This window comes from Marmota monax, unplaced genomic scaffold (assembly GCF_021218885.2).
Source record: "Marmota monax isolate L192 unplaced genomic scaffold, Marmota_monax_Labrador192_F-V1.1 WCK01_AAM20220418_F8-fsc00012, whole genome shotgun sequence".
NCBI classification, from domain to species: Eukaryota; Metazoa; Chordata; class Mammalia; order Rodentia; family Sciuridae; genus Marmota; species Marmota monax.
The window spans coordinates 28,534,492-28,606,580 of NW_026695227.1; the positions used below are offsets into that span (position 1 = coordinate 28,534,492).

Consider the following 72,089-nt stretch of genomic DNA (forward strand, 5'->3'; position numbering starts at 1 on the left):
GTCTCATTGGGATGAATGGGGGTTCTTTCTGCCTAAAAACTGAAAGCTAAATTAGAATGGCTGTCAGCAATTGAGGTAGGGGTGCTCTCTTTCTTTCTGGTAATAAATGAAAGGATGATTTTTACTCTGTCATTTGAAAAACAGGTGACATACAGGAAGTTAATGTCTTGAATAAATAATATGTGACACCTTGGGAGTGTTAACTACCCAATTAGGGAGTAAACTTTTGCCAATACAGGAAAGTAGAGTAACTACATTTTGGGTACTCCAAAATTCTAAGAGTCAAGTGAGAGTATGTAATAGTGATTCTATATATGTAAAGAAATGGACAGAATACACACAGAAAAATTCTGAACTGTCCATCTCTCACTTCCTAGGAATGGAATTCCTCAATATATTTTTGCTTTAATACCTAATAGAAAAGACTCTCAAGAAAATTAGTTGAAGCATTTTAAGAAATCTAGGGTGTCAGTATGTTAATATTTCCTAAAATAGCTCTGTGGAGCACTTATTATAGGTGATGCACCTCAAAAGTAGAAATAGATTCACAAGCGCCTCAGTATCAAATTAAAGGCTCTGAGAACTTGCACAATAAAGAAACCAGCTGGCTTGGGCTAACCAACACTTTCCAAATCTATTAGCTACAGAACAATTTCATATTTTTAAACACCTACACCACCCATTGAATGAGTGTTTTACTGAACACACTACTGTGAATTATTTAAAACACAACTGGTGATTTTTACTACTTTAAATTAAAGTGCCTTTCTTAATGATGATTTCTTGCCTGGCCATCTTAGAACCTGTACGCGTGACAACAGGGACCCATCTGTCTACACTGCTGAATATTTTTGTGTTCCAACAGCATTTTCTTTCCAAAGTGTTCTATAGCTGTGGAATCTCTGATAATGACTCCAGGGATAGCGAGGCCCCCTGCACCCCCTCAGTTATGCTAGGCAGTGGGATGTTGGTCACTAGAACAGATGATATGTTTCCTGCTAAGGCAGAGCTGATGCATTCATGAGGGAAATGGACCATCCAATGACTAAACCAGCACTGAGAACACTTTTCATTGTGAATCTATGAATCGGTCAGTGAAGTCCATATCAATGTCATGTGTGTCTTGTGTGATGCAAGTTGTACCTGGCATGCTTGCCCCCACACCCATACATGCAGAGGCAGGTTCCAGGCAGTGAACAACCAGCTTGAGAGGTGATTTATAGCATTTGCAGATTTCCATGATGCAAATACTCCCACCACGTTGGATTTCAGGCTACCAAGGTGATGCCAAGCAGCTTCCCGGAAATTCAACCATCTGCTCTTGTGAGCTGCTGCCAGCGGCTCAAGCACACTGTGGGCTCTAGGCCTTCAGGGCTAGTTCAGCCAGCATTCTTCTCAACACAGAATTTTGGAAATCATAAGCTAAAAAGTTTTTTTTTTTAATTTTCAGATAGACAAATTTCTAAGATCTTTTTTTCCCCTGCTTCTTTCCTTTCTTCACCAAGCCAGGACACTATAAAGCAAATGACAATCTATAATCACCAACCATCATTTCATAAAGGATATTACATCATTCCCATGTTTTTTGGTATTCAAATATCAGAAAAAAGAAATTGAATGAATTTAGATTTGTGAAAATTGTATTGTCTATTTTTTCTGACTTTATTATGAACTAGGGGAAATTTGGTGTGTCCATCAGGATGTTTTTTGACCTCAAGTGACAAAAATACCTGGCAGTGGCTTGGATGACTTGGGATCATTTTCCCACATTCCAGAGTCCTCGAGGTTAGTGGCTGCTGGCAGTAGTTCACCTGCAATGATGCTCGGACTCCTGCCTTTCCCCAGCTTTCCTTTCCACCGTCTTTTTTTTTTTAAATAAGTAACTCCAAGTCAACTTTTTTTTTTTAAAGAAAGAGAGAGAGAGAATTTTTTAATATATTTTTTAAAATTTTCGGCAGACACAACATCTTTATTTGTACGTGGTGCTACCCCTTGAGCCACATCCCCAGCCCCTCCTTTCCACCATTTTTACCTTGTAGACCTTCTTCCTCACACTGGAAGCCTCAGAGTCACAAGATAGCTTTCGCGCTTCCAGAGAGATGAAAGGAAAGGGACAAAAGGCCTTGGGATGGATTGAATTGTGTCTCCCCCACCCAAAATATGTCAAGGTACTAACTCTGGGTATCTGCAAATGTGGCCTTATCTGGAAGCAGGGTCTATGCAGATGTCATTAGTGAAGATGAGGGTGTAGTTCGTTAGGGTAGGCCCCAATCCAATAACTACCGTTCTTCTGAGTAGACAAGAGACAGGCACAAAGAGGAGAATGCTATGGGAAGGCACAGACACAACAGAGGGAGGACAGCCACGTGAAGACAGAGGCTGGAGTGATGAAGCTTCAGGCCAAGGAATGCCAGGGACTCCTGGTTTGGAGAAGGGAAGAAGTCTTTTTTTCTCTCCCAAAATTGGTTCTGCAGTGGAGCCCTGCAGGTGAGACAGCTTACATGAGGAAAAGGAACACTTACCTGCAGGAGTGTTTGGTGATAAGTAACTCATAGAGGTCTTTAGAACTTGAACTTATTTAGCACTTAGCAAAGAATAATTTTGTAGAGAAGTGACAAGACAAAGGAAAATGACTTTGAGTACTAGGGTCAGCAAATTGTGGGACAGTAAATGTATGGGGAAAACTAATTAATAGGATTTGTTTGAAGAGGTCCTACTAGATGCCATCTTGTGTCCAGTGATAAGGTTGTGGCCTTATTACCTTATCACTGTTCCTGGTACAGAAGCAGAGGTGAAACCTTAGCAAGGGGGTTCATGTTCTGTTTTCAGGTAGGTAGTGGGACTAAGAACTCATCCTGCATCTGCTTTTTCTCATTTGCCTTAAGCTCAGAATAATTTATATGCGAGAGTGGCATATTTTAGAGTGGTCTACTCCAAATCCCTTCATTGGCAGCTGTAATGAAGTAGGAAGAGGCGAAGAAGGATGATCTCTCTACAAATTTCAGAGGGAGCACAACCCTAAAAACACATTAATTTAGAATTCAGGCTTTCAGACCTGTGGTACAATAAATTTCTCTTGTTGAAAGCCACCCAGTTTGTGGAACAGGTTGAGCGTCTCTAATCTGAAAACCCCAAATCCAAAATGCTCCAAATTCTCAAACTTTTTGACCACTGGCATGATGTCACTAGTGGAAAATTCCACATCTGACTTCACTTGATGGGTGGCCATCAAAATGCAGGCACATTGGGGCTGGGGTTATGGCTCAGTGGTAGAATGCTTGCTTAGCATGTGTGAGGCACTGGGTTCAATTCTCAGTACCGCATATAAATAAAATAAATAAAGGGCCATTGACAACTAAAAAAATATTTTTAAAAATGCAGGCACATTAAAATATTGCATAAAATTATCTTCAGGTTATTGTGTATAAGGGGTATATAAAACAGAAATGAACTGGACAAAGTGGTACATGCCCATAATTCCAGCTACTCAGAGAATTTCAAGTTCAAGGCCAGCCTGGACAATTTAGAAAGACCCTGTTTCAAAATTTAAAAAAGGCTGAGGATACAGCTCAGTGGTAGAATGCTTGCCTAGCATATATGAGGCCCTAGGTTCAACACCATGCACTACCAAAACAAACAAACAAAAAAAAGTGTATTTCTCAAATAAAATGAACAGGGCTGGAGAGGTGCACGAGCTCACTACTACTACTACCGAGTACAAGGCCTTTAGTTCAATCCCCAGTACCACAAAATCATCATCATTGTCATGGTTGTCATCATCGTTGTCGTCATCATCATCATCATCATCATCATCTTGTCTTCACTTAGAACATCTCCAACTGACGACATTTTTTTTTAATATTCCATTGGCAAGAACTGGGCAGACCCCCAAACAGAACAATCAATGCCAAAATAGAAGAAGATTCCCATGAGTTATTAGACCTATCCCCTAGGCCTGGGGTAGGGTACCATCCTTGCCATCAAGAATCTGTCCCACCACCTGAGCCTCTAGGGAGGCAGCTGGAAGTGACAGTCACATTGGAAGCTGGACTTCTGTGCTGCTGTGTGGGCCACATTTAGAAATGCTGTCTAACAGTGTTTGAGATTCATCTCAGAAGACATCTTTACATTCTCCAGAAGCACTCAGGAGTTTAGGTAAAGGATCCAAGTAGAGAGATCCCAGGTAAGAAGTTAGACGTGCTAAGGGAATCTGAGGTAGTACTCATGGGGAGATACCATGGACTCACCTAAAACCAAGAGACAGATATTAATTTGAGTGAAAATGAACTGAAGTCAGGAGTTGGAAATTTCAGAAAGGAGAAAAGGCAGGAGAAGTAACCTGGTGCTGATGAAAACCCCCCATTCCAGGGGGAAAGTGCTGGGGGTGATATTGGCCAAGTTATTGTTATAGTGCAAGTATGCACAACTACAATGCAACAATTAAAAAATGTGGGGAAAAAAGAAAGAAAATCCCCCATTTCTGCTCCAAGGGAGTTATCCACCCAGTTTTTAAAAAGAGAATGTGTGAGAGAAGAGGGCAAACAGGGATGCTGTTTTAATGGTAAGCAGCAATGGGTGTAGTAGGACATGTTTTTAATCTTCAATCTTCAACTATTTAAATAGTTAAACCCAACATCGGTGCTTTTAAATGTATATTATCCCAGCTAAGATAAGAGATAAGCACACTAACAAATCCAGCTCTCAGGAGCACTTTAAGTGGGAAGAACATTCCATATCCAATTCTGGAATCCATCAATCTCTCTTCCCTCCCTCCGTCCCTCCCTCCCTCCCTTCCTCCCTTCCTCCTTTCCTCCTTTCCCTCCTTCCTTCCTTCCAAGTGCTGGGAATTGAATCAGCACTTCATGTACTGTGCACACTAGGCAAGCACTGTACCATGGATAAACCCCCATCCCTAGTTCTGGAATTCTTAAATGTTAAATTGTCTTCATAAAAGGAATATCTAAGAACTACAGCCTTGTCATATGGAGGCCAAGCCTTATGCTCTGCCCAATAGCAGTGTGACTTTATGGGTTACAGGATTGTCATGTTCCCACTGGAATCTTCCTCCTACATGCCAGCCAAACCCAGCTGTTACACCTGAGCCTGTTTTTTTTCCCACCTGCTCTAATAGAATTTTAATAGGCCAACTGGTCTACCTGTATCTTTTGACTGCCTCAAGGCTGGTTTATTTCCAGTTTATTCTTCCAGAAAGCACCTCTTCTTCCTTGGTGTACTCTCTATTCCCCAAACATATGTATATGTAGGATACCATAACATTTTATGTCATTTCTTAAATTATATATTATTAGCTTTCCATTGCTATGACAAAATACCTGAGATAATCAATTTATGAAAATGAAAGGTCTATTTTGGCTCATTGTTTTAGAGATTTCAGTCCATGGTCACTTGGTTCTGTGGCAGCACAGTATATCATAGTGGGAGCACATTATAGAGGAAGTCTATCCACCTTATGGTTTTCTATAAGCAAAGAGAGAAAGGGACCAAATGTCCCAATATCCCCTTCAAGTGCATGCCCTTGATGACCTAATTTTTATTAGGTCTTGCCTCTTAAAGATTCTACAACCTCCCAATAGGGCTAAACGGTTGGCAGCCAACTCTAACACATGGGCCTTTGAAGGACACTTATCTAAACCATAGCACAGGCCTATCTCCTCCTGGTAAGGACTCTAGGGACAGTTACCATGCCCTAGGTATTTTTGTGTGACTAGCATCTAACACAATCAGGGTCTATTAAACATTGAGTCAGTAAAGAAATTATTAAAGGCTAATCTGAATGGGAAAATAACATGTCATAAATTTCCTAGCTGGAATTCATAGGAATCCATAATGTCCCACCCAAATGCTCTGTAGGGATAAGAATTCAGGAAGGGTGTTGGCCATAGGCCTTCCTGGTCTGTGGAGAAACAGGGGGTACACTGGGAGCCATAAAGCAAATATCCCTGGAACTAATCCGTTATAATCTCTGTAAAATTTTATGCCTGGTATTGTTATTCTTCTTTATATTGTGCTAATGCTACTTTCCTAGGAAACTGAAAAGAATTTGAGCCATTTCCTATGTTGTTTCAGGATCAAATTGCTCCTCAGAGTTAAGGGCTTCTTTCTCTGGATGTGTTCCTGAACCTTCAGAGTTAGGAACAGCAGATGCAAACACTAAAGCAGCTCTCGTCCTCCAAAGGGAAATGTGAAACGTAAGCTGTAGCCGTCCAGCCTCACTGTGGTGCTGGAGGGGGCCGAGGAGGAAGGGAGCCTAGATGGAAGTGAAGAGGATGGTTGAAGCACACTCCTGTGACTGTTCTCCCTAAAAGCAAACCTGTTACTGATAACGTGGACTCTTTCCAGCCTTGGTTATCCAATTGTTGGACTCAGGTGCCAGACTCACTTCTTATTGCAATATGCCTCTATATTGTGTTTTGCCCTCATTTTATTTTGGCTGCAGATTAGGTCACTGTGAACTTTCCCTCAAGTTTACTCATAATACCAGAAATATGTGGGGGCCACCTCCTCTTATCTCAAGACCTACCATTCCTCGTGATTTGTCTCACTTTGTTGTTATTTTCCAGTTCTTCTACCTTATGTTTTTATGAGTTTTATTCTCTAACCCCCCACACATCCTCCCTCTCTCTCCCTCTCTTGCTCTTTCTCTTGCTCTCTCCCTCTCTCCCTGTCCCACTTCTTTGCTCTTCTTATTGGTTTCCTACCCAGGGTCTAGAAGTCACCCTGATAAGTGATCTAAGTAGAAGAGAAGCATTGGGTTTTCAGACCTTCAGAGACTGGGCTGCCACTACCCCATGGGGTGCCTTTGTGTGACCTGGAAAAAGACATCCCTTCCTCTGGGCAGGTGCATCCCCACAGTGTGCACAGCTCAGGGAGCAGAGGGCAGACTGATCAGCACTATTCTGATGTGCCATGAACGTGTCCCTACCAGAAGGGACAGCCCTTTTTAGAGAAAAACATATAATCTTGCTTAAATAAATCATCACAGCAACCATGATCCTCATGATGAAAGTATTCTTTAAAGTTCATTTTATAAATGAGTGGCCTTGGACACTTTGTATAATAGCTTTCTGCAGCCAGAAACATAGAGTCCAATATGCCATGGCCTTATTTGCAAAGCCATTTCCCTTTGTGGTGCTATATTTACCTTTATCTCCATTTCAGCAAACAATTAATGAATGTTGACTGGGAGCCAAATGCTTGAATCCCATGTTCGTTTCTCTCCAGCTGAGCATTTTAACTTCATCTAACCCTATTAAAAAAGGTGCATCCTTGAAACTTCCAGGCACAAACCCTCATGGATGTGCGGATGTGAAGGCAAGCCCTTGGCATAACTTTCTACAATCCCAGGCCTGAGATCTGCAAGAGCTGCCTCCAGCCCTGGCCAGCATTGCCCTTGCCCTTTGTCGCCCTCCTCCTCCTCGGGAACCCACACACCATGATGCACTGTGCTCAGAAGCCTACTCAGAGTGCACAAATTAGCTCAATATCATTTGAGGAAATCTATATATATATACATAAGCTCAATAAAGAAAAACAATGCTAAACTTTATTCACATGATATTTTGCAATTTAGAAAATATTTTCACATGCATCAGCTCATGTAATTCTGAGTTGGAATTAGCAACCAAAACGAAAAAAAAAAAGATGAATGTAAAAAAAAAAATGACTAGTAAAGTTCAATTATCTTTCAGGTTGTCTATTCTACCATCTTTTTTGTCCATGATGCTGATTGATTCATAAAAGGGAACGGGTGGAAGCCCATGTCAGTGTGGCTCCAGTTTCTGGGCCTCAGCCTCCAAAATGGGTACAGACCTCACCCCAGTTTCATCTCTTCTACCTACTTCCTCCCTGCTCTAGAGTCTACCTTTGGCCTCCAGACCTTTTCTCTGGTCCCCTCTGTGAGGCCTTCCTTCCAGTTCCCCACAGACTAAGTGTTTTCCTGTGGACTGGAGATCCAAGGCTCTCCAGGCCTGTACCAGTTTTCTAGAGAAACCCTCTTAGGATGCAGCCACCCAAATCCCAAGTCTGGGATACTGTAATTCATTCAAAGGGAATGTTCATCCTTCTCAAATAACAAGAGTACCGTCAACTGTTGCTTACTACTGTCTGTGGCAGGCACAGAGCTCTGAGCTGCCTGCAGACGGTCCCATTTCATGTTCACAACAAACACAGGCGGCTAGCGTGACCATGCCATGTACAGCTGCTGCTGAAGTTAAACAAGGTCCACCAAGCCCACCCTCACCAGCCCCAAAGCTCTGAGCAGGTTTTAAACTTATTTTGCTCTTTGGTTTTGTGCCAGCTACACAATTCCATAATTTAATTAAGCTCCTCAGAGACGCACTATTTTTACTTAAAATTTCTTGGTTTCTTTTTGGTGCTGTATTACCCTGCATTAGCATTCTGCAATCCTTCTACTGGATCTCAGATGATCTCTCCCAAATCCTCACCTTGACCTTCCCCAGGCAAACACAATATTCACAATCCAGCGTATTCTCTTTGCTCTTATCCTAGGTGAACTCAAGAAAGCCATGTTTTCATTATAGTCAGGAAGAAGAAACACTCACCACAGGCCTGCTTCTTTCTATACAGGACTTATAAAGATTCCCCATCTGGTCAAGAACTGAGGTTCGCATCCTGGGTTGCACATTAGAATGGGGGGGCATCCATAAAGCTGGAAACCTGGGCTTCCCACCCCCAAGGGTAGCAGAATCTCTGGGGAGATGGAACCTAAGCACAGGCGTTTGAATTTTTAAGATCTAGTGATGCTAATGAGAACCACTGCCTGCCTATCTCTTTGCCAGTCCACCTCCATTACCATTTTCTAGAGCAGTCTCAGGAATCACTTTCTCCAGAGTCTATACGGATCTCCTAGTGCAGACTTTACAAAAAAAAATTGCTTTCTCTTATTCTCATTTTCTCCTGTCCAAGAGAACACCAATTTAACTCATCACTTTGTGTGAATATATCCAGCCACCCATGTCACTGTGGAATATCTCTACATTGTTCTGAAATTATTGTTTTCTCATTCCATACAGATCTGTTTAACTGTGTCACAAATGGTGGCTATGCTGTGTAATCATTTTCATCACTTTCCAAACTGCCAGCAAACAGCTTCTAAACCATAAGACAATAATTAAATGTTGATTATAAGTAAAACTTGTTGGCACAACTACAGCCATCTTCCTTTCCCCCACCCCCATTTTATAACTACCGTTCTTCTTATTAAGAAATAATTGCCAGGGGCTGGAGATGTGGCTCAAGCGGTAGCGCGTTCGCCTGGCATGCGTGCGGCCCGGGTTCGATCCTCAGCACCACATACAAACAAAGATGTTGTGTCTGCCGAGAACTGAAAAATAAATGTTAAAAAATTCTCTCTCCCACCCAGGACATTCCTTTGTCTCGTGTACCCACAATGTTTATCCTACCTGCCCATTACTCACTTAGTAGTGATCTTAGTTATCAGATTGACTGTCATTGTGCTTCAGTAGCTATTATTTTACTAAATAATGGCCTCAAAGTGAAAGATTGGTGATAATGACAATTTTATTACAGTCTACTATTATAATTGCTCTATCTCATTATTAGTTCTTTTTGTTAATCTCTTTCAATATGCCTAATTTACAAATAAGCTTTATCATAGGTATGTATGTGTAGGAAAATATATAGGGTTCAGAGCTATGTGTACTTCCAGGCATCTGCTGTGGGTTCTAGAATGTATCTCTGTGAATAAAGAAGGACTATTATAAAAAAAAAAATGTAATTGGTAGTGAAAGGGTAAATTGTAAAACCATAATGTAAAATCTCACTTAATAGCTTCATTGTTTCTGAATAACAACAGGAAGAAAGTATTCTAATTGTATAAAAAGAAGTTCACTAGGTTGGTACAGAATTGAGGGCTGCACAAATGTTTGTGTGGCTTCCTTAAAGCAACTGTTTTGATACTGTTCTTGTGAATTAATTAGAATAAAGTGATTTTCTTAATTAAAAAAAATTCTCTCTCTCTCTCTCTCTCTCTCTCTCTCTCTCTCTCTCTCTCTCTCTCTCCTCTCTCAAAAAGAAATAATTGCCAGTTTCTGTTCTTGAGAAATGGAAACCTGTCCGCTTCTGCCCCTAAGAAATAGAAACTTGCTTTTCGTGAAATCAGGTAGCGTCTGCTGTGCCAACCACAAAGACTAACCCTACCTCAAACAGAGTCCCTTTCCCCTTAACCATGACCTTGCTTACAAAAGAAAACTCTAAGAAGGAAATTGCTGTTGTTCTGTGTGCGAGGCAGCCTGTCAGATTTCTGACAATAAACTTGCTTTGCTTGTCTTTGGTGTGTCCAAGTGGTCAGTCCTGTGACCAGTTTCCTTTCAGAACTTATTCTGTTTACTTTTATTTTCCTTTGATATGAAAGTCAATTAAATAGCCTCCAGAGAACTGAGTGCCTAGAGGTATGAAATAAGAGAAATATATATAGCCTAGGAAAAAATAATTGAGTTATTCAGTTAGCAAAAGTGAATTTATATATACAGACTGGCTATCTCCCTGGAAGTAAGTAACCCTTTTAGATATGAGCTCCTTCAAATGTTGAATGACTTTATTCAAAACTTTCTTTTGGAAAAACTCAATGGAGTACCCACTTTACACAAAAGGATTCCATTTCATCTTTAGTGGAAAAGTGGGGTTGGAGGAACATAAAGCTCTACTTCCATTTTGGAGCATAAAATTGGCAGCCTGAATCCTAGTTTAGGCTCTACTATTAGCTGCGACCTTGATATGTCCTTGAATCCAGCAGAACTGAATGACTCCCTGAGTTCTCCAAAGAGAACAATGGTAATAGAACAGCTAATGTGCACAGAGATCTGCTGTGTACCAGGCACAGTTCTGAACATTTTTCATGCATTATTTCACTTAACCCTCAATATCCCTCCTTGAGCTGGGTGCTATTATCCCCAGATGAGAAAACTGAGACCCAGAGAAATGAATGTGTCCAAGTTCACAAGTGAAAGTCATTTTGGAGAAACTGTATTTGTTTAAGCCTAGCTCCCATGGCCATTCCTCTTTCCCTCATCCACCAGAGTCCTTTCTGTGGCTCCACATTTGTAAGCAGAGTGCATTATTTTGGACTCCTCTAACACCTTATGCACGCTGATATTTTAGTGCTTCTTGCATTGTATTGTGTTAATTGTTTTTGCATATCTCTTCCAGCTAACAGAGAATACTTTGAATTCAGAGGCTGTGTTGCGTTTATTATTCTCAGCACTTCCTCCAGGACTCGGCAATTACTAGAGACTCAATATAAGCACCAAGGTATAAACTCTCAAGTTTGTGTCTCATTTAGTCTCCACAATAACTTTGAGAAGCAAAATTATCCTTTTTGGCAGATAATGACTCAGAGAGGTTAAGTAATTGACTCAGGTTCAAAGAGTGAACCAAATTTTGCATCCAGGCATCAGACAGTCCCCATTCCTGCCAGCACTGTCCACTCAGTTATCCAAACCAGCCCAGAAACCAGGGAACCACTATGTTTTCTTATTCATGATCTATTACCCCCACCTCCAAGTCACCCTCCTAATTTAGATTATTGCCTTCACCTATATGGATCACAAGAGCTAGGGAATTTGGATTTTTGGTTGACCCCTAAAACAAAAGGTTAAAAACTATGGGTGACTCTTAAGCACAAGCATTTCTTATGATCTTCCTTAGAGACAAAGACATACTTCCACCCTCTCAACCCAGAGTAGCTTAAATCATGGTCTTTTAAAAAGTTAGAATTATATCTTCACCCTGTGACATAAATTTCAGCATGAGGATCAGCACATTGCTCCAGTCCTATAAATTATATGAGGCAACCAGACAGTCTCCAAGGTTTCAGTTTCATTTGCTGTTCATATTTTCAGATTGCACCTCACCTGGTTTTGTTTATGCAGAGTATCTGCCATTCTCTCTTCAGTTCTGGCAGCTGTACTTTGTTTCCTGTGTTTTTGTTTTTAACCCATCACATTGCTCAGTCATCACCCGTGCTGGGGCTCTACCTTGTTCTGGCCCTCGATAAGGTGTATTCCTGGTTTTCTTCCTTACTATCTTGATTTTGAGTAAATGTCACATGTTGTTTTATGTGCTCTGCCTCCTGGAGGGAACTTGGTGTCGTGTTAAGACCTCCTTGCAGAACTGGCTACTTGTCCCTGGCTGCCAGGATTCTTCAGATCACTTCCCTCTGTCTCCTGGAACAGGTGCATCTGCCACAACCTACCTTGTCATGGGGCAGGGTGCGGGGTGGTGCCTCTTTACAGATATTAGAACTAGTTAAGAACTATTAATGTCCCTTGGATATCTACTTTATTGCAAACATAAGATAAATTTGTTCAGAGCAAATGACATCAATCATTTCTGGCAGGTGCTTAGACTCTCAACAATGAGGCTTCTCAGAATATTAAGATTTCCTGCCCCTCTGGGAGCCCTGGAATAAAGTACTCTCGTTAGTATTCCCAAATGACCTGTGAAGAAGAAAGTCTCACTGTAGGAGCTCCATGTGCTATTTAAAGAATAGACCTTATATCAGAGAGAAGCAGAGACAGAGGGCCTGGATTTTCACTGAGGATAAAAAAGGTGCCACCTGTCTAAGTCAGATAGTAAATGAAATTGTATGAAAAAGGCCATTGACCCCATGTCACTATTCCTCTTAAAGTTATTGTCTTCGTTTTGAATGTTGTGAATTATTTGTTAATATTCTATATTTAACTTGTTAAATGAAGAAATGTGTTCTTGTGGGGGTGGGAGTGTGTTTTAGTCTCTTATAGTTAGTCTTTAGAAAGAATTCTAAAAGCTAGAGCTATGTCTCAAGGGATGAGATGAGGATGAGGAGAGAGTGAGTATGTCCTCTCTGTATTATGTTTACAATTCTATTCCATCTACTGGCTGTTTAAGCTTATTTCTTTTCCCTTCACCATCCTCTTTCCTCTTCTGATTATCTTTCTAAATTCAGAGACAGAAACTACCCCCAAACACAACACGCTAGTAGGGCAGAGGATGGGTGGGTATTATGTTAAGGAGGATGTGGTCCCTGTAAGGGTCATGCTACAGTGAGCACCAGACACAAGATTACTCACCGAAGCCCCAGGGTAGTTTGAGATCAGATATGGAGGCAAGTCAGGAAGGTCTCAGAAAATCATGCCCGAGTCTAGCAGAGCTGTCTGTTCTTATTTTTTCCATTTTCCACTTTCTGACCTTTCATCCAGTTTTTTCTTTCTTTCTTTTTTTTTTTGGGGGGGGGGTATAGTTAAATATTCATTGTTTACTTCATTATACCCATAAAAGGCAGAAATCACAACAGAGTGTTATAGTACATTCTGATTAGACTTTTTGAACCCCTTGATTTTTTTTTTCTTAAAGTTAATACAGATTGAGCATCCCTAATCTGGAAATCCAAAATCCAAATTTAGTGCCAACTTGATGCCACAAGTGGGAAATTCCACATCATGAAACCTCGTTTCTTACACAAAACTGTTTAAGATATTATATAAAAATCATCTTTGGGCTATGTATGTAAGGTGCATATGAAACACATATGAATGTTATGTTTACATTTGGGTCTCTCATCCCCCAGATATCTCTTTCTCTCTCCCCCCTCCTCCCCCTCCCTCCCTGTGTCTCTCTCTCTCCCTGTCTTTCCCCCCACCTACCCATATGCAAATATTCTGAGATCTGAAAAAATTCAAGCTCTAAAACACTCTGGTTCTAAGGGATATTCAATCTATAATTGCCTTTTTGATAAAAGAAAACTGCTTAGTTTTCTTTATCTCTTGTGCAATTATTTCCACATCTTCCAATATTCCATCAGCCTCATTTTCTTTTACATCAGTCAAACCAGTTAACATCAACCCTATTCCAAATTGAAGAATTATGAAACATAGCTATTATGTTATAGAATTTGAAAATCTTGTCATTTTGGAAGTCGTGTAATGAGTATAACTTTTTAAAATATGTAAAACACACAAAAAATGTAAGCTTATTTATTTTCCCTTCACCTACTTTCCTTCCTCTTCCGATTGTCTTTCTGAATTCATTTAGAGACAGAAACTCCCCCAAGCACAGCATGCTAGTAAGCATGGGTAAGTAATATCATATTCAAATGGAGTGTTTTGCTAAGAGGCAGTAGAATTTAGATGTGCCCACGTTTTTTTGTGGGGAGAGGGGTCTCTGGGGATTTAACTCTGGGGCAGCCTACCACTGAGCCACATCTCCAGCCCTATTTTGTATTTTATTTAGGGACAGGGTCTCACTGAGTTGCTTAGTGCCTTGCTTTTGCTGAGGCTGACTTTGAACTTGCAATCCTCCTGCCTCAGCCTTCCAAGCCACTGGGATTACAGGCATGCGCCACTGTGCCTGGCACAGATGTGCCCACCTTAAACAGGATATTCAACCTACTTGTGCCTCAGTTTTCTGATTCATAAAATGGAGATAAAAATACCTTTAGGTTTAATTGAGGTAAATCACTCTATATTTTGCCTGATACAGAGTAAATGCTCTATAAACGTTAGGTATTATTTAGCACAACAGCAAAGGACAAAATAATTTAAAAATACTGAAAGACTTTTTAGCTTATGTAAGAGGAAATATAAAAATAAAATTATAGGAAAATAAGAAGTTGGAATAAAAACATGTGCAGCGTGTATGACAGGTCAAAAGTTTAGTTGCATTTAATATATAGTAAGCCTTAGATAGAATGGAAAAATAGAGCACATAAATTGGCAGCTTAGAAAAGAAATAAAACAGGTATACAAAAATATATCTACACTCATTTATAATAAAAATAGTATAGCTAAAATATAATGATATACAAAATGAGAGAAAACAGAAATTACTGATATCAGAAATGAAAAAGGAGTCATTATTACTGATTCCATGGATGTTAAAGGAATAACAAAGCAATATTAGGAATAATTCTATGCTCACAGATATGATAACTTGCGTGAATTGGACCATTTCCTTGAAGAGATTCAGTGCAATAGAAATCCAAATTCTAGCCAGTTATTTGTGAATATCAGCAAATTTATTCTAAATTTAGAAGGAAAGGCAAAAGTCACAGAGCAGCCAACATAATATTAAAGAAGAACAGAAGTGGAAGATGGACACTGTGCAACCTCAAGACTTGACCATAAACCTGTAACAATCAAGATAGCATATTAGTGAAAGAATAGACGAATAGATCAAAGGAGGGTAATAGAGTCCAGAAATAGACCTATAAAAAAAATATAGTCAACTGATCTTCCACAAAGGAGCAGGTGCCATTCAATGGAAAAGGATAGTTTGTTTATTTTTTAACAAATGGACATCCACATTGAAAAAGAAAAGAAGGAAAGGAAAGAGAGAAAAAGAGAAAGAAAAATTAACACAGACTTTACACATTTCACAAAAATTAACTCAAAATGTGTCATGGACCTAAGTGTAAAATGCAAAATTAACAAAACTTCTAAAAGATAACATAAAAGAAAGTCTAGGTGATGAGCTATTTGGTGATGAGCTTTACTTCAATACTAAAAGCATAATCCATGAGAGAGAAAATGATAAATGGGACTTTGTTAATATTGAAAGCTTCTACTCTGCAAAAGAAATTTTTGGGGGGTATTGGTTTGTGATACTGGGGCTGGAACCAGGAATGTTTAACCACCAAGCCACATCCTCAGCCCTTCTTTTTTTTTTTTTTTGTTGGGGGGAGGACAGGGTTTTGCTAAGTTGCTTAGGGCCTCCCTAAATTGCTGAGGCTGGCCTTGAACCTGCAGTCTTCCTGCATCAGCCTCCCAAGCCTCTGAGATTACAGGCCTCCACCCTGCAAAAGATACTGTTAAAGGAATAAAAAGCAAGCCACAGACTACGATTTGCAAAATACATATTAATAACTTTATCCAAAATATATAAAGTTGTCTTCACACTGAACCATAAGCAAGCAAACAACCCAATTTTTTTAAATTCAAAAGACCCAAATAAACGTGGCTATATAACCAATGTGATCCTGCAATCTGTACACGTGGAAAAATAAGAATTCATACCCCATTTGAATCAAATGTATGATATGTCAAGATCATTGTAATGTTTTGAGCAACTAATAAAAAAATTAAAAGAGAAAAAAAAAAGAACTGAATAGACACCTCACTAAAGAAGATAGACAGGGCTGGGGATGTGCATGTTCAGTGGTTAAGTGTCCCTGAGTTCAATCCCTGGTACCAAAAAAAAAAAAAAAGAAGAAAGACAATAAGAAAATAGACAATATAAGATGGAAAATAAGCATATGAAAAGATGCTCAACATCATATGTCATTTGGGAATTACAAACTAAAGCAGTGATATACTATTACACCCCTATTAAAATCTAAATCACTGAAATCACTGACAACACCAAATGCTGGTGAGGACACGGAATAACAGGAATTCTCGTTCATTGCTGGTAGGAATGCAAAATGGTGCAACTACTTCAGAAGACAGGTAGTTTCTTACAAAGCTAAACATAGCCTTACTATATAATTCAGCTATCATATTCCTTGATATTTACCCAGATGAAGTGAAAATTTTTAGCTACACAAAGTCCTACATTTGAAAGTTTTTAGCAGTTCTTTCACAATTTTTAAATCTTGGCAGCAACCAAGATGTCCTTCACTGGTGAATGAATAAAAAAATCATGGTACCTCCATACAATGGAATATGATTTAATTATAACATGAAATGAACTATCAGGCAAAAGCATGGTGTAGCCTTTCATACTTATTGCTAGGTGAAGAAAGTCAGTTTAAAAAGGTCATGCTCTTTGGACTATCTGTGGGGTTATATCCCAATGAACTCATCAGAAGTTGAAAATAGTGTAAGTCAAGAATGCACTTAAGGGCTGGGGATGTGGCTCAAGCGGTAGCACACTCGCCTGGCATGCGTGCAGCCCGGGTTCGATCCTCAGCACCACATACAAACAAAGATGTTGTGTCTGCCGAAAACTAAAAAAAAATAAATATTAAAAAAAATTTTTAAAAAAAGAATGCACTTAATATTACCTTCCCCTACTGAACATCATAGCTGAGCAAACACCACACCCTAGATATGGGTTATTTACTCTCCCCATCACGTGGTGGACCAGAAATTGCAGCTTATTGCTGCTGCTTATCATCACAAGAAATGGTGTACCACATATCTAGCCCCGGAAAAAATTTTGAAATTTGAAGTACGCTCTCTACTGCATGTATACCAATTCTGCACCCCAATAATGTTGAGAAACTGCGAAGTGAAACTATGTTAAGTTGGGGCCTGTCTATATACTGTATGACTCCAACTTCATGACATTCCAGAAAAGGCAAACTGGAGAGAGCGAAAAGAACAATGGTAGCGAAGGAAGGAAGGATGGGATGAGCAGGTAGAACATAGGGACTGATACCAGTCTGTATGAAACTGTAACGGTGGAGACGTTTGTTGTCAAAATCTTGTAGGACTTTACAGCTCAAAGAGTGAACACTGCTATACACTATGGACTTTAACTAATATTACATCAATATTGGTTTATCCATTGTAGCAAATTAATACAAAATGTTAATAACAGAGGAATGTGAGGGGGAAGTAGAAGAAAGGATATTTTTATGGATTGGATCTGGAATGTACCCCCAACGGCTTCTGTGTTGAAGGTCTGGTCCCAAATGCAGCAGTGTTCAAAGGTAGGGTTTTGGGGAAGTGGTGGGATCATGATAGGTTCTGATATTGTCAATGTATTAATTCATTGACGGTTTCATAGTCAAATGGATTGTTGGGAGGTGATGGAAATTCAGGAGGTGAGGTCTGTTAGAGAAGTTGGTCACTGAGGATGTGCCCTAGAAGGGTATGTCTTGTCCCCTTCTCGTTCTCCCTCTTTCTCTCTGACTGCCATGAGATGAGCAGCTTTGCTCCGTCACACCCTCCCTGACATGATGTTCTGCCTCATGTCAGGCCCACAGTGTTGAGGCCAAGTGATTATGGACTGAAACCACAAGCCAAAATAAGTCTTTCCTCCTTTAAGTTGGTTTTCCCAGGTATTTTGTCACACAACAAAAAGCCGACTAATGCAGGTATATTAGAACTCTGTACTTTCTGCTCAATTTTTCTGTAAACTTAAAATTGTTCTAAAAATATAAAATTAATGTTTAGGTGTATCATCCTCTATAGTGATATGCCATGTTTCACCTATGAGATTCTGAAATTATTTTAATATTGCAATATGCGCTTTGGGTGAATAAACAATCTATTCTCCAGTCAAGACTACAGTTACCTTCTTAAAAAGTATGTGTGTGTGTGTGTGTGTCCCTGATTTAAAGCTTCTATTTTCTTGCCGATACCTTCTACAAAAAAAATAAATAAATAAGAAACATTTTTTGTTCCTCTTCTCAGAACCTAGAGCAGTGCTAGTCTATAAATATCCAATAAATATTTGCTGAGTAAACGTTGAATGATATGCTGAATATGGATGACTCTGATCACACTGACATGTGCTCTTATCTAGTCTATGCAAATGTCTTCATCTTATCTATAATGCTAAGGCTTTGCCAAATGCCTGGCTGCTGTCAAGATATAATGTGCCCACAGCATTCCACTGCTGTATCAGACCAATAACCTGATCCATGACAGTTGAGCTCATTGAAAAGTAAGTAGAAAAATTAAGACAGTTGAACAAAACCAGACATGTGTGATATGGATTGAAAGGTCGATTGTTGACTTAAATTCTATTTCCCCAGTATTCTAGAAAACACTGATTTGTTTGAAGTTGTATGAAAAGTGTTATAGAAAACCCTGGTCCTAATGTTTGAGAACTTGTCACCAGATGTGGAAGGGGCTAAGAGACAAGAAAGAGGTAGGCAGATATCCAGGACTGCACAATGAAAAGAAACTGTGTGGCCTCGGTGACAGGTACCACATGCACAGCTGACCACATTAATGACTTTGTTTGCCCTGTAGGGTTTGTGTTGTATGCCAGGGTCACCTGGCAGGCAAGACGGTGGTTATGATCAAGGTGACTGGTCTTTCAACCTGGACCCCTAAAGAAGGTTTTTAGACAGGGTAGTTATTGGCACTGCCCTAACACTATTTTATTATCATTATTCTTTAGCAAAGGAAGCAAATTTGTTGGGGGGGGGGTTGTTTGTTTGTTTGGGTTCTTTTTGTTGTTGTTTTGTGTTGTGTTTTGAGATAAGAATGTGCTAGGTTGCCCAACCTGCCCATGAACTCTTAGGCTCAAGTGATCCTCCCTCTTGAGACGCCTTAGTAGCAGGAAGCATATATATATATATATATATATATATATATATATATATATACCTTTATTTTGTTTCTTTATTTTTATGTGGTCTGAGGATCGAACCCAGGGCCTCATACATGCTAGGCGAGCGCTACCACTGAGCCCCAACCCCAGCCAGGAAACAGATATCTTTAAATTTGTCTTTGAGGAGTAATCTATATAAACCTGAGCATCTACCTGAAAGCAGCCACTCAGATCAATTATTGTATCAATATATTGGTGTTACAAGTATCCAATTATCTATATTCATCCACCATAAGCACCACAGATAAAATATAAACAACACCTAAAAGATACTTATGAGGCATTTAGGTTTTGAGAACCTGATTCCAAGATGTTACAAACATAAAGACCAGGAGAACTCATTAAGAACTCTTTGCACTTAAAAGAAGGGTTGAAATGTGCTGCAATAGGGAGTTGAGACCATCTCCGCTCCCATTCCTGGATTGGCAGTCTCTGGGGAATCGTGCCAAAACCTGCCCATCAAGAAATGATGCAGCATTGCCAAAACACGTGAGCTTCCAGACTGTGCCAGACCGGACGTTGCCCGGGAAACCATTGCTTGTTTTCTTCCAGCTAGAAGAAAAAGCCTGTTCCTGAGGCAAAGATGGGTTCAGATTTCTCCACTGCTCCCCCTTTTATAGCCTCTGCACCTCACTACCTGCCTGTCTTCTACCCACTGCCCCACTTTGATCTGATGCTATGTGGTCCCTGATTCCCAAATATTTGCTTAAATTGGACACCTTTACTGTCTAGCTCGAGTGTAACCCAATAAGTGCAAAGCCACAAAGCTGTTTGATTTTACCCGTGTGGTGTTTGTGTGTGTGTGTGTGTGTGTGTGTTGCACCAATATTTAAAAATCAGGATATAGTTCATAAAATCTATATATCCAGCTTTTTCTTCTGAAATATTGGAATATCTGACAGTATTGAAGACGTATTGTTACAAAACCTAGGTTCAGAAGCTCATCCCACAGATGCAGGAATGATGAGGGAGAGAGAAAGGCTGATGCATGGGAGGAATCCTCTTGTCTTTTCTGGGAATAGGTGGAGACATTCCAGAAACTCAAGTGCCACCTCTTTTCACTCCTTTCATGGTCTTATACTTCCAATAATGGCTGTTGGTAGGTGTCTTTAGCCCTAGAGGGAGGAGAGAGAGACTAAACAAATCTAGGACCAATTATCTCTATATTATAGTTTTGGACAAAACATTTCTCAAATGTCCAACATGTCCACATGAAGAGCTGAGTAGACTCCAACCCATCATAGGCACAAAGGAGACAGAATGTGAAGGCAGAGATTCCTTTTTATCCCATTCCAATCAGACATCAGCAGGTCCAAATGAAGAGTCAGTGTTTTCAGCAAAAGCAGTCTTCAAGTCCTAAAGTTCCTAAGTTAGTACTTACGCAAATATTATTATCATGAACCACATGCCGGAGGTATTATCTACAGCAAGGTCAGTGAGAGACTAATAATGCCTTGTCCAGCTGTTTGGCCTCCAAACTTAGTGATTTCTAAGTCAACTAAGAACAAGTGAGGGCTGGGGATGTGGCTCAAGCGGTAGCACGCTCTTCTGGTATGCGTGCGGCCTGGGTTGGATCCTCAGCACCACATACAAACAGAGATGTTGTGTCCGCTGAAAAAAACTAAAAAATAAATATTAAAAAAATTCTCTCTCTCTCTCTCTCTCTCTCTCTCTCTTTTAAAAAAAAAAAGAACAAGTGAAACTAAAGGGTATAATTAGGTTCCCCCCCACACCAGTATCAATACTTCCTCAAGAAGTAATCTGCCAAAAGAGAATGGCTACTGTCCACTTAATTGGCACATGCATTCTCCAGTTTTCCACAATCCTCACCTTCCCCTATTGTCTCCAACACTGAAGATGATTATATATTTTCACTTACTACCACCATGCTCTCATTTCTGTTTCTTCCTTATAGTAGAGAAACATTTTTCTTTTCCCATGTATATATAAGAAGTGGCCAAAGAAGAGATATAATGAGAGCTTTAAGAATTTCAAGAGTGGCTCAAGTGGTAGCGCGTTCACCTGGCATGCGTGCGGCCCGGGTTCGATCCTTAGCACCACATACAAACAAAGATGTTGTGTCTGCCGAAAACTAAAAAATAAATATTAAAATTCTCTCTCTCTCTCTCTCTCTCTCTCTCTCTCTCTCTGTCTTTAAAAAAAAAAAAAAAGAAAAAAGAATTTCAGGAAAAAAATACAATTCTTGGAAGAAGTTAGGACAATCTTCCATGTTTAATATGCAAAATGAATATAGTTACCAAGAATAGTTACTGGACATTTACTCATTGACATCTCCTATCTGGTCCCACAATCATTATTTGCCTTTGAAACTCCTGGTCTGGTGTTCTTAGGGTATTTATGCTCTGGATTTTTTCCTAGTCCTAGTTTTCCAAATCTGCCACCGCCTACTGTCCAGAGAAGGCAGTCGGGCATATAGAAGAGGTTCTAGGTGAATCTTAATTGCTCCTCCAAATTTGCCTCCCTGATTTTCTGCAAATGCAAATAACCTGATTCCTACAGATGGATCATAACCATATCATTTCTTTCTAATTTAGCAAAAAAAAAAAAATGCTATTCACACAGTGAATCTTCCCATAAAAGAATCGGAACATCCTAACTTAGTTAATCTCCTAACTACTTGATTTTCCTTGTAATTGAAGTTATATGTAGATACTGTAAACATAAACTAATTTATCCAATAGTTTTTGTTTTGATTTTATGAAAAGGAGGAAAGGAATGAAGGAAGGGGAAGGGGGAGAAAGGGAAGGTGGGAGGAAAAAGCAAGAAGGACTATGGGCAGCACTCAGTGGATATGAGCATAATATGGTCTACAGCTGGCTTGGGGCTGAAGCCAGAAATAGATAGACAGTCAGTGTAAATAGGTAAATTGAGTCAGGTCGGATCTAGGAGGTCAATTTTGAGTGAGTCTGGGAAGTGAAGACTGTCCCCTGAGGGGGACTGTTTACCAAGATGTAGGGCCTGCCCAAATAAACCTCCAACTGAGGGAACCATGATTGGTCCCCAAGTTTCCAGACAAAGGGGGGGATGAGAAACTGATGTGACTCCATTTTTGAGAAACCAGCCTCTACCTCAGAGCAAAGCCTGTCCAAGGAAAGGGGAGTGACCCTTGTCCTTGGAAAAACCCACAGAGTACTCCTAGGCATATACCCACCTTGCTGAGTTGTTTGTCTGCAAATAACAGTAGAGATCTGCGGTGCCAGGTGTCCCTGACTCAGTTAGGCTAGGTGAGGACCTATAGCAACCCCTAGCAACCACCAATCGGCATGAGACAGGAAAAATACCTGGGATGCCAGATGACCCCCAAGTAGTTTATGGTGGTTGATAACATGTTGGGAAACTATGTAGTTCAGCACATACTCCCCTCGTGGCTTAAACCAATCAGTTCAAAGGAATCCCCCTCTTGTACTAACCAATCACCCCTACCCAACTTGTTCCCACCAGTGAATGTGCTAATCAATGTTAAGAGTTGTCGTTTGACTTTCCTGCGGTGTGAAATGATTTGCTGTGACATGTTGTGACCCTTAGAGTATCCCCCCCAAACCTATAAAATCTCACTGAACAAAGGACCAGGACTCATTCCCTGGGACCGCTGCATCCAGAATGGTTGTGAGTCCAGGCTCAATAAAGCTTGCAATAAAGACTCTTGTGTGATTGCATCGGATTCGGCTCCTGGAGGTCTATTGGGGTCCCACGAATCTGGCATTACAGGGCCTGGTGGTTTTGTTCTGCATCTCCCTCCTTGGCAATTCCTTCAATCTTCTGGGGACAAGCAGGAGTTTCTTCCACTTTCTTCAGCCTCTTTTATATGAATTCATCAATTAAAAAGTCCCAGGTATTAAGGACCAACCTTGGAAAAGAAAACCAAGAAACAGATCTGAGTGTAGTTAGGGTGCTGCTCTAGTTCCACTGTTCCCTAAAACACCAACACCCCCAAAACACATAAATGGTGACTAGATGGCTTAACCAGCGTCTGTCCTCCTAAGTGGTTTGGCCTTGAATGACCAGGAATTTTGACAGTCTGTCATTCAACCAAAGCTGGAACCAACTTTGCTGGCATCAGAAGCAAATGCCTCACTGCACAGGTTGGAAGGGACTTTGAAGGGGTTGCTAGCAAATTATTAGATAATTCCAAATTATTATTAGGAGAGTGCACATAGAGTTACCACGGTGGTCTCTACTGGACCTAGGTGGAACCCCATAGTCAAAGCACCTGAAAACAAAGGGGCTTTGGCTTGAAAGTGATAGACGAAGAGCTAAATTAGCTTAGGTACTTTTTCCCCAAATATGGAAAATAAATTGCTGGTGTCACAGGAAAACAGGGAGTGAAACTCTAAAGCTTGGTTCTTATGTTCTGATAAAAGAAATTTTAAAGTCAGACACCAAGAGCCATGCAAGATAACTTTATTATAGAGGGTTAAGCAGAGAGCAGGAGAGACAGAGAGAGAGAGGTGGGGGGGGGGGGAAGAGGGAGGGAGGGGGAGGGAAGGGGGGAAGGAAGGGGGGAGGGGATGACTCTGAGCAGACAATGACAAAGGAGACAATGCTGTCTCCAAGTTTATTACTGTTTGATGTTTACTGGGACAACTGGAATCACCTTCTATACTCTTTGCCAATCAGGTGTTCAACTCCTCCTTCACTTCAGGAAGTGGAGTTTTTGACTTTACTTGCTCTTCTCTGGAACTGTCTTGGTGGCTATGCTATTTAGGGGTGTTAGTGCAGAAAGATCAGGACAAATGCAAACTTCACAAATCAGCTCAGAGCTTTATTCAGGAATGAAGTTTCACACAGGGGCAGGGGATGCAGGGACGAAATGACGCCATGGTGGGACCCACTTTCCTGGTAGAAAATGAGCCCCTGAAAAAAAGAAAGGGCCTGGGCTTCTATAGGTTATTCTGAGAGGTGGTCTAGTGAGCATATCAGTTTTCTTTGGGCGCCCAGGAATTTGGAGTTTGTTCTATCAATCAGTGAAGGGGTCAGTTTTAGTGCTTAGGAATTTGGGGTCTTTTTTACAGAGCAAAATGGGAGGGAGTCTAGGGTCAGTGGTCAGTTTCTGGGATTTATCTTACTGGCCTGATGGAGAGCCAGGGGTCAGTGGTTGGTATTTGGAAAGAAGTTTTTACAGAAGTGAAGCCAGATTTAAAGCTAGTTAGGTAAATCGAGTCTAATATAAGTAAGATAAACAAAATGGAGGCCATTATTGAGAATGTAGTCCAGGAAAGCAGAGCAGCACTTGGGGAAGTTGAAATGTTAATGTCCCCAAGGCCCTGGAGCCCTTCCTAAGGAAATGTTAATGAAGCAGCTCCCAGCAAACTGGGAGGTGCTAATCCAAAAGCCGCCCCAGGCCCTTTCTGCCCAGATTACTCCTCCAGCCCACCTATTCCCCGGACCTTTTGGCCTTCCCACCTGCATTCTATCACTGCAAGATAACAGAAAACAAAGGACAGGAGTGTGGGGAAGCTGAAAGAAGACTTTAGCTATAAAAAAGGGAAGACCTCCCCCTTCCACGGATTCCAACTTTTGGGTCCCCTTTTTCCTCTGGGGAGAAGTCTTTTCTGCTGTCCTTTAATAAGCTTCTATTTTCCACTCTACACTTGCCTCGGCATGCTTCTCTGGTGTTATACTTCAGCATTTGGGGAAGCAAGGACTCATCACAGGTAAACAGCAGTAACAGAAGGATTAATGCTTTGATCTCTTCCCAAAGACTGCCTTTCCAGGTTTGACGGACACTTCTTCCTCAGGGTTTGTTTTATTCACCGGGAAAGAATGTACTGGGAAAGGATCAGTGCTCTCAATGTATGGCTTTCCTTCTTACTCCCCTTTTCCCAGGTCTCACTACTTTTGGGGTTTGTCATTTTCTACATGTAATAAGGGGTGCTTCATCTACAAGTCAATCCCATGTTAAAGTGGGCGCTGGGTGACAGGAGTAAACATCAAGGATGAATAAACAACATGAATCAGCAAAAGGACTTGTTTTGGACTTGTTTTGGACTTTGCAGTGACTAAGTGACTTTTTAGTTGTAAACATGTTTTGGTTATAGGATGACTAGATAGTATGCCCATGTTAGATAAGTTGATGATGTAACTAGGTAGTGTGCTTATGTTAGATAAGTTAGACATAAACAAGTTTGATAGAGTATATAAGCGCGAGGGAAACTCCATGTATTTGCTCACAACCAACTCTCGTCGCCTGAGAGTAAGATCGTGCAGTTGTGTGCCAGCCACCTCGTGTATTGCTTTGTGTGGTGTGCGAATAAACCAGCATTTCAAAAGGCAACCGAGTTCGTGCTTGGTGTTCGCGTACGTCGTGGTCCGGGGTCCAGTGCAGATATCCGGAAGGGAACTCCTGGTAACCAGACAAGGCTGAGAAGCTGCTCGTGACACTGGGGTCAATAGCTGGTCAGAAGTTACCTTAGTGTGCTGTTAAAGGAATCTTCCTTCCCAGATAAATAGAGACGACTCTGGCCGTAATTCCTAGCTCCACATCAACATCAATGGACCCTGCCAAGTTTATCCCATAAATTCTTTTCTCTTGACATGTTTTCCCATTAGCTCCTTTGCTTCTGCTTATTTATTTATTTTATGAATGAACTACTACCCTTTGCTTTCTACCACCCTTTGCTAGTTACTACCTAACCCTGGGATAATATCACTGGTTGGTTTGAGTAGCCTATTAGATTGCTTGAGAAGTAGGGAGCTAGCAGCTGGGCTTATCTGGTAACACCAAGAAGAGCCAAAGCAAAAATTGCATCTAATTAGCTTCTTATGAAAGGAAGGCCCGACTGCCCCCCTCCCCCCCAGAGCAGCCTGAGGCCACAGGGACCTGCCCTCCAGCCACCCAGCCTACTGACGGAAGTGCTGTCTCTCTTGATAGGTCCAGGATGACTCAGCCGACCAGCACGTGACCAAGCAGAGCTCCCAACAAACTTTTTCTCCTCTTAGCAAGGGTGCCAGTGGGCCATGCCCACAGACCTCCCTTCCTTCCTCTTCCCATCTCCTCTGGACCCAAGGATGAATGGAGAGGACAAGGAAACCTTCTTTGCACAAACAGGTAAGGATTCATTCAGCGCCTAAAGAAATTGCATCCACCCCATGACATACACTGAGGACTTACTCAGACAAAACATCTGGGGGCTTTTTTCCATTTGGGTTTTTCCATTTAAAGAAATCGTAAGCTCTTTCTCTGGTTTTCTTTCACAAACTAAGCATATGACAGGCCAGGGTTGCAGATTTTTCTTAGCCTACTTCCTCCTAAAATATCAGTCTGTGGTTAATCAAGCTCTGTGAATGAGAATTTCTCCTTCAGACATTGTGGGCTAACACAGTTCTCTGAACCCCCACCATTTGCTGGGTTTTCTTTCCCCTCTGAGGAGTGTAAGCAGTCACCAGAAAGCTTTTTAAAGAAAGGAAGTATAAGAAATTTTTCCATGCTCCTGACCCTTTGAGTCTACAAGTTGTAGGACTCCTGAACCTGCTGTCTTTAGACTAAAGCAGCCACACACGTTGACTGAGTGTCAGCCCCTGTTCCCTTCCAAGTAATAAGTAATAAGTCAAAACAGCCTGCTTGAGGTGGCTACAGTTAATTTGCACATACATCACTACTGCAGGTGTGGCATCTGTGCCTTCCGGGGTGCAGTGAGGCATCCCATGCTGGTGGTGAGTGGAGAGCAGGCAGGCAGAACCCAGGTTGATTCACACCTTGTTCCTTACCATTTGACTGACCTCAGGCAAACCGAGTTCTTTCTCTCCTCATTTTCCCGGTGGAGACAGTAATGCCTACCCTGCGGGTGCTCTGAGGTAACTAATGGATATATTATGCTTGGATATAAAGGAGGCTCTCAATAAATGGCAGCAGTATTTATTATTGTTGATTTTGTAAAAAGATTTACTACCCCTAAAGCACTTGGAACAGTCTACTGAGTAGTGTTGGTCATGACTGTTATTATCTAAGGGGCTGGGGATGCCTTGTCAACAGGATCTTCAGGCTTCTCCTAGGAATGGTTCTGGATCTGGCTAATGTGCCTAAGGCAGAAAGGCTGGTCTCTTCAGAAACATTTCAGCGTGGTTGAGGAGGTGAAATTGGGCCTATGGAAGGAAGTGAAATTGTAAGGTCTGCATCTTAGAAAGAGCAAAGACCACAGATTAGAGAACGGACCCGGAGGAAGAAAACTATGGCCCGAAGAATTAGGAAGCCACAGCAGGAGTCCATATTTGAACTGGACTCTTGGTAGAGGCTGTGGAGGGGAGAGAAGTGGACTGTGGATCAGAGTGGTTTCAGAGGTATGGTCTACTCTTTTATGGTGGACAAAGGGGAGGAAGGAGCCACAGAGGATCTTGAGATTTCTGTCTGGTCCAATCAAGGGATTATTGATCTCACTTATTGAGAGAAGGTACAGACTTGAGAAATAAAATAATTCACTTAGCATTTATTTTAAATTGTTTCTTTGCATAGACACAGAGTTTATTCAATCAGCAGCAAAGAGACATTCTTGCTAGGCTCAGTGGTATACACCTGTAACCCCAGAAACTTGGGAGACTGAGGCAAGATGATCACAAGTTTGAGGCCAGCTTCAGCAACTTAGTGAGAGACCCTGTCTCAAAATGAAAAGGCTGGGATGTAGCTCAGTGGTGAAGCACCCCTGGATTCAATCTCCAGTACCAGCAGGAAGAGAGAGAGAGAGAGAGAGAGAGAGAGAGAGAGAGATTTCTTTGCTCTTGGTAATTCTTGTATATTTTAGAACATTGGATACCAAGTATTGTGCCTTGCTGAGAGAGGCATCAGGTGAATATATTTTATCTAATGAAGAAAGAAAGGAAGAACAGAAGATACCAAAAATATTAAGCTATTTCTACCTTACTAGATGAAGCAACTTCACATTCAAGAATTTAGCTTTTAATAACATTTTTTAAAATATTTTTTTTAAGTTTTAGGTGGAAACAATATCTTTATTTTATTTTTATGTGGTGCTGAGGATCGAACCCAGTTCCTCAAGCCACAACCCCAGCCCCTGCTAATAACATTTTAAAATTTGAGAACATTTGCTTTATAAATATATGTCTTTGGGCGCAGTGGTGCACACCTGTAATCCCAGCAGCTAAGGAGGCCTAGGACGGAGGATCACAAGTTCAAAGCCAGCCTCAGCAATTAAGCTAGGTCCTAAGAAATCTGGATGTCTCAAATAGAAAATTTTAAAAAGGGCTGGGAATGTGGCTCAGTGGTTAAACACCCCAAGTTAAACACCCCTGGATTAAAAAAAAAAAAAAAAAAACTTAATAAATAAATCTAGTATGACCAAGTTTTAGATAATTTTAAAAACTGGGAAAATTACTGCATCTGTAATGCTACCACTTAAGTAAATGAATGGTTGCATTTAGTTTTAACAAAGATAACAGCACCACTGTTATAGTTAATTGATAATGCCACTTAAAAGCACCAAGTTTTTGAACATCCAGATTTCTTAAATTGACAATGTTGTTGATAGAGCTGTAAAGTATGACAAGTTAAAAATAAAGATTAAAGGCATTTTTAAGAGAAATTTTTGAAGTACAGATTATGAGTATAAACCATAAAGAAGATTCTCTGCCAGCTTCTGCTGATCAGGTCCTTCTGGTATTTTTCAGATCTAAGGGTAAAACTTCTTTGTGTGCATGGTTTATGGCAGCATGGATTGAGGAAAGGAAAATTTGTTGTAACTAAAAAATAGCTGTCATCTGACTAGAAATAAAACAGAGGATCTGAGAGCTCCCAGCCTGGGATTTGACAAAGCTGTGCTCTGAAAGATGTAGTAATCAGGTGAATGTAAGGGAGGGAAGTGGACAATGGAATAGGAAGTTACCAGGGGCTAGGGAGTGGGGAGCAGGTCGTGGGGCTGTTCAATGGTACAGAGTTTCAGATTTGCAAGATGAAAAAAGGTCTGGAGATCTGTTTGACAAGTATGAATAGACCAAATACTGACCTGCACATTTTAAACAAGTGGTTAAGTCATTAAAAGAGAGAGAAAAACTGGAAGGAGAGAGAACTGGAATCAGGAAACTATAAGCTAGTGATTTAGTCTTCGAATGCAATATAATATTATTTAGAGGTGAGGAATAATGCTACATAATGTAAGGCCAAGTTCTCCTTTCTCATTAAATTATTTAGGCTTGGTAAAAAAGATTTATGATCTTTTTTTTTTTTTTTGTACCAGGGATTGAACCCAGGGACACTTAACCACCGAGCCACATCCCAAGCCCTTTTTTAAAAATTTTATTCTGAAAAGGGTCTTACTAAGTTGCTTAGGGCCTTGCTAAATTGCTGAGGCTGGCTTTGAATTTGGGACCCTCCTGCCTCAACCTCTAAGCCTCTGAGCCAAAGGTTTATAATCTTTAAAAAATAAATAAATAAAATCATGAACTGTGGCTGTGGAACTATGGGTCCAGGATCCAGGAAGCCGGGTCCCTGGTCCAAGTTCAGCCTGACTGTGTGGTTCCAACAGTTGCTCAGTCTCCCTGAGCCTCACTTGGCCTCAGGATGGTTTCTGTAGTCTTCTCTCCTGCAGAGACTGTTCCTGCAGGGAGAAGGTCACACAAGTCCACGGAGCTGGGCCTATCAAATAGGGTGCCTGTCGGTATTTATGTTTTATTTTGTACTTTGTCCTTTAAAGTATTGTTTTATACTACAAAAGCAAGGATGTCCGTATACTATTTCAGAAAATCCCAGTCCCAGGGCACGCATACCAGCTGCCAAAGGCAGCAGGAGATGTGAGACCAAAAACAGAGGCAGATGGATCTATAGTGCACAAAGGGAATTTATCAGAGCCTTAAGGACAGAGAGTGTCTTGGGCAGCAACAACACATGTGAATCCCCACACCCCAAGGCAGGAGGAAGGGGTTTTTGCACTAAGCGAGATAAAGGTGGGCTAGAGTCAACTGATAAACCTGACTTCTCTCAAAACAGTTAAGAAACAGTCTGGAGCCGGGGACAGTGGTGTATACCTATAATCTTAGACGCCCTAAGCAACTCAGTGAGACCCTGTCTCTAAAATACAAAAAAAGGCTGGGGGTGTGGCTCAGTGGTTAAGCGCTCCTGGGTTTAATCTCCAGATCAAAAAAGAAAAGAAAAAGAAAGAAACAGTCTGGGTGTCAGTGGTCAGGACACCACGCTTGGCTGACTATCCTAACAACTTTGTTTGTCTATAGAGCTTGGGATGTGTGCCAGGGTCACCTGATAGTCAAAAAGGTGGCTATGACCAAAATGACTTAGTTTTGTTGAACTAGACTCCTCCATCTACTAATGCCTAGAATAAACTGACCATTTACTAAGTGCCCAGCATTCTATTTAGCACTTTGCATGTTCATCTTTGAAATCAGAAAGGACACAGAGGGGTTGAGTATCATTCCCATAGTCATACAGCTCTCGGGTTAAGGACCTTGGGACTCTGAACTCGACTTTTTAGCCTGCAAAGTCATGCTCTGAACTACTAAGCTACAGAATGCAGGATTTGCATAAAACATAATACATCTAAGAAAACTTGCAGAAAGGTTAAGAAATCCTGACAGAAGAGGATCTTTTATAAATTTACTTTTCAGGGCTGGGGTTCTGGCTCAGTGGTATAATACTTGCCTACCATGCATGAAGCCCTAGGTTAAATCCCCAGCTCCACAAAAAATAATGGTAACAATAAAAATAATAAATAAAAATAAATTCACTTCTCATCTCATCCATCCTGCATAGTGAAACCTCTGATTTGGTTTGGGATGAAACCTCTGATTTGGCTTCTCAACCCATAACCTCCCAAATCCCTACAACCTTAGCCTTGCAATAGAAACAAATTATTTATTCTTATGTCCTTGAAAGTGCTAAATGCAAATGCTTTGAAGAGAAATTATCAAAAGCATGCAGGCTGTTAAAGTCATACAAGAAAAAAAAATTGTTTTGTGATTTGCCAAATTTTGTCACCTTTTTAAGGTAACTAGGCATGGATCTAAATACAAACACACACCAACTGGCTGTAATAAATGCATCTATAAGTAAATATTTAATGAGCTGATTTGTGGCCTGTGTATAGCATTCCATTCCAAGAAGATAAGAAAAATAATCATGTTCCTTAAAATAGAAAATGTGGATAAAATGATCGTGGCTTTCATAAAGTTCAATTAATCTGTGACTGAAATTATTAAAAGGTTGTTGATATTAAGGGAATATTATTTTTGCCCTTATACCCAGAATATTTTTCACTGCCTAATTAAAATTTTTCATTTTTATGGTTTTGGTTTCACATAAATCATCATTTTAAGTAAATTATAATTTTGGAACATCATATGAATGTACATTAATACAGACCAAAAGGCAAAACTCTAAGCTTGACTATAATTTTTTGCCTACTCTGCGCCTATACCCATGTAGCTAGGTCAGAGGAGAGAAAACCAAGGGACGCAGCTACCACCTGACGTGACCTCTTCACGTTGCTCAGAGTTACAGCCTCTCTCATGCTTCCCCAGATGAGTATTTCATGTCTTCTGTTTCTCCGTCTTCTAATATCACCTTCCCCACCATCACTATCAGCTGATGACCTGATGTGTTCCTGACCAAGGACAATCCCTCTACCAGGTACTAGATCACACCTTTTTTTAAAAAAAATTTTTTAGTTGTAGATGAACACAATACCTTTATTTATTTATTTTTATGTGGTGCTGAGGATCGAATCCAGGGCCTCTCACGTGCTAGCCAAGTGCTCTTCCACTTAGCTAACCCCCAGCCCATAGACCACACCCTTTTTTAACCAACATTGCTCCATCAGTCCTGCCCTATTCCCCATCCCCCCACATCAACTGCTTTTCCCTGTTTACTGGATCATTCCTGTAAGCATACAAGCCAGCTATCATCATTCCCATCTTAAAAGCCCATAAAACTTTCATATCTCCACTTTGCTCTCCAGCAGACAATCAGATCCATTTTCTACTACTTCTCTATTTGTAGCAAAACTCCTTGAGCCAGGTACTGTCCCCAATCCTATTCCTACTCTCTCTTGAAGCATTCCAATTAGCCTTTGTCCCCACCCTCCATCAAGGCCACCAATATTCAACATGCTGTTATTACCAGTGGTTTTAACATTCCGCTTGACTTATCAACTGTCTCTTCTGAATCTTTCCTGGAAACACTTTCTCTTCTTCACTTCCAAAGCCCCACAGTCTTATGGTTTTCCCGATTCACTACCATGTCTTCTCAGAATCAGTCACAGCTTCACCCTCATCTACCAGCCTTCCTATATCTGGACTGTCCTGGGGTTCAATTATTGAGACTCTAATTCTTCTCTAGTTTCACCAAATCAAGTTGAAATTCCTGCTAGGACCTCTCTAAACTCCAGACTTGTAGATTCAAATGCCCATTCAACCTCCCTAACAAGCTCCAAATGAAACACTTGACTTTCACTCTCCATACCTGTTTCTCCCTATTTTTTTCCTCCTCAGGAAATGGCTCAGGCCAAAAAACCAAGGACCCATCCTCGTCACCTCTTCTTACACTGCACCTCTCCCCACTGGCAAATTCTATTGCCTCTATTTTAACACTACATCCAGAATCAGACCACTTTTCATCCCTTGGCCAATGCCACTCTGATCCAAGCCACAACTCCCTCAATATTCAGGAACCTCCTTCTTGGTCCTCTCAGCCACAATCTTTGCCCCGTACAATTTTCTTAATGGAGCAACAAGCATGACCATGTTAAAATTGGTGAGAAGTGTCATTTTTCTGTTCAAACCCTTCACAATGGCTCCCCAAATAAAAGCCCATGTCTTTTAGATGGCCTGTGATCTGTCCCCCTTTCTTCCTTGATTCTTTTTCCTTCCAACCTAGTCAGACTTGCCTCCTGCTTCTTCTCACAGAATGTGTCTTCACAGAGTTCACCATAGTTTGCTCTAACACCTTCCTCAGGATTTTACACATTTGTTGTCTTCTCCAGAAGGCTTTTTCAAATCACTTTTATTTAAAATGCCAACTTACGCCTCAAGCAGTAGCAGTTGACTGTACTCATAGCAACTCCGGAGTCTGAGGCAGGAAGATCACAAGTTTGAGGCTGGCCTCAGCGACTTAGTGAGACTCTGTCTCAAAATAAAATTTAAAAAAATGGCTGGGGGTCTAGCTCAATTGATGGTAGAGTGCCCTGGGATTCAATCCCAAGTACTACCAAAATTTTTTATTTAAATAAAAATAAAATGCCAACTCATAGTCTCTGCAATCTTCTCACCCAGCACTTATTATCCTCTGGTCTTTCACCTATTTATTATTTTATGTATTATTTAATTGTCTGCCTTCCCCAACTCAATTATGTAAGGTCAAGGCCTTTTTTTTTGTTTTGTTTTTTTCTGCCGTGCGTGGTGGCACATGCCTACAATCCCAAGAACTCTGGAGGCTGAAGCAGGAGGATTGCAAATTTGAGGCCAACCTTTGTGCCAGGGTCCTGCCCTTACAAGATCCAGGGAGTCCTGGAGGAAGAGTGGGTTGGTAAAAGAAGCAAGACAGCGTGCTTGCCTTGCATGCACAAAGCCCTGGGTTCAATCCCCCAGCACCACCAAAAAAAAAGAAAAAAAAAAATTCATGGGTTGGAGTTGTGGCTCAGTGGGAGAGCACTTGCCTGGCATGTATGAGGCCCTGGGTTTGATCCTCAGCACTGCATATAAATGAATAAATAAAATAAAAAATACATTTACATATGTATATATATATATATATATATATATAGAGAGAGAGAGAGAGAGAGAGAGAGAAGAAGAAGAAGAAGAAGAAGAAGAAGAAGAAGAAGAAGAAGAAGAAGAAAGACAAAACACTGTGGTTGCAACTTCAAACAGTCTTCAGAAAGATCTGCTGCTCCCTGTGGAGCCTTTTATTCTTTTTTGTTCTTATTTTTTTTTGGGGGGGGTGGGGTTTCAGGGATTGAACTCAGGGGCACTCAACCACTGAGCCACATCCCCAGCCCAATTTTGTATTTTTTATTAGAGACAGGGTATCACTGAGTTGTTTACAGCCTTGCAGTTGCTGAGGCTGGCTTTGAACTCACAATCCTCCTGTCTCAGCCCCCGGGGCCGCTGGGATTACAGGCATGCGCCACAGCTCAAGGCTCTTGTATTCTTAAATACACTTTTTCAGATGGTTAACAGGTGGCCTTATGGCCTGATTTTCCTGATTTACATATTTCCCTTGTGAGTTCCACAACCTTTTAGCATGCATTCTACTTTTACATGGAACATGGATCACGCTTGTATTTTTGCTTTTCCTTTTGATCTTTTACTAAGCTATGATTAACCTTTTAAACTGCTAAAGAGTTTCTTTGTTCCTTGGTCAAGGTACACCAATTTTTGAACCTTTGTAACCTCTAACTAAAGGGCAGATTCTGCACTGTCAGTCCATTTTCCATTTACATTAACTATATGTCTCCCATTTTCGTCAGGTATTCCCATAAATGGCAAGGGAGGGTCTGTGGGTAAGGGGAATGTATTCTGATTAGCTTCCCTGCCCCTAGGAGGGTACCATAGTCTTCCTTGAATTAAATAAGCTATAAAAGGCTGGCCTTGCACTGTTGGCACAACAATTCTTTTCCTGTGATTAGGCTTACGCACAGGTTGCACTTTTGGATCAGGAGACCTAGTAGAAAATGTCAACTGTGGAGCAAAGAGTTCTTATAATCTATGCTTTTCCCAGAAATCCTGGTCTGGGACTACGTATTTGTGTTTACTTATATTCTAGATAACGTTAGTCTTAAAACAAATCTCAGGACATTTTTTTTGTCATATTCTTAGTCTCCTTCTGGGAACTTTCCCAAACATTCTAACAACATATGTTTTTAGTTTGGATTGAGATGCTTCCTGTTAACCACATTAATATTTCCAGGATCAGAGCAGCCATAGCACCCCATGGTTTTGGTTTCCAGATGTGTCGGCCCTGCTGCAATATCTCCCACGCTGTGACCCTGTCAGACAGCAGGGGCAGGAACACCTTCACCACCTTAGCAACTTGGACCCTGTCTCAAAAAAAAAAAAAAAAAAAAATGGCTGAGGATGTAACTCAGTGGTAAAATACCCCTGAGTACAATTCCCAGTACACAAAAGTCTTATTCACTACTTTATCCTTACTACTTAGAATAGTGCCTATCAGAATTATTTTTATTTATTATATTTTATTTTTTGACTGAAATAAAGAGAGAATGACTAAATGGGCCATGGTTAACGATACAGAGCTCCTTTTATATACAGTCCTGTGGACACCGTATTCTGGGTTTGTTTTCTCAATCTTTGCATCTATCTAGGTTGTGTTATTATTATCACCATTTTGTAAATGAGAAAATAGTCACAGGGGAATTAAGTGACTGCCAAGGTCATGCAGCCATATGACTAAAAGGGTTTTTAAACCCAAGTCTGTTGGCTGCAAAGCCAGAGACTCTCACAGCTCACTTGCTTCACAGCATCACACCTTTAGCTTCAACCCATACCATGAGCAGACATGCTATCACCACGGCTCACCATAGGCCCAGGTTGGTCATGGTGCTGCCTCCCAGAACAGATTTGTCTGCCTCTTGTGGCAGGCTGCTGTGAGGAATGGGTTTCCTATATCATTTTAAATATCTGCGTGTTTGAAACAATCTGTTTACCAAAGCATTTCTACAGTTTAACATCCATTCTAAGTGAAGCCTATACCCAAACAACTGCCTTTAATAAAAAGCAATATTAGATCTTCAAGAAGAAAGGAAGAGAGAATAATATATCTCAGAAAGATATAGAACATCTATATAGAAGCTTTTAGGCACAGCAGGCAAGAAGAAAGAGGCAGGCAGTATTGCTTCTAGAAGAGAAACAAGGATTTGGAAACCCAAAGTGTGCATGACTCCTTCTCACTCATGCTTCTTATGCCCTTCGAAGTTTTGTGCCATGTGCATGCATTACCTTCTAAAAATGAGCAACATAATTTAAGAATGACAATGATGACAGTGCACCCTGTTTGGCCTCCCACTGAGGAGGCAGCAAAGGTCACACACTGTGCAGTTATAAGAGTTGGCTCCAGCCTGCCTGCTCTGTCAAGATCACACGTTACCCAAGTTCTGTTCTCTCCGTGCCTGTTTCATCATCTGCAGAGTGAAGATAACAACAAGAGCTGACTTTATGAAAGAAGGTCTGTATGAGAACGCACATCTGAGGGACAAAACATTTGTAAGTTGTCATCTTTGAGGAAAAAGTCAAATGTGGTGAAGAAAAACAGACAACTCCCCAAAACTTTTGGAGAATGAAATGGAGCCAGAATCACAATAGACGCTGGAACATTGTGTTAGTCCTTTTTCTGCTGCTGTACAAAATACCTGAGAAAATCAACTTAAAGGAGGAAGGATTTACTTTTGGCTCATGGTTTCATAAGTTTTAGGCCATGGTCATTTGGCTTCATTGCTTCTGGGCATGTGGTGGGGAAAAACACCATAGTAGGGAGCATATAGTAGAGTAAAACTGATCACCTCATGGCAGCTGGGTTGCAAAAAGGGAGAGAGAAAAGAAGAAAACAAGAGAACAAGATAGATGCTTCCAGGGCACTTCTCCAAGGACCTACTTTCTCCAACTAGGCTCTACCTACCAAACTTCCACCAATTCCCAACAGCAAAATAAAGTATGACTCCATCAATGAATTAATCCATTAATGAAATCAGAGCTTTCATGAATGAAGGCTCCAAAGACTCCCACCTCTCAGCTGCTACCTTGGGGATCAAGCCTTCAACACACCGAGCTGTTGAGGTACATTTCAAATCCAAATCGTATTACAATGTTCTTTTATTTGTTTTACTTTATTTTGTCCTGGGGATTGAACAACAGGGCTGCTTCACCACTGAGCTACATTCCCAGCCCTTTTCATTTTTTATTTTGAGACAGGTTCTCACTAAATTCGCCCATTCTGTCCTTGAACTTGTGATCCTCCTGCCTCAGCCTTGCAGTCGCTGGGATTTGATATGTGCCAAAGTAGCCAGTTATCATGATTAACTTTTTTTTTTTTTAAAGAGAGAGAGAGAATTTTAAATATTTATTTATTTTTTAGTTTTTGGCAGACACAATATCTTTGTATGTGGTGCTGAGGATGGAACCCAGGCCGCGTGCATGTCAGGTGAGCGGGATACCGCTTGAGCCACATCCCCAGCCCCATGATTAACTCTTAGAAGCAAGAAAATCTTTTGGATGACCTTAAACAACTTCATTTTAAATTTAACAGCATAAGCCTGATTATCCTTTTGCATTAGTCCAGCTCTTCTGTTCTCTGTGATGATAAGAGGAATTTTACTCATGCACCCGTTGCTTGTTATTTTATTCTCACAGTGCACAGGCTAGCTGAAATCTAAAACACTTGAAAGATTTGCCACTCACAGAATTGCTAGGATAAAATAATGGCAGATTTTTCGAGTTATGAAATGCGAATTTTAAAATATCAGGGGTTCTAGATTGCAGCCCTTCCCTTCCCGGAGACACAGTAATGATTGCATTCAAATTCATGGGAAAGAATGTTAAAGTAATTTGACCGGTGGCTCTAGATAGGAAGATGAAAACAATGAGTAATGAAAACTGCACCATTTTATAGGTCATCTTATCTAAGTAGCATAGTATTTAAAAAACAAAATCAAAAACAGAGCATGGAAGGCATGTAATTCAGGACTGTTTTGGAATCTGTTAGTCTTGTTTTTTAATTATTTTATACTATTTCATGTTATGGAGGTTGCAGGTAAAGCTCAATGATAGAGCAACTGCTTAGCATGTGCAAGGCCTGGGTTCAATTCCGGGGGTTGGGGGAAGAATTAATGTAATGGAAAAATTCTCTATCCTAAAGTGTTTAAAACACTATAGAAGTCTCACTATTTTGAGAAAAGTTTTCTTTCTTTTTTTTTTTTTTCTGATTAATTTCCTCCTTTTCTTTCATTTTGGTATTTGTACAAGAGGAGATAATGTTTCTCCCCCTAAATACTACCATTCCAAACAAAAAACAAAAGCCCTGTGCTTATCTGGTCAATCAAAGAACCATTTCCTTCTAAGCACACGGTCCTGCTTGAGTTACCTGCTGGTTTTCAATGGAAGCAAGGGAGAAGCTCTGTGGCTTGCTATGTTTAGCTGGGGACTTAGCTCAGTCCTTTAATTTTCTTTGTTTTCCCCTAGCTATTCCCGGGGCTAATCTTCCAACAAGAGGGCAGAATCAAGTGAAAGAATTTGAAAGTGTTTTGTAAACCATAGGTGCCACACTAAGGTACAGGATCTCTGTTCCTAAGCACAAGTTAGAACACAAATACCATCTATCTCCCTAGCAGTCCTTTCTCACTTCCTCCCTCTGGCTTCTAACAACCCTTTTGGCCTTGGAGGCACAATGCAAGGGAGAATAATAAGAGCTGGGGAACTGACTTGTTAGAATAAAAAAGAGTTGAGATAAGTTACATTCCAATTACTGAGAAAGGTGAAGTAAAAACAAGTTCAGAGCCAATTTTCAGGAAGATTCTGGGGTTTGGGGGAATTTTTTTCAGTATTTATTTACCACTTCATGTTTTCATATATACCAAAGCCTTGAAGTCATAATTCATCCATTTTCGAAAGCAAGAAACTGAATGCTGACCCGTGTCATTTGCCCCACATGCCACCGGAAATGGCATCACTCCCCAGACGCTGGTTTGTAAATGCAGCACCACCCAGAGGTGAACTTATTTACCCTGTATGCCAGACTCTAGGCCACTCTGATCTACAGCCTGGAAAGTTCTCCAACTAGGGAAGAGATCTAGAATCAACTGAGTGATAATATTTTAAAACCACCAATTGCTTCAATGAGTAAGTACTTTGAGGTTTTTCCCATTTTCTTTTAACATTCATTTTGCATTTCTAACTTCTTACAGTAAGTGCCCAAGAAAGGAGGATCCCAGTTCTTGGGCACTTAGGAAGGTATCACTGTCTCAGCCAGCCTCTCCTAACAGCACTGAAGAGTCAGCTGTTACTTAATAATGAAGTATTAATGATTGATAAACTACTACATTTCTAAAAATGGGGTGCGCCAGGAAACAGCCAGTTTAGTTGTGAACTGGAGAAAGGATGTGAAGTGCCTATTTTCTGTGCAATCTTGTATGTTGTGGTTGACCACAAAGTCTTGGCCTCAGGTTTGATTCACAGCCTTGTCTTTTGTAAAACTGGATGATCATGGCCATAGGCAGATAACTCCATCTTTTAACCTTGATTTTTGATGTGTAAAATGGAAAAAGATAATGTAATAATTTCTTAGCATTCTTAAGACGAATAAATAAACAAGCAGATAAAGGACTTAAATCCTGTTGGAGGTAGACTAAACAATGTCTCTAAACCACTACTGTTGCTAAATAGTTAAGTACTGACTGTAACTGGAAAGCTCTCTTTGACGCTAAGCCCACCCCCTCATATGCTGAGGTAGCTCAGAACAGCAGTGACACTGGACATGTGTGGAGCTCACAGAGCATTCTATTTGATTTCCACAATTTACTCCAAAGTGGGCAATGCAGAACTGTTGCTTGGTTTTGGGGACTGGGGGACAAGGGAGAAGCAGATAGTTCTGCTGGGCATGACCACAGAAAGAAACACTCCAAACTTGGAGCTCAAAAGAGAAGAGCCATGGCTTTCCTCACCCCCTGAACCTTGTCCCTCCTCCTGTTCTGAGGCATGAAGCTTGAAACCAGGCAAGTCACCAGTGCCACTGACAACAGATAGATGAGCGGTGGGAACACAGGTCTCCAGGTCCCTCTGTGAGACAGTGTAGGTAGAGACAAAGCAGGCAGAGACCTGCTCTTAGAGACCTTTTGTTTTTTCTTGGTGGTGACAGGGATTCCATTCCTTGTGCTTGTTAGGCAAGAGCTCTACCACTGAGCTAGGCCCCCAACCCCTGAACCTCATTTTTAATTCACAATGTTTTCCCACAGAAACACTATTGCACACAGAACTCAAATACTGCCGTGTTGAGGACTACAACAATAATAAATTATGCTCATTTTTAAAGTACCTTTGCGTAATTTCCCTGAAAGAACACGACCATTGGACAGGCGGAAACCCAGGCTTGCTGATTCAGCCCTGTGTTCCTGGCACAGATTGAATGGGCTTTTGTGGCCAGTCCTGGAGACACCAGAATCCAGCTTGATCACTGGTTGAAAGCAAGCAGTCATTATTAGCTACCCAATATTTTCTTCAACCATGGGAACTTTTTATCCAGTCATGGGTGAGAATCTCAAGTTGTAACATGAGTATAGAATTTCTTGAAACAAAAATAGAGCTTCAGTGCAGAACTGGGTTTTCCATTGACCCTGAAGAGTTCTAGAAGCTAATAATCTGATGAAAATTTAACTAAGTTAACTTCATACCCGCTTTGTTTCCTCATAGAAAAATTTTAAGCTGTGCACAAAGTGTTATTTTGAATAACAAAGATAAAAGGTACATACAGATTTTTTTTTTTTTTCTAGAGAATTACTTTTTCCTCCTAATTTCAAAAGTATTTATAGGTGAGGTTTAACAAGCTCAGGGCCTGGTGCCCTATTTTCTCCTAAAGAAAGAAAATAAAACCTTAAACTTTAAGGGAGGCTGAGGCAAGAGGATCCCAGATTCAAGCCAGCCTCAGCAACTTAGTGAGATCCTGTTGCAAAATTAAAAATTAAAAGAGCTGGAGATGTGGCTTAATAGTTGAGTACCCCTGGGCTCTGCAGTGCCACCAAAAAAACAAAAACCAACCAAACAAAAAAAATCTACTGTCAATAACAGACTAGTTCTGCCAAGATTGTAGGGCAATCTTGGGCAATTTACGTAACCTCTCTCTGCCTCTCTTTACTCACCTGTGAAACGGAGGTGTAGCAGAAGTTCTTACCCCACTGGGTTGTGAGAACTGAACCAGCTGGCACTGAGCCAATATTCCATGACTACTGTTAGGACACTAAAGCCTTGGGTAGTCAGGGGACTAGGCTGGGTGAGAGCTAGTCTGCCATCACAGACTAGGGCAGGCTGGAATTGAGAGGCACACAGGCAGCTAAGTGTAGTACAAACTAAAATCAAGTGTTAAATAAAGCCCTTTGGCAGAGGAAGGAGAGATTTTTCTGTCCAGGGGAATAGAAAAGGTTCCCTGACAAATTTGCTTTTTTAAAAATCAGTCTTGCTGGGTTCAATGGTGTACACCTGTAATCACAGCGGCTTGGAAGGCTGAGGCAAGAAGATCAAAAGTTCAAAGCCAGCCTCAGCAATTTAGTGAGGCCCTGAGCAACTTAGTGAGACTCTGTCTCAAAATAGAATTTATTTATTTATTTTTTTAAAGGAGGCAGCGGCTGGAGATGTGTCTCAGTCTTTAAGCACCCCTGGGTTCAATCCCTGCCCTCCCCCGTCCCCCCCAAAAAACTATATCATTTTAGAAATAATATTTTAATCAAACTAAGACAAAAAAACTTAAGGATTAAGAAAGATTAGTGAAAATAAAAAAGACTAACCGTGGACTTACAACAGAAGAAATTTGTCACTGTGCTCAGCTTTTCAGAATATATTGAAAATATATCCTCCTTTGTAAAGTATGTTTTCAAGATACGTATGTATATATGTATATCAAGAAATAGTTGAGCCAGGTGCAGTGATGCATGCATGTAATCCCAGTGGCTCTGAAGGCTGAGACAGGAGGATTGCAAGTTCAAAGCCAGCCTCAGGAAAAAGCGAGGCCCTAAGCAACTCAGTGAGACCCTATCTCTAAAGAAATTACAAAATAGGGCTGGGAATGAATTTCATTGGTTGAGTGCTCCTGAGTTCAATCCATGTAGTCCTCCCACCTTTTAAAAAAGAAAGAAATAGTTGAACTGACAAGGAACTCATCCAAGGATTTTGATGTCTCAGGAATAGTGAAAACAGTCATAAAAAATAAAAATGACTTGCCCCAAGCATTTCAGAGGCAGTTTGTTTTCACCCAGTTACATATCTCCAGTGTTTTAGAGCAATATTATACAGCAGCTCTCCGAAAACCCATGGTGAGAATATGCTGCCCCTATTCCCATCAATGATCAATATTTACCTTTAGGAAGATGGTTCAAAGGTCAAGAGAGAATCATCTCAGGAATTCAGCCACTATTGGGTGGGAGGATAAATGAGTATCTACAGAATTTGTTACTTCTCACTCCCCAGTGAACTTTAATCTACACTTGAATATGTCTGGGAGACATGCCTGGACTAGAGAATAGCTGAATTCATTGAGCATTTAAAATGTGGCAGCTTGGTGCTAATGACCTTGCCAATGTTCTTTTCCCCTGGCTTGTTAAGAAATCCATAGTAAGACTTTGCTTGTTAATGGAACAAGGCTTCCTCAAAGCTGGGAGGCTACTCCACTTGTCAGTGAGACAGGATATGAACCCTAGGGATCCAACTCCAGGGCCCTCCCTCTTAGCCACTGCCCCCCTCCCCCCCCCTTATTCCTGAGTCATCTGCATACAAATGGTATTGCTATTGATAAGGTGATTGGCCAATTGTCATTATTCAAACTAGGACTCCAGAGCAGGGAGTGGGTGCTATTTATTATTATGCTAGGGAAAACAGGCCCAAACAACTGTAGCAGGCTGGCGGGGAAGTGCTGTCTCCTTACTGCCTGTATGTCTGAGCGTGGATGAACAAAGAAGAAAGAAACCAATTAGTGGACTTTAAGAAAGATCAAGTTTGGGGAATTCCCAGAGATCGAGAAACCTGCCAAGGATCCCGGGAAGAGATACAGGATTGTCACAGACTCATAGTTTCAGCCCAGTTTTTCAGAGGTGGCAAGTCAACAGCACCCCAGCCTCAGGGGCTGGGAACCTAAAAGTGGCCACTGAAAGGGGCAACGAAGAAACCAGTGATGATCGGCAGACAAACAGCTTTGGTTTTGTGGAGCTGGAAACCAAATCAAACCCGGAGGAGGAGTGAGTGGGAGGTAAGGACAGGGACTGGCCAGCGCAAACAACACTTTAAAATGTGGCCTTGAAGCCCAGGAAAAAGATAGGACTGTCCTGGGGGTGGAGTCAAGAAGTTTCCTTTCTTTTTTTGAAGCAAGAAATTAGAATGTATTTAATGATGAAAGCAAGGAGCCAACCTAAGGAGAGTTAAAAAAAATGCAGAATGCATAATTAGCCCCTCACGGGGACATCCTGAAGTGGAGTCCCTGAGGAAGCCGGAGGAGGACCCGAGACCAGCGTGGAAGGATTAACTTTGCTCCTATGTAGGTACATTTCTGCCTTTGTGCACAGGTAAGAAGGGGCTTGTGGGGCTGAAGTTTTCAGCAGAGATTCTGATCGAGGTCCTATGTTTTCTCTAGGAGCCAAATGGGGACGACTTGCTGTGCCAGAGGTTATTACAGGGGCTTAATGTTTGGTGGGAGCTGAACTGGCCCTAATACGGGCTCTCTTTTCATCTTCGCTATTACTCAGACAGGTGATCACATACCTGTTTTACAGAATGGGAAGGTCAGGACGGTGAAGGGGAGAACCAGGTTACTGCCTTCTGATGTCATTCATTCCTGTTAGAGGGGTAATAGGTAGCAAGTTAGCAAATGTTGTTTTCTTTATTGTGTGGTGCTGGGGATGGAACTCAGAGCATCATTCATGCTGGGTAAGCACTCCACCACTGAGCTCTATTCCCAACTCCGAAAATGTAGCTTAAATAATGGCTCACAACATAATATGAACATTTACCATAGACAACATATGATTGGTATCAAATTTTTGTTTTTATGAATTGCTTTGATTATTTACTTTAGGGGATCCCTTTGTAAAAAAAAAAAAAATTCTTTTCCTTAATAAGGCCATTTGAATAAGTGCTCCATAGTTTATCTTTTTTTTTTTTTTTTTCCCTTTCCGGTACTGAGGATTGAACTCAGAGGCACTTTACCACTGAGCCACATCCCCAGCTTTTTTCTATCTTTTTAAAAATTTTCCTTCTGAGACAGGGTCTTAATAAGTTGCTGAGGTTGGCCCCCAACTTGCCATCTCCTGCATTATTAGTCTCCACATCTAGCTTATCTTTTGTTTTTATTTAAAAATATCTTTTTATATGGCACCATGAACTTGTACTTCATTCTTTAATTGATTTATTTGTTCTAATTAGGTATACATGACAGCAGAATGCAGTTAAGGATGTTCCTTGCGTTTCTTTCTATTCGGAAATATTTTTAGTTCCCCATGATTACTATGGGGGAAAACATTCTGCTTTCAGAGTTTTTGAACTTGTTAATTTTCAGATTTGAAGTATTTGAAATTCTTCCAAAGATATTTGTTGCAAAAGAATCACAAGTTTAAGAACTGTAGGGATGATACAACTGCAAATTAGATATGTGCACAGTGATTCCTGCCTCCACAAAATGAATTTGTAGTCACGTGGTACCCAGTTTGGAGATCATTATTGTAGTTTTTTGGTTTGGGGCTTTGGCACTAGAAATTGAACCAGGAGTGTTTTATTACTGAGATACATCCCCAGCCCTTTTAATTTTTTAACTTTGAGACAGGGTCTCACTAAGTTGCTGTGGATAGCCTCCAACTGTGGTTCTCCTGCCTCAGCAATCTGAGTGGAGTCACTGGGATTAGTTTTTTATTTATTTCACCTGTCAGACCTTATTTGTGTCTAAGAACTACCTGAATAATCAAGTGAGGGATGTGAAGCCATATACTGGGGTTTATAATGCAGGGTAGAGGAACTACTATGATGGTTTGGTAGGGGTGAGAATCAAATTTGCAGGCTGACTTCTGTCACAGCCCTCAGTAGACAAGGGTGTTCTCTAAATTTTTATTGAAATAATAGGCTGCAATGTCGAGATGTATTTAAGAGGTGAGGTCTTTGGAGGTGGTGGACTAGAATCGATCTTTCTGGCAGCTGTTTGGCAATTATTTCTCTATTGCATTACTTACCTTAGTATCTTATAGTACTTCTATATAGGTATTTTTATTTGCTCCTAAAACCTCTTTTTAAAATAGTAGGCCTGCATTATCTTCCCCACTTGAGGGATATATGGAGAAATGGATATTAATGAACTTGTTTCAAATTAAAAGATGAGTCCAGAAAACCCTCAAAACATAGGTCATTAAGCTTTTCCAAAGAGAAATTTTAATTGTTAGCTCTTTGTTTTTCTTTTAAAATTTTATATGACATTCAATTTAATTTTTGACAAGTTTAAATAGAAAAATGAAGCAAATGCCAAGAAACCCATAATTCAAACAGGTAAATTCATGAAAAATAATTAGACTTTTATCTGTACCATATATTCCATTAAAATTTAAGGGGATCTTGGAAAGTTCCAAGTATTGGTTTGATTTCAAAATAGGTAGTCAGAAGAAATGAACTTTTTATAATTTCAATACCATGTTGCATTAAGATAGTCATATGCCAGAAACTTTTAAAAATAGCTAAGTACTTCCTACAAGTAATCAAAACAGCATCCTAATTGTTAATGACCATCTCTGACTTAAGACTTATCTGCAGGGTCTCTGGAACAACTAGCCTGTTTCAGTGTCGCTCATCCTCAAAAATTAACCTAATTATTACAAATATTGATTAATGAAAAATAAATGCTATTTGGTTTGTGATGGTTATAAAGCAATAGTTAATGGTTAATAATTCATGGCTTATGAAGTTACTAAAAAATTAATTATCCCCAGGTGGAAAAATATAGGCAAATTGCTTAGGATTTATCATAGAGGTAGCCATTAATACTGCATATTTCTTGCCACCACTTTAATCTAAGTCCAAATTTTGCTTTGAAAAAAGACAAACATGGGGAACTTTTATAACCATGAGGTGGGGAATCACCTTGAAACTTTTTATTTTTGATTTTGAGACAGGGTCTTATTAAGTTGCTGAGGCTGGCCTCAAATTTGTGCTCCTCTTGCCTCAGCCTCCCAAATTGCTGGGATTACAGGCATGTACCACCATGCCTGGCAAGCATTTTTTTCATATTTCACTTATAAGTAGGACTATTAAATCTTCCTGCCTCAGCCTTCCCAGTTGCTGGGATTATAGGTAGGTGTATGGCACTATGCCTGGCTGGAAAAAAAAAAAATCTTTTAATCCTGCTTTAATTTAAGACTGAAATAACAGAAATAACAGATTGCATGGCTGTCCATACACACCTCCCTCCTCCCCCTCAACTCTTCCAACAGTCTAGGAGACTTCATTTGCATACATCACCATCCAGCTCTTTCTTTGATATCTATCTTTGAATATCCATTTCCTTACCTCTCTCCTTGGGGGATGAGATTGTCTTTTTATACCCACTCCTTGAACCTCCTAGCACAATATCTGGTTCTCCAGGATTTTTAATAATTAGCTTATATTAATCTGTAAAATAGCTTCCAAAACTAATAAGTGAGTTTAGCAAATTTGAAGCAAAGAAATAAGCCTAAGCTTAAAAGACCACTGATTTGGCTTTCAAATCCCTTTTTGTTTCACTTTTTTTTTTTTTAATGTTTCTTTTTTTTCCCCCTTTTTAAAAATTTTTTTAGTTTTCAGTGGACACAACATCCTTTTTTTTTTTATGTGATGCTGAGGCTCGAACCCAGGTGAACGCGCTACCGCTTGAGCCACATCCCCAGCCCCTTGTTTCACTTTTTATAAATAAAAAAAGCCTGAAAATAGAAGTTATTTGCCTAAAAAAAAAAAAAGAGAGAGAGAGAGAGAGACACAGATGATTTAACCTCTCTCAATTCTTTTTTCCAGCTCCCTTACTTATCCATGGTTTTAGTTTGTTACACTTTGGTTTTGACACTTGGACTCTTAGATTAAATGATCCTTTCCCACAGTGGGAGTCCAGTGTCTGATTTTGTTAATCCTTTTGGAGTTGCTGGTGTTCTTTACCAAGAAGTTCATGAGTTTCCTTTCAGTTTCAGCTTCTTGTGAAAATGATCCTTCCGTCACCCACGCCCCTTGTCTCACAGTCACATCTACATATCCCACTGGTGAAGAACAATGAGAAATTCTTGGTCATACAGCAGAAATATTGTATCCCTATTTTATAAATGATTAACTTGGTGTTCTGCAACTTGCTTAGGAATAATAACTTATCAACACTTGCTATTTGTCAGGCATTATTCAAAGCATTTTACATTTAATCTCACATCAAATCTCTAAAGTGGGTATTAACAGTCCCAATTCACAGATGAATAAAAATAAGGCACAGAGAGACAAAATAATTAGCCTAAAGTCAAACAGCTAGGAAGTAGTACCATATAAGCTAAGTTCTATTTTAAGTATTTCTGGTTTTTTGTTTTTTTTTAATACTGGGAATTACATCCCCATCCCTTTTTATTTTGATATTTTGAGACAGGGTCTCTGAGTTGCTGAGATTGGCCTCAAATTTGGGATTCTCCTGCCTCAGCCTCCCAAGTCACTGGGATTATAGGCATAGGCCATACATGGTGCCTGGCTCAAGGTTTTTCTTTTCTTTCTTTTTTTTTTCTAATTTTTATTGTATTTTTCTGATAGTAAAATTATTCTATGAAGATGAGGATGATGATCCAATATTCTCAACTGTTTTATAGAAATTTAATATTCTACCTATTTTCACATTTTATTTTTTTTACTTTTAACCATTAAAACCACAAGTAGTACGACTTTTAAAAATTGAATTTGGCCAGGCACTGTGATAGAGGCCTGTAATCTCATCAACTAGGGAAACTAAAGCAGATGACCACAGGTTTGAAGCCAGCCTCAGCAACTTAGTGAGATGCTATCTCAAAATTAAAAAAAAAAAAAGATATAGCTCAGTGATAAAGTGACCCAGGGTTCAATCCCCAAACCAACCCCCCCCCCAAAAAAAAATTGAATTTGTAATTGAATGATAGCTGTCCATCTCCACCTATTAAAATGCAATAAAATTTTACAACTGTCAAGCCTTAGTGGATTTTAATAGCTTCTGGCTAAGTATATAAGTGGATGCCATGTTCCTCCCCAATCAGGATTTGTCAGCAGTGTTTCTCCCATAGTCATTGAAGTGTTTCTCCCATAGTCATTCCTGAAGACAGCCATAAGTGGCAGCTTGAAATAAACAATCCAAAGTTTTGAAGATGAGTTTCACATCTTTTAACATTTTCATCCAATGTGTTGGAAAGGAAAACCTTTTTCTCTACTTTTTAGTTCAGCCCCTGTGGGCATGCAAATTAGACAGATGAATAGGAGTAAACTCAGAATTTTAGTTAATATTTATATGCAAAGAATGCACAGAAAAGAAGTGAAACTCAACACTTAGATTTGAGGATTTATATATATATTATATATTTTATATATATTATATATTTTATATATATATTATATATATTTATATATATATTAACAGAAAGCTGAAAAATGCACAGGCAGAGTTAATGGAAGATAAGGACTACTTTATTTATGTAAGATCAAATTCCCACAACCTGTCCGAAGTTAAGTGATTGAAAGAAGCTCTTCCTGGTTGAGGGGGAAGGGGTGTCACCTTCCTCAAAGGGAAATTTTTGCCCAGACTTCAGATAGATAAAGGGAGGTCAGGGGGAAAAAAAATCAGTTTATTAATTTAACAAATAAAAATTACAAGAAATTAAAAAGGGGATATGTTATAGAATTTTCTGCATCTGTTTTCAGTGGAAAATATCCCTTACCAAAGGGTATATTTTGGGGTGGCATATTCTGATCCTTTTCAAATGGAAAGCAAAGAATATAGCCACACCGTAACTAAATTTTATCTTGATTAGTATTTTTCAGTCCTACTGATAAGCAGCCACTTCCTTACTAAATAAACCTTTTAATATTTTCTGACCTTGTACACATACTCTTTTCTGTTACTTGTTGCATTTCTTTTTAAGTTACAAAAAGCAATATAAAACTATAAAATATATTTAGAAAAAAGGTGGAAGGCTACTCACCCATAATTCTACTACTCTTACAAACTATGTTCTTACATACTTCCTTTCAATGTTATTGTTGAACCCACGACGCAAAGAAAAGACCACTGACTCCAATTTTAAACCAAATTAAAGCAAGCTTATTTTGTGTACATGAGGGAGATGCTCAGCCACTGCCTTGCCTAAAAGCATGGCCAGAGGACACTGCCTGGTCTAAGAGCAGGGAGGTTTTTATAACACAAAGTTACAAAGGTGGGTATATTGGGAACTTACAGCTGACAGGGTTCTGATAAAACAAGGGCAGACAGCAGGTTAATGATCTACATGGCTTAACATCTCAAGGTGGGGAGTAAATTCAGATTCCAACATCAGAATTAAGGAGGAGCAGCTGAGATCTCAGGGAGGGTTGTTATCTGGTGAGGGAGAGTCAGGCACCCGTAAGTTCAAAGCACAGGCAGGAATTCCAAGCAAGTTTAAAATATCAAAGTATGGTCAGGAGAAATAGAAATCTTAGTATTTTACAGTAAAACAGAAATGAATTTTTCATGACCTCATAACAAGATGGCTCCCAATCTTAAGGTGGAATTAGGTTATCTATATCTATTTCACAGAATTGTAGTGATAAGGGCACAGAATGTATAATATAACTTTTTAAAATAACATTGCATTACAAACAGTCTCCATGTTCTTAACCTCAGTCCTCATATTATTTCATAGCTGCAAAGTTTGCCTAACTTTTCTCTAGTTGTTAGGCATCTTGTCTACATTTAGATTTTTTTTTTTTCCCCTTGTACTAGGGATTGAACCTAGGGCCTAGCACATGCTAGGCAAGGGCTCTACCTCTGAGCTATATATACCCAGCTCTTTTTAAAAAATTTTATTTTGAGACAAGGTCTCCCTAAATTGCTCAGACTGGCCTGGAGCTTGTGATCCCCCTGCTTCCTTCTCCCAATATCTGGGATTAGGAGTGTCTGGCTGCTTCCATGTTCTCATTGGGTCATCCCGCTGTTATCAGGGCAGGGCTGTTTGGAGTTGGCCTCTCCCTTCTGGGTGGAGCCTGAAACTCCTAGAACAATTTGCCTAGTTTAAGAGGTCAAGTCCCAGGCTAAAGGGCAGCCAGACCACCAAGGGCTCCCAGATCTCTGTCATTGCTCTCTCCCCTTTTGGAGGCCCAGATTTGGTGGCGCTAGCCAGGCAGGCGCCTCAGGCGCACTTCCTCTGGGCAGAGGCCGCGACTCCCAGGGCTTTTCCTTGTTTTCTTTGCTTTACCTGCCCTGGCGAGGGGTGAGTCCCTCCCAGCGCTCTCTCCTTCTGTCCTAGTAATCTGCAGCGTCACCCTGTGCAAAGAAAGGAACTAAGCTGCGCTCCCCAGGCATCATGGGCCGTCTGCTGGCCTCCGAAGTACAGCAGCTGCTCCATAACAAATTTGTGGTCATCCTGGGGGACTCCGTGCAGAGGGCCGTGTACAAAGACCTGGTGCTCCTGCTGCAGAAGGACTGCTTGCTCACTCCCAGCCAACTCAAGGCCAAGGGCGAACTGACCTTCGAACAGGACAAGCTGGTGAAAGGAGGTCAGCTGGGCCCCTTGCACAATGGCACCAACTACCGCGAGGTCCGCCAGTTCAGCTCAGATCACCATCTGGTGCGCTTTTACTTCCTCACGCGCGTTTACTCCAAGTACCTGGAGGCCATCTTGGAGGAACTCCAGTCCGGTGAGCATGCCCCGGACCTGATCATCATGAACTCCTGCCTCTGGGACGTCTCCAGGTATGGTCCGCACTCCTGGAACAGCTATCTGCAGAACCTGGAGAACCTGTTTGGGCGATTGGGCGAAGTTCTGCCTGAGTCTTGCCTCCTGGTGTGGAACACGGCCATGCCTGTAGGTAAGAAAATTACTGCACGTTTTCTCCCACGCAAGCCCCTGCCCTGGGCCATCCCTTTGCGAAGGATCGTGGTGCATGCCAACTTCTACAGCTCCATCAAGGCAAGTAAACATGGCTTCGATGTGCTAGACTTGCATTTCCACTTTCGTCATGCTTGGAATTGCCTGCAGTCAGATGGGGTGCACTGGAATGAGCACGCACACCGCCAGCTCTCCTACCTGCTGCTGACCCACGTGGCTGAGGCCTGGGGTGTGGAGCTACCCTGCCGCCCACCCGCACCCATAGGTGAGCTGATCCAGGACGCCCCTGAGTGGGAACACCGTGGCCAGGCAGCTGAGAGGCAGCCCCAGGCCAACCGAGATCAATTGGACTTATCCCTGTCCCCGCCCCTGCCTTCTCCCAGGCGTCGCCCCCTGCTCGAGACCCCACGGCCCCGCTTGCGCCCCTTGCTGCCCCCTCCCATTCCCCCACATCACATGTCACCCCCGTCCCCGCACTATCCCCAAGATTGCTACTTTTCCTCCGACCATGTTTTCCAGTCGGATCAATTCTATTTCCAATCAGATGTCCCCTCATCTACCCAGCCAGGATTTGCCTTCGAAGCTGACTTTAACTTTTGTTCCCCTCCACCTATGGCCAGCTTCTCACCCTGTTATCAGCAGCGGGCCCCAGTGGTGTACAGGGGTTTTTCCCGTTACCTAGTTCAAGGCCCCTATATGCCCTGGAGAGGGCGGCACAGACGATCAAAAAGAGGGGCCTCAGCCCCCCCAGAGTCAAGGCGCCAGTAGGTCCACCTGAGGGCCTTCATTCTCCTGCAGGCTAATGGCGTGGATTGTTTTGACCCTTCCGTTATGTTGGCACAGGCTGCAATACACTGACCTTAAGCCTTAATAGTTAGTCCATGTTTGGGCACCGTTGTGCTCATAGCTATTACAGATTACAGGACGGAGACCCGTCTGACCCATATTTGTTTCTTACCTTGTCTTCTGCATGGGGTAGGGCAGGAGGGACCAAGCATTATTCCTATCTCCCCATCCCCTATTGCCATTTCTTTTTTGTAAAAAATAAAATTGGTACACAGAAATTGTTTCACAAAATAGTTGTGGATTTGTGTGTGTGTGTGTGTGTGTAATTAATGGATGACTTTCCTTACAGTTTAAAAATTAGCTCTGTGAAAACAGGACACTGTTTACTGAAAAAGAATAGTTGTGGACTGGGGATATAGCTCAGTCGGTAGAGTGCTTGCTTCGCATGCACAAGACCCTGGGTTCAATCCCCAGCGCCACACACAAACTAAAAAGAATAGTTGTGACATCTTCTTAGTGAACTATTCAAAACTGGTTTGTTCAAAGTAAATTCTTCTGAGCGGTTCCATAAGAAATTTAACTTTTTTTGTGATCATATTTTCCAGAGATTCTCAGAGAATCATTTAATTTTAGAGTTAGGAAAACAAAAGACATAAAACATAACCAACACTTAGCGAGAAAACTGAATACAAGAAAGATAAGTGACTTATTCCAAGACGTTCAGACAACCATTATTCCACTAGTCTTTACTAGTTTACAGTGGTCTCCTTGATCCTGAGATTTGAAAGCTAATGTAAAACAAGCAGAAGTCCATCAAACGTAGTCTCACTATGCAAGTGGTGGCAAAACCATCTCTGGGACCATAGCTGGAAGTCTGTTACATATATGATGAATTATGCAAGCTAGAGGGGAAGGTATGATTGTGACAGTGTTATTCCCTTGAAGAGTCCTGATTTTCAGACTTAAGAAAATTAGATAAAAATAACCTGGGTTTTTCTTGTTTTCTTTGGCTTTTTTTTGTACCAGGGACTGAACTCAGGGGCCTTAACCACTGAGCCATATCACCAGCCCCTTTTTATATCTTATTTAGAGATAGGGTCTCGGTGAGTTACTTAGAGCCTCGCTAAGTTGCTGAGGCTGGCTTTAACTCAGTGGTCCTCTTGCCTCTGAGGTTACAAGCATGGGCCACTGTGCCTGACAATCAGCTGTTCTTAATGACCATGTAATTACCATCATGGAATAAAACTACAAGTTGGGACAGCCCAGTCCACAGATCCCTTCTCCTTCAACTCTGACGGGTGCCTACCGTGGCTGTCACTCTGTTTTGTAGAAATGTTAACATCGCTAAGATTGTTTAAATGCTAGACCCCTTGTCCACAGGACCAGTGAAATGTTAATATTCAAATAAAATAGTCAAAAATAGGATGTTTTACTGAATCGATTTGACTGATTCGTCAGTCTCCAATACCACTACCCCTAAATTTGATAAGAGTGAGGAAATGTTAGTCTGCAAAAATGAAGATCGTGAAGTCACAAGAAATGGATGATATCTGGTAGTGATGGAAGAAAAACACAGTGACTCTTAACCCTCTAAAGGAACATGGGATTCCTGGAGAACAGGGCCTTGATCTCTACCTTTGTGTATAAAATAGTAGCAGTGCTGAGCACTTACCAGTTATTTTTCAGTGAATTAGGATGTAAAGAGGTGGCTTATAAATATGTTGATGATTGTCTAAGAGATCATGTAAGTTGGCATTTAGTCTCTGTAGCCCCTCTGAAGGAATACTGCTAAAACAGCATGAGGATGGTGGCTCTTCAGGACCCTGGAAAGAATGTTCCAGCAAGGTCAAGAAAGAGAGACATGCTTGGCCATGTAAATGTTCTAGTGCACTAGACTGTTAGATTCAGTAACATCGGCCCTCAAGATGGGCAGTTGCCTTCCTCTGGGTTCACACTTCTCAAGCAGCATTTGGCTGCTGATCTGAGTAAATTGAAACACTTAGTACTTGTATTTCCAGAAATACACCAATAAATTGGTGTTCTGGTTACTAGCTCTCTCATGAGTTAGGTTAGCACGTGCTAATCCTCCATAATCAGAACATGCCTGATAAATCAAGGAAAATGAGTTTTTATATATTCAGTGCTGAGAACCACACATGATGATCTACTGTTTTATGGATTAAATTGCGCCAATTACTCAACAACAGTTCTTCTTTTCTCAGGTGGGTAGGAATTCAGGTAGATTTGGAATGCAGGGACAATCTTCCTTCACAGGTATATTAACTTCATATGGCTGCTGTAAAAAATGCCAAGAATGTGATAACACACATTTAGCCAGGAGTGATGGTGCACCTTGTAATCCCAGCTACTCAAGAGTCTGAGGAAGGAGGATCATAAGTTTCAAGGCCAGCCTGGGGAACTTAGTAAGATCCTGCTCAAAATAAAATTTAAAAAAGAGGGGGAATAACTCAGTGGTAGAGTACTCCTGGGTCCAATTCTCCATAGTATTAAAAAAAAAAAAAAAAAAAGGAAAAGGAAAAAAGTATCTGTCTCTCACAGTTTAGGAGTTCAGAAGTCTGAAACCCATTACTCCAAAATAAAATTCTTAACTTTACCTATGCCGTAGTACCTGATCAGACTTCTTTCTGCCCCTGCAATGTTATCTTCTGGAACTCTCTTCATTATTCTTAAAGCTTTACCTAAGTCACCCTGAGTGGCTACCCTTCCCCACTTTCCTGGGCCCAACCCCCTAGCCACTGGAGTCAGAACCTGATAGCATATTCAGTGGATGCTTACATTTAATTTCATAAGTATCTTGGCCTTTCTTTCAGTCTAAGGCTTTCTTTGCCCATTTTTTGCTATTGTCATCTTGTTCCTTAAAATCCAGAAACCTAGCAATGCAATCAAGCTATTGTCTGATAGAAAGAGCTAAAATTATTCAGCATTGATGAGAGAAATTATTTCTCTATTGTTCGGACTTAGAATGCAGGGTTCATTTGGCCCAAACTGCAGCCTCAAGAAATGGCAGCACTCAGAGCTTTTCATACTTGACTCGTCTCAAGTTTTCCGGAAAAAGAAAAATAGAAGTAAAATTAATGATTAAGTTGACATTAAGCAAGCAGTAAGATTCTATAAAACTATTATACCAAAGACCAAAACTTTAAAGCTATAACTATATTTTTCCATAAGTAAGAAGAAAGCAAGGCCCAGAATTTGAAAATAAGTGGAACCTTACCTCCTGCTATAGGAGCACCATCAGCCCCTCCTTCACTAGTCAGCCATGGAGCTCTCTGCGGTAATATTCACATTAAATGCTGGAGCTGTGCAAAGGGGTAGGTCTCTTTGACAACTGTATGTTCTTGAATTCTGCAAAGGTAAGTTGTTTTGAAAACAGATAATTAACATTTATGTCAGAGCCAGGCACAGGCGCTTGCTTGTAGTCCTAGCTACTTAGGGAGGCTGAGGCAGGTGGATCGCTTGAGCACAGGGGTTCAAGACAACCCTGGACAACCTTGTCTCAACAAAGGGGTGGGGAGAAAAAGGATTTACTATTGTTTTAAGCTATTATATATTCATTTCTATAAATTCTAGAAACAATATTCTTATCCTCACAGCTTCATGAAGGATTTCTATCACTGCATGCTTAATAAGACTTTACCACTTTTTTAATATTTATTTTTTAGTTGTAGGTGGACACAATACCTTTATTTTATTTTTATGTGATGCTGAGGATCGAACCCAGTGCCTCACGCATGCTAGGCAAGCGCTCTACCTATGAGCCACAACCCCAGCCCAAGACTTTACCTCTTAAAGAACCATCCTGAAACATGTCCCTTTGAACCATAATTCTCTCTATATATGTATTCTAAGTGCAAGGATGTTTGCAAAATGAGTCTTTCCATAATAGCCCAATATGGAAATTCACAATGAAACTCTGAGTGGTTCTGCATAAAATCACTTGATTAAATGACTAAATTGGGAAGTCCAGAATTAGGGGACTGGGGATATAGCTCAGTTGGTAGAGTGCTTGCCTCGCATGGACAAAACCCTGGGTTCAATCCCCAACACCACAAAAATAAATAAATAAATAAATAAAAGAATTAACAGGATGCTGAAGCCATGCAGATAGTCATTCGATAATATCAACCCCTTCCAACATCTAAGGACAACATTGTTAGGTGCCAGATTCTGATCCCAAGGAAAAGGTCCTTAAAGAACAAGAGCACCAGCAAGAGCTGCTGTGGCAGATCAGACACGCGGTGCAGAAGCAACAACCCACCGGTGTCCACTGACAACGCCTCCTCCGGACAGCTGCCTTCCTTCGGGCTGCAGTCATGACACCTCCAAACCAGCAGACACATGGCTGCTTTAGTGTCATCGCTTCTCATGTCTGTGTCTAAATAGCATTGGTTGAGTTTTGCCTGTACGTTTTGATCTTACATTTCATCTTGGCAACTATATCACACTACCAGGTTGACCTTCCCCTATCATCATCCTCTCTAACCCCAGCCTCTCCAGGCTCCGAGACAGTGATTATCAATGGTATTTAGTATCAGAATCTCCTGGTGGGCTTGCTCAAACTCCACTGCTGCAAAGACACCACCCCCAAGCTTCAATCCAGTATGTTCAAAGTGGGACCCTAAAATTTGCATCTCTAGGAAGTACTTTTTCAGAAGATAAGGATTATACTTTGAAAACCACTAATCTAAGAGTTTTTTAGTTTGGGTTTATTTGTTTGTTTGGTTTTTCCCCTCAAATAAACGTATAAAAACTATAGAAAAACCTAAATTTAGGTTATGACAGGTATTCCCACTCATGTAGTCATAAACTAGATTTAACCATTGTTACCATTTTACCATATTATTTCTTTTTGAAAGTGTTTTTGTTATTGTTGTTTGCACTGGCATTGAACCCAGGGGTGCTTAACCACTGAGCCACATCCCCAGTCCTTTTCATTTTTTATCTGGAGAAAGGGTCTCACTAAGTTGCTTAGGGACGCACTAAGTTGCTGAGGCTGGCTTTGAACTTGCGATCCTCCTGCCTCAGCCTTCCAAGCTACAGGCATGTACCACCATGCCCAGCTTTTGAAGTATTTAAAGTAACCTATTTCATAATATTCCATCCATAAATACTTTGTGGGAAGTAAGGATATTTTCCTGGATAACTAGAAGATTAGTATGATGTAACTTGCTGATATCATTTGATACCCAGTCCCCAAAATGTTTTCTACAGCTATTCCAACTGAGATCCACTGAGGAATCACACATTGCATTATTTGTTGAAATCTCTTTTAAACTAGAAGAGAACCCAGCCACGATATTTTCTTTTAAAGACATCCACTTGCTAAAAAGACTTGTTCTATTGAAAGTTTCATTTTTTTGAATTTGTCTAATAATTTCTTCATGGTATCATTTAACTTTTACCTTATCCCCTGTGTTTCCTATAAAGTGATTGTTAGATCCAAGAGCTCAATTATATTCAAGTGAAACATTTTTGGTAGGATACTTCATAGTTGAGGTAGTATCACAATAGTATCAGTGTATCACAATAGGAGGGACATACACTGGTTTCCCAGTGTTAGATGCTAATATTTATCACAGAAAGACAGCTGGAAGCCTACATTTTAAAGTTAGGTTTCCACATGTGCAACCAGCAAGTATCCTATGGGGTGATACAATGGTGCCATGTAAATTTCCCAACTCCTTCTCAATCTTTCACTTATTAATTTTGGAACCCATTAATAATTCTAGCTTGAAAAAACATGATATCATTAAGGATGGGAAAACTGTGATTTTCCTCATGTTATCATTACTTGCACTCCCTCTCCCACTTCCCATCCTTGTACTGAGGATTAAATTGAGGGGCACTCTACTACTAAGCTGTTAGTTATATCTCTAACACTTTTTGTTTTTTATTTTGAGATACAGTTTTGCTAAATTGCCAAGGCTGACTTCAAACTTGCAATCCTTCTGCCTCAGCCTCCCAAATCCCTGGGGCTACAGATGTATACCACCGTGCCCAGCATCTTGTATGTTGTAGCTACGCATTTTTTGTTTTGTTTTGTTTTGTTTGTAAGATTCCCCCCCCCCCCCCATCACCCAGAGCTATCTGGTCATCCTAAGACACACCCCCTCACCTCTTTTGGGAAAGCCTGGCTGTCATGAAGCATGACAATGAGTATAACTGGACCCCTTTCCCCCCCACACACACACACCCAGCACACATACACAATTGGCTGGGGCTTTACCAACAAGGACCCAGCTACATGAAAAGAGACGTGACACTGGTATCTGAAATGTGGTTCTAGATAAAAACAGGTCTTTGAAACAACCCAAGGACCCCATCTCTCAACACTGAGAAATAAGCTCAGAGCTAGACTAATAGCAAAGATATAGACTGAGTGGAGATGAACCTATAGATACATAAGTGGTCTTGTTTCTAAGATGAGAAGGAGACAATGGTTGATGGTTAGGTAAAACTTTATAAAAAGAATCCAAAGTCCAGTTGACAATGGACATTAAAAGTGGAAAAATCTTCCTTTGCTTGTGAACTCATCTTCATTGTGAGATTATGCCTTTCCTAATCAAAAATAAATGTTTACATATTGAAATGAGGGTATTTATGTATCCATGTGAGTTGGCAAATGATGTACATATAATATATATTATATACAAATGTATATTTATCAATTAAAAATGTTTATTTTGTATTAAGCAAGCATTACATTTCATGGCTAAAGATTTAGGTAAGAAAGCCATATTATATAAGAGTATTCAAGGAGATTACTACTAGGGTGAATTATTACTAGGTAAATCCTTAATACCGTATTCTCAAATCTTCCCAATGAAATACTTCTAATGAGAAAGAGACTGAACTTGCATATGTCTGCCTATAAGAGTCTAACTCAAAAATTAAATTTATTTCAAGCCCTATATTAGAATATTAACTGAATTTCTAGGTTCATTTTACATAGTATCACTTATTCTATAAATAATAATAATACTCTTCAAGAGAATGAGTAAAGTCAATGCTGCAAAAATGCAGTGGGATTCAAGTAAAATGTGAAGGATGAGAGAATCTACCTCATAGGATGATTATGGACATCAACTGAGCCAGTGTTTACAAAGCCCTTAGAATTGTGATCAGTGCATAGTTAGTACTATAAAAATATTAGTTAAGTAAAATGAAAGCTGTATTCCATATTTATCCTATTATTTTAGCTACCACCTTGAAATCACCTCCCAGGGTTTGTAACCCAGTTGGAATATGATTTTAATTTATAAAGATATAATTATGGTTGCAGTAGAAGAAAAAAGAGAATGCAAGTATTCATTAGGGAAAGGGTGGAAGACTGGAGGGAAATGGCATGAAGCTCAGAGTGTTGGCAGAGGGTAGCCACAATGGCCAGGCTGGTAAGGCAGACATTTAACACCTCAGACCACTGGCCACAGACCCAGTGCAAGGCACTAAGGACTATGGAATGAATAAACATTTACTGAGATGATACGGTCCAGTAGCTCTTAGACTACTGTCACCACAGTCACCTCTGGTATTTGTTAAAAATGCAGAGTGTGGAGCTGGGGTTGTGGCTTAGTGGTAGAGCACTTGCCTAGCATGTGTGAGGCACTGGGTTTGATCCTCAGCCCCTGTAAAAATAAAATAAAGGTATTGTCGCCCTCTATAGCTAAAAATGATTTTTAAAAAAATGCAGAGTGTGCAGCCCCACCCTGGATCTAGTTAGAATCACCAGGCATGGGCCCAGGAATCAGGATGTTAGACAGTCTCCGAATCCTTATGTAATTAGAATGTGAAGATCATTGTTGTAAGGTACATTGCTCAGTGTTAATGCCCTTTTCTCGTTACAAAGATAAATTTTAAAATAATAGTTTTTACAATGTTAAAAAACATATATTTTTTATCGCGTTAGAATAGCCTAGAATTTTTGCCTGAGAGAAAATTTAGCAATCACTGAGTTCAGTAATTTCTAAGTCTGGTGTCACATTATAGTGACCTGGACAGTTAAAACAACAACAATACACAGGGCCCATTCCAAAACAATTAAATTAGAAATTCCAGAGGCAAAAAATCTGAACATAAGTGTATGTAAAATTCTTCAAATATTTATACTGTGTAGTCAGGATTAAGAATCAATTAATCGGGATTCCACCTCTTGGGTCCCCTTCTTCCTCCGAGAAGTCTTTTCTGCTGTCCTTTAATAAAGCTTCCACTTTCCACTCTAAAAAAAAAAAAGAAAGAAAGAAAAAAAAAGAATCAATTAATCTACTTCAACTCTTACTTTGTAGATTAAAAATCTGAGGAAGGAGAAATTAAATACTATAACTTAAGTGGTAGCGCTTTCTTCAAAAAGGTAATCATGCAAGACACACTCATTATGCATTAGTGTAGTATTTCTCAAAATAATGATCCATTAATGGAATTGTGAAAATAATTCAGTGCATCCTGATCAGAATTCTTTAAATACTGTATTGAAACAGAATAAGAAATATCAAATTTAAATCAAGTAGTAATGGTATTCCATGGGATGTTCATATATGTGTGTGCAATGTGTGCATGTACTCTGACTAAAACTAAAATTTAATTATTATGATGGATTATTATAGAATAAAATTGATATTACTGCTCTGGAATATCATTGAAATTCTAATATCTGAGCTGGTGCAATGGTGCATACCTGTACTCTCAATTACCTGGGAAGCTGAGGCATGAAGCTTACCTGAGCCCACAGTTTTGTCAGTCTAGGCAACATAAAGTGGCCCCATCTCAAAAAAAAAGAAAAAAAATTATATATATATATATATATATATATATATATATATATATATATATATATCTCAGGTTAGATGCTGATGTCTAAGCAAGGATGCAGCTGCCTTCTCTGGTAAGTATCCTAGTGATAGATGATGTTGTATGGTGGGAAAAGACAGTGGAATGAATTGGATATAACTTTCCTGTGTTCTTATATGACTACACAACCAGTGTAACTCCACATCATATACAACCATAAGAATGGGAAGTTATACTCTATGTATGTATGATATGTCAGAATGTAATCTATCATATATAACTAAAAATAAAAAATAAACTCAAAAAAGATAAAACATGGTAGGGGATGCACAGGCCTTATTGAATCTATGCCCTTTATTGGTCATAGGAGTTTGTGTAAGAACCTTAAACTCTTGATGGTTCAGATACGTAAACTTTGAAATGAAAATAATAATACCCACTTCATGGGATTATTAGTTTTAAATGGCATGTGTAAAACACTTAGCATGTATGGGACACAGTAATTAGTCAATAAATACAAACAATTAAAAATGCATCCATGATCTAGCTTCTGAAAGGAAAAGAACTAAAAACATACCAGGATTAGAACAGTCCTTGGAGGGATGTATATTCTTGGGTCCAATGATTATTTTAGAATGACAAGAGCTAAAATAATTGCTTAACAGATAACATATTTAAAAAACCATTTTTCTATTTTCATATAATTGGAAATTTTTGTGCCACAGAGATACCTGCTTATCTTGAAGACAAAACATTTCACATTTTTTGTTGTTAAGAATGGCCTATGTCATGGGGCTAGAGTTGTGGCTCAGTGGAGGAGTGCTTGCCTCATATGGGTGAGGCACTGGGTTCAATTCTCAGCACCGCATATAAATAAATAAAATAAAGGTCCAACAACTAAAAAAAAAAAGAATGGCCTATGTCAGTATGACAGTGGTAATTTGGATATTATGGCTCATTTAGTTTCATTCTTAGTTTCTCTCTAGAAAGAAAGACAATTGTTCAACAGCTGCATGGAAAAAAATGATTTGCACTCATTCTGGGTGTAATAAATAAAATGAAAACTTTTGGCTGTTTACCTAAGAACACCTGACTCTTTCTCACATACCAGAATTCTCTTTGTTCAGATCTTGTGAATGTCTATAGAGGAGTTTCTGGCACAGCTCTCCATGTTTAATAGAGACCTCCTCAATCAGGTATGAACTCCCCACACTCATCCATTGTTCCACCTCAGTTTTAGACAAATGCTCTAGCTATTCCCAAATAACAATGTGCCTGGGATGCTTAACATTGTATGGCAGCTGATTATAAACCTCTGTTTTATTTCTCTTATTCCTTCCTACGAAGGCATATAGTTGTTCTAGAATGTCATTTGTATATATGCATATACTTATATAATATACATACATATATACTTGAACATATAAATACATATGCATATATATATATATATATATATATATATACACACACACATATAAAAGACTACGATTATATGTTTAAAGTACAAAAACGTATCGGATTCAACACTATAGATTTAGAGACGAATCAAACATTAACCTTGTCATCAGGAGCTTTGAATATGGTAGAGACAATATGGCACAAATAACTCCAGTCCAAAAGAAAACTCAGAAGGCAGGAAAGAGAGACAGCTACAGCACTACAGGAGTTCAGGGGAGCAGAGAGAACATGCATCCCAGATGCAGGAACAGTGCAGACAGGGGCAAAGGAGGCATGTGAGCTGCCTTCTGAAAACTGGACAAGATTTTCCTCTGCTAACATGAGGTAGCCTTGAGAACATAAGCAAGGATCCAGAATTAGGTAGCAAAGCATGCCCAGTCACTGACCAATTTTCTGTTGTTAATAACAGGATGCCGCAGACTGAGTAACTGATAAAGAAAACAGGGTTATTTGAGCCCATGATTCTGGTCCAAGGTCAAGGTGCCCTATCTGGGGATGGCCTTCTTGCTAGCAGAGTCCTGAGATTGCATAGGGTGTTATATGGTGAATTGGGGACCATGTGTTTGTATATGTGAGCATCTCCTGTTGCCTCTCCCTCTTCTTATAAAGCCATCAGATTCCATCTTAGGAGCTCCACCCTAATGACTTTATCTAATCTTAACCACCTCCTAAAATCGCCACCATAGTCAAGTGAAGTTTGCACCCTCTTAATACCCCACAATAGGGATTAAATTTCAACATGAGTTTTGGGAGGGGACAAAGTTCATTCCAATTATAGAACTCAGGGATCATGGAAGAGGTGACTTTGACCAGAGCACATGAAGGAAAGTAGAGATCAAGGAATTTGGGAAAATAAGTTATATGCAGTTTTCTTTGCTGCTGTAACAACTTGCCACAAAACAGAGGCAAGGGACAGATTTAAGACAACACAAATATCTTATAGTTCTGAAGGTCAGAAGTCTGAACTGGGTCTCACTAAGCTACAACCAGGTGTAAGCAGGACAGTGTTTCTTTCTGGACACTTTGAAGGAGAATCTATTTCCTTGTCTTTTCCAGTTAAAAACTGCTCACATTCCTTGGCTTATAGCCTCCTTTCAACTTCAAAGCCAGCAATGAATGGCCAGTGGGGTCTTTCTGATGGCACATCACATCACATCACATCTTCTGTCTCCCATTTGCAAACTTAAGGGCACTTGTGATTACTTCGGACCAACCAGGTGATCTGGGCAATCTCCCCTTCAGTATCAGCAATCCTAATTCTACCTGCAATTTTTACTCCCCTTTGCTATGAAACCATGTATTTATAAGTTCTAGGCATTGCCACATAGATACTGGGGAGGGGGGGACTTTATTTTGCCAACCATTGGCTAGAACCTCAAATTGAAAGACCCTGAATGTCATCCTCATTCTTCATGCCAGGGAAGAGAATACAGTATTCTCATGTTTTCAGATTAAAGATGGTTTGGGGGCTGTGATTGTGGCTCAGCGATAGAGCACTCACTCGCCTAGCATGTACAGGGCCCTGGTTTCGATCCTCAGCACCACATAAAAATAAATGAATGGAATGGAGGTGTTGTGTCCAACTACAACTGCCGCAGTTCGGCTGCAGCAAAATAACCGGGGGGGGGGGGGGGGGGGGTGACGAACAACTTGTTTACATTGATACAGCAGGAGTAGGAGCCGTTTATTGCAGGACAGGAGCAGTATTTATACATTCCACACAGCTTATCTAATTAGCATAAACTAGATACATCAGTCAACCAATAAGGAATCTCCACACTTAATGGCTCGCTTTTGTTACTTCTCAAACCACTCCCTCTGGCATTTTGCCAGGCACCATCCAGACTTGTTTATGAACTCTAACATACAATGAAAAAAAATAATAATAAATATTTTTTAAAAAGATGGTTTCAATTCGAATATTTACTTGAACTCAATTTTTTTTTTTTTTTTAATCTGGAATTATAACAATTCAGTATAGTAACTCAGGTTGATTCCTACTGATTGGATGTTCTGGTTGGCAGTTATAGATGACTTTGATTAATAAAAAATGGGGAAGTAAATTAAATATTGATAAATGCAGTTTGGTGTCAGCTTTTCAAAACAGAGAGCCATTTGGAAGAGGAAATCATAAAAGCAGTTCTCAGCATTGAAAAAATTGGCAACTCTGCCTGAAAAGGAAGTTCTCTGATTTTTCTAGTTGGTCCTCCTGTGTATTCCTGTATGGCATTTTTCTCTATTGGTGATAGATCTCAAGAGTTAGAGGTCAAAAAATTTTAAAAAATTTTTTTAATAAACTGATTTGGTAAATGTATTTTATCTTCCAATTTATTTATAGTTTGATCAATAATTCATCCTTTAGCATCTGTCTCTTAAAGACTATCTAGTCTGTTGTCTTTATGGATGACAAATCAGGATGTTGGAGAAACAAAATATGTTCTTTTTAAAGCACACAGCATCTCAGATGAAATATCCCAAAATTTATAGCCTATAGATAAGAAAAACAAGACTTCAAGCTGTGGAACAGAAAGAGAAAAAGCTTCTTGAAAAGGCTGGGAGGACAACTAAGGAGAGACAGTCCATCTGGACTTGGGCACTGAGCTTGTCAGATGGTGTTTATTTATTTGCTTATCCAATTTGAAGATTCTCCCTTTCAAAATATCATTTAAATTAAAATGTTCTACTATGAGCTTCTGGAATGTATGTTTACACAGCTGTTTAGCAACCTGAGCAAAGATACCATACTGTTAAAGATGTTTGTGTGGAATCAGTTTTCTCAGATTCCTGGTGCTTACCTTTCGGGTTGTACACAGAAAAATCTAGGCGGGGAGAGGAGTGTCTGCTGGGCACATGGTCTCTGGCCTGTGCAGTAGCTTTTCAACACATAACAGCTAGCACTTCTTGAGCACTTACTTTGCACCAGGCACTGGGCAGAATTAACAATCTTTACATTCACTCTGTGAACCATGCACTGTTTTTTATCTTGTTTCTGATGGAGAAACTGAGGCTTAGAGATATTAATTCACTAATATTGAGTGAAGGAGCAGGAAGAGAAAGTTAATCCCTGGGCTGTCCTATTTTTTTTTTTTTTTTCTGGTGCTGGGGAGTGAAACCAGGGTCTTGTGTATGCTAGGCAAACTCCCTATCATTGAGCTATGTGTCCCGTTGTTTTTATATTTTGAGACAATCTCTCACTGAGTTGCTAAGGCTGGCCTTGAACTTGTGATTATCCTGCCTCTGCCTCGGGAGTGGTTGGGATAACAAGTGCTGCCATTCTGGATGTCTTCTACAAACAGAAATGAGCCATTTCATTCCTCTTGTTTGTAAATGTTATCCCTTTAAACCTCAAAATCCTGTGATTCTTGGGCCTGGCGGCCTGGCGGCCTGGTGTAACATTAGAATTATGTGGGAAGCTTTTACACAATGCCATTGTTGAGAAACCATCCTACTTAAAAACAATTGTAATGACAGTAGTAATGACGTCAAATGCTTACTTTGGCTTACTACACGCCAAGCATTTCTCTCTCATACACACATACAGAGTTTCATTTAATCCTCAAAACAACTGTGGAATAAAGTATCCCCAATTTCCAAGAGAACTGGAATACTGATTCCAAGCAGGCTGGCTTCAGGTTCAAACTCAGAAAACAGAGGTTAAACAATCAAATGAGATTAAACAATCAAATGAGTCAAACAACTACCATAGCCAAAAACCCATCACTGAAACCTCTGGATGATGCTAGAGAACCACCCCACAATTGTTAAATGGCAAACAGAGAGGAAGAATCAAGCATTTATCCTGCCTTTACCTCTGCAAACTATGTCTCAGGGTGACCAGCAGAGGAGAGGGAGAGTCTCTATTGTTAGGAGAAAGCCAGCCAATGGATCAATGAATGATGGAATATCATTAGTTATGACCCTCAATGAGATCATCTAGACAATCAACAGATGCAAAATTCTCAAAAAGAGATGTCCAGACTTTTTGTTCTTCCTGATAGCAGTACTCAGTGGCTCTTATGAAGTGTTCTTGATAGAAAAATCCAATTTCTTCAAGCTTCTAGAATAAAATATCTTTTTCTATGAAACAAGGAGTCCAGGGCACATGTTGTATATGACACATGGGGAATGCCATCAGAAAATCCAGACTCGGTAACTCGACAGATTTTAGTTCCTTCATACGCAAAGAAAGAGAAAACTAGAGAGAACCTATGGGCTTAAAAATTAATTTAAACTGGCTGCAATGTATACCTGCCTCATATTGGACATGATTTAGTCAGATATCTAAAAAACTGAGAAAATTTGAATATTGACTATATTTGATATTATTTAAATAATTGTTAATTTCCTCTTGGTGTGTTAATTATATTATAGTTATGTTTATTGAAAGAGTCCATTCCATTTATAGATAAACACTGAAATACTTATGGATAAAGTGGAAAATATTTATAGTAATAATAACTATTTAAATTAATATTTAAAGTTGTGTATTTAAAGCAGACCTGATTTGACTCCTGGATCTATTTAGTACTACTTGTTATTTTCTTTAAAAGTTTGAGATCATGATTTTCAACATCATCATTTTATAAAATACTTTTCTTATGGCAGATTTTTAATTAGTGATTTTTAAAAATTAATGATAGCAATGACCAATTATGTGAGATTAGAGTGAAGCCCCAAATCCTTCTCTCTAGCCCCCTGACCAAGTGAGTGCTATTTAATAATCATTGACAGATTCACATAAACTTCTGAAGGGTTGTCATTCCTGCTCAGATCTTTGAAGCCAGACTAAGATGGGCAGATAGGCAAGGGTTGGATCCAGAGAATGGAAGATTGAAATGTTAATGCCTTCAGAGCCCTTCCTCCATGCTTATCTAGATAACCTGCCCCTGCTCCAACCTGTTGCTAAGGTAACCTGTCCCAGGGATTGTCCCTCCCTACAGGGAGTTATAAAAGTTGTTAATGATTGCCCCCTTTCTGCCCAGATCACTCCACCTTGGCCCCTCCAGCCCATCTGCTTCTCACCTTTTGGCCATCGTACCAGAGCATCTCCTGGGCCCACTCACATTTGTGTATGTATGTGTATGTACACAGGAAGGAGAGAGATAAGGGGAAGAGGGCAGAACAAAAGAAGCCTAGGTCATATAAAAAAGGCAGAACATGCTCACTTTTGGGGATACCAGGATACCAGCTATGGCCCCCTTCTCCCTAGCGGGAGAAGTCTATGTTACTCCTTTTTAAATAAACCCTGCTTTATATGCTGGCCTCTGCGTGCTTCTCTAATGTTACACTTCAACATGTGGGGAAGCAGGACTCCTCACCAGTAACCAGCGGTATCACCTTCTTGCTTTCACCCTTTATTGACTTCTCAATCCTGTTTCCCAGGTCATAGTTCTGAAACTTTACTTTCCTCAACTCCTCACATCTTCTTTCAAGATACAGAGGAGAGAGGCTAAAGTCACTCCGAAGTTCCTCATTTTCTCTTCTGTACTTCTGGAAAGTCTCTGTAACATTGTATTTATTTTTTCACCCATGCATTTGTAACAGGGGTTCACTTGATGCTTTGACTCTATCCCTCATGGCTTTGAAACTTACATGGTTTTCTCCCCCCCCCCGCCCCCCACCCCCCGCCAATCTTCTTTTCCCTAAACTTCTCCTCTCTGATCTTCTTTTCCCTAACCTTCTTCTCCCTGATTGTCTTTTCCCTGATCTCCTTCCTATCTCTCCTCCCTAATCTCATTTTCTCTGAATCACCTCTATAAAAGCCCCCTGTTCCTGTGGATCGGCAGAATTATCGACTTTGGGACAGGAGTCCCCTGTGTTTCTGCTTTGCTAGAATAAACCTTCTTTTTCCTTTTTCTCAAAAACCTTGTCTTGTTATTGGATTGGCATCGAGGACAGGATGGAGCTTTCGGTTACACATTCATTCATTCATTTGTTCACCCATTTATTCAACAAACATGTATTGAACACCTAGGCCAGGCACTCACCTGTAATCCCAGCAACTCTAGAGGCTGAGGTAGGAAGATCATGAATTCGAGGCCAGGCTCAGCAACTTAGTGCGACTCTATTTCAAAATAGTAAAAATAAAAAGAACTGAGGATGTGGCTCAGTGGTAAAGTACCCCTAGGTTCAAAGAAAGAAAAGGAGAAAGAGAGAGAGAGAGAATGATAAACAAAGGAAGGGAAAGTTCACCTAGTCAGCACTGGCTCTGAAGATAAGATAGTGAAAAGACAAAGCTCTTTGCCTGTTGTTTTTTGGAGACCATTTGAATACATTTTGGTATCCTCACTCTTCTTTATCCTTTTCTCTCCTCCCTTCAAAGAGTAATGCCTCCCATCTTCCCCAGAAACTTAGAAAAGTCAGTCCAGTCATAAGAAAAACAAAACCAGCTAACATTAATTTGGGCCAAATCATGGTTCTACCACTATCTGGTAGGTTTATGATTTTGAGCAGGTTAAGAACCCTCTGAGCCTCTGCCCTGATCTGCAAACCCAAAACAAAACAAAACCAAACCACCACCTAACTCATGGTGCTTTGGGAAGAGATAAATGTAGTCTACAGCCGAGTAGATAACTGGCATTGGGTAAGCACTTGATAAATGATAGGTATCATTATCACTATCACACCATCGATTTCCCCTCTCACATGTATGTTTAATTTCGATTTCTCAGTTGTTCCTTCTCCTCCGTCTACCATCAGGACAAAGCCACACCATTATGACCCTGCTCTCGAAGTCACAGGGCCACACAGGAGTTTCTCTGCCAGCTTCCAGACAGCCTCCACCAGGGTTCCCCTCTGAGCCATCCTCAGGGTCTCAGGGCCTCGCCTTTTCTCCTCTCTCTGACTCTCTTGCACATACTTTCTGCCTCTCACATTGAAAGGACCAAAACATACACATAGTACCTCTGAGGGCCCAGTGACCTCAGAAGAATAAACCTGTTGGTTCTCTAGCACTGGCTGTCACACTTGGTCACCAGGGAACAATGGTCTGCATATAAAAGGTAGGGCTTTTAACTTTTGGGATGGTGTTTTCAACTGTCTCTTTATCATTTACTCAAATTCATAGGACTGCTCTTACTAATGTTCCCCAGGAGTGAGAAAATTGAGTCCCAGAGAGGTTAAACAATTTGCCTAAGGACAGGCAGAATGGTAGCAGCAGGAAGGCCACTCCATTCTTTCTGGAGTCCATTAGCTAAAAGAGAATGTGATTTCCCTAATCATGTCACAGAACAAAGAGTATCTTGCCTACAGATAAGAGTCTGGAGGGAGAAATAGAGTAAAATAAGAGGACAAAGAGATCAAAGGAGAAGGAATTAAAATTAGGGTTGGGGAAACAAGAGGAAAGGACTAAAACAGCATTTTTTTAAAAAAAAATTTTTGTTGTTGACAGACCTTTATTTTATTCATTTATTTATATGCAGTGCTGTGAGGTAAGCACTCTACAACTGAGCCACAACTCCAGCCCCTAAAACAGCATTCTTAATATTTATTTATTGGTACTGAACATTGAGCCCAGGAGTGCTTAATCACTGAGCCACATAAGTCGCTAGGCCTTTTTTATTTTTTAATATTTTTATTCTGAGACAGTTGGCTAGGGACTCACTAAGTTGCTGAGGCTGGCTTTTATTACAAACAACCTCATTTTATCTCCGATTCCTTCTTGCTGGGGGCCAAGGATGTCCTCTGCAGCAGAGTCCTTATCTATTGCTCAGTTTAGCTATCTGTTGTCCCAGAACCCTGGCTCCATTATGGGATCCAAATGGATCTGGGATGAAATATGCTCTTCTGTCGGGTGCTCTTGTCTAACTTCCTTCCAAGAGCTCCAGTGTTGTCTGCTGGATTCATGGGGATTGATCCAGGAGCATGGAGACTAGAGAATTAGCGCAGAAGGGCTCCAAGAGGCAGAATTCTTAAACACAGGCTCTATTTTTCAAACACCTGTTGACACAAGGTCACAGGTGAGACAACAGGAGCTTCTGGAGAGTGTGGCTTGGAGATAACCCTCTCCTGGTAGATGCATTTAATCTCTATTTTACTCAGGAAAAAAGACTTGAAGAACATCCGTGAGAGGGACCAAACATCATCCACATGTTCACAGCATGCCAGGTAGCTCCAAGGTGGCCAGATTGTAGGAGAATGACAGGGATGGCTGAGGAAGAAGTCTACATGCAGGAGGCAGTGGTTCTAGAATCATACAGAAACTTATACTGGAAATCAGCCTCACTGACACCAAATACAGCAGGGCTCTCAACTTTCAACAGCAACAGCATATGACAGACAGTTGATTTTGGCTACTGCAGCGGTTAGACATTAGAAATAATATCCTACTTCAGTGACACCCCTGTAGTAGCAGGGCTGATCCTTGGACACAGGCATTCAACCGGAGAGTCCCCAAAACTGCTGAAGAAAACGTTCATCAGCAAAGCCCAGGTGCCTCTCCCTGCCTTTAGGCTTTTCTCTGCACCTAAAAACACCAGGAATCCAGTTCCCCAGGAATTGGGGGATAATGGTAAGGATCTGAAAGAGGGAGCCTCGGTACATAGCACTTCCCTTTTCCTCCTGAGTTCTGAGAAAGTTGAAATAAAACAAAAGTAGAAAAAAAATAAGGACACCTTCATGACTGCCAGAAGCGAGGATGGACATCTAGATCTGGTGGTCAAGTCAGCTAACTATAGAAAGACCTGCCCCAAATCATGCACTTTCTGGACTGGCTCAGGCCTGCCCAGGCAAGGCTATAACCACAGAGAGACTTGGTGCTCTCCCCTGGAAGGCTCACTCAGGAAGGAAGCAGCAGAGCTGAACAACAAGCCCAGAGATTCTTCCATAATTACTATCAGATATTTCACTCCAGAGTCCTAGGAATTGAATATGAGCAAAGAGAGAAAGAGAGATGAGACTATGTTTTTGGAAATCCCTCATTATAGAAGAGAGGGGAGAAGAGGAGGAGAGGGGAGGGGGAGGAAAGGGGTAGAGAGAAGAGGAAAGGAGCCGCTATCCATCAGGTTTCCACCAGGAAAACAAAATCCACCCAAGGTTATTAAACAGATGATAGTAACCAGAAGGAATTGGTTGCAAAGATATTAAAGGAGCTGAAAGAGTAACCAGGGTAGATGAGGCAGCCCCAAGATTAGCAACTGGGAAGCTATGGCCCACCCTTGGGGCTGGAGGGATGGAAGAAAGAGCTGGTATTATTTTGAGCAGGTGCATTTTGAGCTGGTGTTATTTTGAGCTGGTGGCCCCTTGATAAACAGACACTGTCACCACAGGGGCCTATTTGGGCAAGAGCTGGAGCCATAGAGGAATTGCAGCTGCTGCCAAATATGTCTTCCAAGGCAGAGGAAAAGGGCACGAGGGCTTCTCCTTCCCTCTTCATCTCCAGGCCCCACTGGGACCTCTCAATTTCCTGGGAATCAGCTTGCAACAATGAGACACAGGAGGAGAGACAGGCAATGGATCTGAGAGCAAATGGACCAGTTGGCAGCAACCTTCGACAGGGAAAAGTGTTGTTATGCTTTTGTAGATAAAGAGGAATTTATGTCACATACTACACGCTCAATGTTTTAAAGTGTTTCTTTGTCATTCCTTCAAACTTTGCTCTTGCAGTAGCTTCCGTGTCTTGCTCCATCCTCCCTCCCATCTCAGCTCAGTCTCTATCCTACCGGCTCTCTTCCATCACCTCTCCTCCCACCCAATCTCTGAATTCCTTCAACAAAAGATCTGTGCAACAGTCTAGGAGATTCCAATTCCTGCTCACCCTCTCTATCAACAGGAACTCTTCTTGGAGTTTCCTGGGTAACCATTTGAAGCTTGGAATTTGGAATTGGGTAAACAGTATTTATGTGGCCAGCTTGGTACTTCCAGCTTCCTCAAGCCTGAGACTGTCAATTTACCCCACTAACAAAAAGAGTATGCACCTGCTCAAAATAACATAATCTCTAGGAGCTTTTCTGCCTC

General features: G+C 40.5%; 1 protein-coding gene and 1 long non-coding RNA gene across 10 annotated transcripts; one reads left to right on the forward strand and one right to left on the reverse strand.

Moving 5' to 3' along the window:
- Positions 1 to 21,535: 21,535 nt before the first annotated feature.
- On the reverse strand, positions 21,536 to 50,021 carry LOC124086912 (uncharacterized). Its single transcript, XR_006849966.2, has 3 exons — positions 49,203 to 50,021; positions 43,765 to 43,837; positions 21,536 to 23,191 (listed from the first exon to the last, which is right to left on the reverse strand). It is a non-coding gene; the product is annotated as an uncharacterized LOC124086912 (long non-coding RNA).
- Pced1b (PC-esterase domain containing 1B) lies at positions 25,548 to 52,160 on the forward strand. 9 transcript variants are annotated; one of them, XM_058576229.1, is made up of 6 exons: positions 25,548 to 25,690; positions 26,216 to 26,392; positions 36,444 to 37,089; positions 37,388 to 37,453; positions 38,888 to 39,147; positions 50,502 to 52,160. In XM_058576229.1, the coding sequence occupies exon 6, from the start codon at positions 50,559 to 50,561 to the stop codon at positions 51,849 to 51,851; it is 1,293 nt and encodes a 430-aa protein (XP_058432212.1). In that variant the 5' UTR covers positions 25,548 to 25,690; positions 26,216 to 26,392; positions 36,444 to 37,089; positions 37,388 to 37,453; positions 38,888 to 39,147; positions 50,502 to 50,558; the 3' UTR covers positions 51,852 to 52,160. The 9 variants fall into 9 exon arrangements, with proteins under 9 accessions (XP_058432212.1, XP_058432211.1, XP_058432210.1 ...); XM_058576228.1 differs by having other exon boundaries at positions 37,388 to 39,147; XM_058576227.1 differs by having other exon boundaries at positions 36,444 to 39,147.
- The last annotated feature ends 19,929 nt before the right edge of the window (positions 52,161 to 72,089 follow it).

Bases quoted from the DNA above. Each gene is read 5' to 3' on its own strand.
- Pced1b (XM_058576227.1), top strand. From the start codon at position 50,559: ATGGGCCGTCTGCTGGCCTCCGAAGTACAGCAGCTGCTCCATAACAAA.